Source organism: Pongo pygmaeus, chromosome 7, assembly GCF_028885625.2.
Source record: "Pongo pygmaeus isolate AG05252 chromosome 7, NHGRI_mPonPyg2-v2.0_pri, whole genome shotgun sequence".
Classification (NCBI taxonomy): domain Eukaryota; kingdom Metazoa; phylum Chordata; class Mammalia; order Primates; family Hominidae; genus Pongo; species Pongo pygmaeus.
Genome location: NC_072380.2, coordinates 97612894 through 97684982, shown reverse-complemented (window position 1 = coordinate 97684982; position 72089 = coordinate 97612894). Strand labels below are relative to the sequence as shown.

The following is a 72089-nucleotide window of genomic DNA, read 5'->3' as shown; positions in this document are numbered from 1 at the left end:
GTGGAACCCTCATACGTTGCTGGTGGGAATTAAAAATAATGCAGCCATAGGAAAATAGTTTGGTAGTCCCTCAAAAAGTAAACACTACCATATGACTCGGCAATTCCACTCCTAGCTAGCCAAAGAATTGAAAGCAGCGTTATTCACAATAGCCAAAAGGGGGAAAAAACCCTACGGGTCCATCAACAGATGAATGGATAAACAAAATACGGTATGTGCATACAAAGGAATATCATAATACAGCCATAAAAAGGAAGGAAGTTCTGGCACATGCTAGCTACAACGTGGATGGACCTTGAAAACAAGCCAAATAAACAAGCCAAACACAAAAGGACAAATATTGTATGACTCCACTTATATGAAATATCTAAAATAGAGAAATTCATAGAGGGAAAAAGTAGATTAGAGGTTACCATGGGCTGAAGGAAGGGTGGAATGGGGAATAACTGCTAAATGATTACAGAGTTTCTGTTTGGAGTTGTAAAAATGTTTCTTAACTTCTTACCTGTAGTTGCCTTAACTTCTTACCTGCAGTTTTTCTTATGTAAAATGAGAGAATACAAATCAGGATTGGTGTGAAGATTAACTGAAATATTTCATAAAGTGATCAGTAAATGTTAATTCTAAGCAATTAACTGAAACAGTGCGAATCAACTTCCACCATGAGAATTTGTGTGATCTTTTCAAGATTTTCCGGGCAGAGGCTGAAGATTTTATTTTCTCCTTATTCCAGAAGAACTATTAATTCCCTTCTATTAAGGCCCACTACTGAATGGGAGTTGCCTACAAATAGATCATTCCCATGAAGAGCCACAACCAGCTGTTCATTGCATCCTTGTTCTATAAGTTAGACTCAAGATGTCTGGTCAGGGCTTTTTAATTATTATCACAATGCATTGTTGTATGTTTTCTATTGCTTCCATAACAGTTTACTACAAACTTAGTGGCTTAAAACAACACAACTTTATTATCTTATAGTTCCCTAGGTGAGAAGTTCTACATGGCTTGGCTCTTACTGCATGAAAAGCAACTGTCAGCAGGGCTCAGGTCCTGCCACCAAAAAGGTGGCTCTAAGATCAAATCTGTTTCTCTGACTTTTTCAGCTTTAGAAAGGCCACTCACATTCTTTGGGTCATGGCCCACTTCTTCCATCTTCAAAGTGCACACTCTCTGTGACCTCACTTGTGTCATCACCATTCCTTTCTCCAATCCCAGCCAGGAAAGATTCTCTGCATTTAAAGATGTATGTGATTACATTGAGTCTGCCTGGATGATCCAGGATAATCTCCCATCTCTAAGTCTATACCTTTATTCACATCTCTGAAGTTCCTGTTGCCATGTTAGGTAATATAGTCACAGGTTCTGGGGATTCGAATGTCAGCATCTTTCAGGGCCATTATTCTGTCCCCCACAATTTCAAACAGTTCAAAGATCTTTTATAAAAGGGAGGATATCCACCTTTGTGCAATGCCCATTCTGAGCATGTTTCTTGGGGCCTTTGTCCTATATCCATTCCAAAAAGCTCTCTCATCTCAGACATAACACCTAGTTTATATAACTCTTAGTGTAAGTCACAGTCTTTAATTATCAAGCCAAAATTTATCTTTATTGTCATTACTCAGGTCAACTTCTATAGACATGTACATCATAGATGAACAGACTAATTTTTCAATGTGCCTATTACTCTTCTGTGCTAAATGATAGCAAAAGGCATCAGATTTTTTTCCAGAAGTTGTATTGAACTTCTGGAAAGCTGAGACGAAAGAGAAGAGAGATAATACATTAATTTAAATGGTACAAATTAATATCATAGGAGGACTGATAAATTGATAAATACTATTTTTATGCTTTGAATAGCTCATCATTGCTTTGCTAAAAATATTCATAAGAAACTCCTCTGATTCTCCACTACATCATGTATCTAGTAGTTTTGCATTTCTATAACTGGAGTCAATACTCACTCTCATATCCCGAAAGAGACAAATAGCACACCTTCTCCTATCATAGGGCTGACATTTGTTTCCATGATATCTTCAAGGCCACCCATCTTACAGGATACATCATTATTCATTAAATTCAATGCTGTATTATCTTCATAATCTTAAAAATAACTCACTCTCAAGAAATGAGTAAAGAAAACTAATAATACAGATTTTAAAAATTCTAAAATGTCTCCAGGGTTCCATGCTATTTTAGAGCATCAGCTCTACAGAACGCAGGTGTTAACTGATGCCATTTGTTAGAAAAACATTTGATTTCCAAAATAGGACCCAGTGTTTTGAGTTGAATTCATTTTATTTCCTCTCGGCTTTTTTCTTTTCTTTTTTTTTTTTTTTTTCCCCGGATGGTTGAATGTCTTCCTGCCTGGAGGCAAGGGCTGAACTACCTGACCTCTTGATGTCTCCTCTAGTCTTAACATTCTTTGCATCTGCATTTTCCTCCTTGTATAATAGAAGAATGATTGTTGTCTCTGCACACATTCTTTTACAGTAACCTCTGACCTTTATAAAATGTCAGTTGACTACCTCAGGTTTTCTCTTTACATGTCATGGTTCATTAATAACTGGGACTCCTTGTCTCACTTGGCCAGACTAGAGGAAGGCTCTAGCAAGCACTCACTCCAAGCCTACGAGAGAGGTTTATGCTGAAATCAAAGATTGATACAAAACTCTTTCTTGGTTATCTTGCCAAACTCTTCTTTATCTTCTCACTTTATCAGAAGGCCAAGGATGTTTATGGAGATACCATTGCTTTGCTGCTAGTACTGTGGATTCCTGGAATAGCAGAGAATCTCAGCCGAGTTCTGGCAGCAAAGGGAGCAGCTTCTCTGCGTTTATGTGTATTCCTAGCCCACTGTTCTTTTCCCTGGCAGTGCAGTCTACTGTGGGGGTGGCTGTCTCTGGTAGAAAAAAAAAGTCTAAATTCCAACACATCTATCAGAAACACCCAGGATTTATACCCTTGCAGTAGAGGAAAGATGACTTATTCTTAAACCTATTTTTTCTGAATAGTACAAACCAGAAATTAGATATACTTTATATGTTTTTCTACTTTTGCTTTTAAAATACCACTCTCCACCTTAATTTCATGCAGAAAGAAATCCAAATGTAAGCATATTTTTCTATTTTATAAAATAAATTGATGAATATTTCCATACTATATATCTATCTCCCTCACAAGACTGTGGGCCGCTTCAAGTCAGGGACAATGTCTTATTCATCTTCGATACCAGTGCCCATAACAGTGTCTTGTGTGTAGTAGGAACTCAGTAAAGGGTGGTCGAATAAATAAATAACAAATATGGTGAAGCAACTATTATTTACTTTTTTAATTAATTTAACAGTGACCATATCCATTTATAAATGAATGAGTTTATTCCAAAGTATTAAACAAGCATCTCTTATGTGTCTGGCACTGCTATTTCTGGGGATACAAACATGTAATAGACACACCCTTGTTCTAAGGAACCCCAGTCTACCAGCAATGGGGGACACAAATACAAAGAACTGCATAACAAGGTGGGCAGTGCTATGAACAAAACACAACAGAGCAGAGTTGAGAAAGCTCTTTGTTCTGCTCAATGGAGAGATGGCCAAAGAAGATTCAGATGCTATCTTTATGCTGGTCCTTAAAGGAGAGAGCAATCTGCTTTCTTTCAGGAAAGGGAATTTCATAGAAGGGAAGAAAGCACGCACAAGAGCAAAGGAAGAGAAAAACAGAGCTGGCTTAGAGAATGGCAAGGTTGTCTGGAGAGATCAGAGCACAAGGGGGCTGGCCAGGCAATGGGAAGAAATGAGGTGGAAAAAGGGGTTGGAGCTAGAGAGTGAAAGAAAGCTCTTGAAGGCAGGAGTAAAGGGTTTGGACTCTGCTCTGTTGTCAATGTAACCCTCATCAAAGGCATGTGGCCAGGGAAAAATACCACCAGCTCTGCGTTCTAGCAATGATGAGTATAGTGATGAGGGAGTCAGACTGAATGAAGCAAGACAGTTGGAAGGTTATGACAATAAAGGCCTGAACTAGGGTGATGGGTGTGAAGAAGTGTTTCTTCTTCCAAAGAGACCCTCATATCGCATAGACAATTTCCAGGTTCCTTCATAGGACCTGAGTGTCAATGTGTGAATTCAGGGTATCCTATGGCCTCATTAATCCAATCCCTACTGACTATAGAGCCAGGCCTAAAAGCCAACTTTTCTGTGCTAAAAGGTAAACATATGACTTTTAACAGTTAAAATCCTAGTGTCTTCTTGAACCCATATTTAATAAAGACAGACATATTCTGACCTTGTTTGCTCCAACCTTAATGTTGGCATCCATGTGACACCATAGACTGAATGTCTCTGCTTCATGAGAAGAGAGATTAGCACCAGCAGGGCGGTGTGTGACATCCTTCAACCATTTGCCACCACCCTGCCATGGGTGATGTCATGTGGAGGTGAGAAAATTGTACAATTGCTCCTTGTCCTCTCTGCTGAGCTTGCAGGCGGGTTTATATGTTTGACTAAGCAAACTAGCACTTTTGGATAGAAAGTAGCCTTAGCCTTCATAATATAAAGGACATTATAAATTACTCAAATCTGGCCAGGCGCAGTGGCTCACGCCTGTAATCCCAGCACTTTGGGAGGCCAAGGCAGGTGGATCACGAGCTTAGGAGTTCAAGACCAGCCTCGCCAAGGTGGTGAAACCCTATCTCTACTAAAACTGTAAAAATTAGCCAGGCGTGGTGGCAGGTGCCTGTAATCCCAGCTACTTGGGAGGCCGAGGCAGGAGAATCGCTTGAACCTGGGCAGCAGAGGTTGCAGTGAGCCAAGATTGCGCCACTGCACTCCAGCCTGGGTGACAGAGCAAGACCCCGTCTCAAAAAAAAAAAAAAAAAAAATTACACAAATCTGAGATTTACAAGCACAATTTACTAATGCATTATCCAACTTATAAAAAGTGATACTAATTACCAAAATTGTATTAGAGCAACATACATTAGAGACTAATTTCTTTTAATTCCCAAAAGGCAAAATAGTAAGAGTTATTGCTGGTAAAGGGTGAAAATATGAGTGACTTTTTTTCTCTTTCCTTTTTTCTTTGTCCTTGGTAATGTGATATTTTAAAACCGTTACCTGCAGAAAATAAATACATTACCATTTCCTCCAACACAGCCTTGTGAATAAGCAGCACTAATTAAATTCTGCCCTATTTAAATTTCAGAGTGAAGAAATCCTCTGAAAAAGTCTAGTTCCCCAAATTGCAGCCCCTCAAGGATGGCTCTCAAGATTCCAAGAGGACCAGCGTCTCTTCCCTTTTCTGCAATCCCTGAATAGCTTTTTAAATTGGCTCTTGAAGTTTTATGTTTTTGTTTGTTTGTTTGTTTTTATCTTGACAGGCTTCTCATTCACAACTAACCTTTTTTTCTCACTAATTTTCCAGCCATCTACTATAGCACATTCTGTGAGCTAAAATTTGGTGCCAACAATTGGGCTTGGCCAGTCAGCCTCACCTGGAACACGGTAGACAAGCTACCTTTAAATTAGGATGATCCAAATACACTAATTTACACTGCTAGGTTTAATATTGTTTTATTTTTTGTCTTTTATTTGTGTAGGGTTTTTTGGTTTGTTTTTTCAAAGCCATCACTGTTGGGTTGCGATAAACAGCAAGTACACGTGCATTGCAATTGTAAATTGACTTAGCCAGGGCGATTTGTCAATGCTGCTTAACATGCTTATAAATGTTCATACCCTCTGGGCCTAAATCAGTGCCCAGAAATTTAAAGTAAGGAAACAATTGAAAGGAAAAACAAAAATAGTGTGTGTATGAAGCTGCCCATAGCGATATTTTCCATAACAATAAAAAATGGAACTAACCTAACTGTTCATTAGAATAATTCTAAATTACAGTCTAACTCGTGATATTTAAACTATTTTGATGATGGGATCCTTTCTTTAATGAATAGTATGCATACACTAAATATGCAAATTGATTTTAACTACTTTATTGTTTAAAGAGCAATTGCTCTAGACAAAGCAAGAGGGTAGGGTTAAGAACCAAGACCGGCCTGTTTGTGCTCCTGACCTGTCTCCCTCCTGGCTCCAAACCAGCTCTGAGAATTCTGAGGGCACTGTGGAGCACAACATAATTCCTGTTGTCACTAAAAATAAGTGTTCAGTCACATTAAAAAAGTATTTACAAGACAACATTTATAAAGTTATGCTAAATGAGAAGAGTGGAACATGTGTACTATACATACATAAAACTATATAAAATATGCATAATTAAGAAGATCAGAAAGACATTGGCTAGATGAACATAATTAGCCTTATCTTACTATGTTGTTTTAGAAACATATCACTCTACTTAATGAAAACTAGTTTTATCAAACCTACTAACTAGCCCAAATGCTTTAGGTAATTAACCTGGCCTTCGTCAGCATTCTCATCTGTAAAATGGGAATAATTGTAGTACCTGTATCATGGGGTTATAGTGAGCCTCAAATGAATTGATTTGTGAACAGTGCTTAAAAGAGTGCCTCCACAAATTTTAGCTGTCATTAGTAACATGATCATTGTCTTACACTCACTTGCAAAATGTTTGAAGTAAAGTGGGGAAACAAGAGAAAAATTTAGATTTATTTAGCTGCCCATCTCTTTACTCTTTTTGCTCAGCAAAGTAAATGCCTGCCCTGCTCCTGGGCTAAGACTCTCTGCAGCAGTCGGTCAACTACGGTGAACGGCGAGTATGTGTGCTTCTAAATCCCCACCATCACCTCTCTTTTCAATACTTGATAAAAAGTAGTATTTCTCGTCTCAAACTTCTAATGCAATTAACAAAATCAGTAAAATTTGACATTGCATTTCTCCTGCATATATGCTGAATATGGGAATTTTGACTTTTAGCTATATATTTTTATTAATCTGATGTTCTATACACATAGAGACTGGGGGAAATATTTCAAAGAAGGCTTCAACATTTGAATAAACTGACTAAATATTTAATGGGAGGAAAAAGATCCATATTTACCTAATGTTATCCATCATGTGAACACAAGATCTGTAGGCTGTTTTGTCTCTTACTGTTTTTCTTCCTCCTGTTATTTAGCTGTTGGTTAACAACCCTTTTCCATCTCCTCCTCCATACTCTAATTTCTGGGCTGACTCCATTGTTTCAGCCTTACAGCAGAAGCAGAATCTTTTTAAATATAGTGTCACTATTTATTTTTGTATCAACTTTAATTGGTTAAATCAGCAGACCATACTGGCTTAATTGATGTCTAAGTACATTGATTTAAGCCTTACAATTTCTCTAAGGTTAACTCACTTTTAATATAACATTTAAAGAAATGCATCAAGGCTTGTGTTCTTAAGAAGGTAATCTCTACTTTCCCTTCTTCTCCCACCCCCACCACCTTGTTTTTATTAGCACTTTTTTTAAAATTTAATTTTAAGTTCCAGGGTATATGTACAGGATGTGCAGGTTTGTTACATAGGTAAATGTGTGCCATGGTGGTTTGCTGCAACTGTCAACCCATCACCTAGGTATTAAGCCCAGCTTGCATTAGCTATTTTTCCTAATGCTCTCCCTCCCCCTACCCCATCCCCCACTGACAGGCCCCAATGTGTGTTGTTCCCTTCCCTGTGTCCATGTGTTCTCATCATTCAGCTCCCACTTATAAGTGAGAACATGCAGTGTTTGGTTTTCTGTTCCTGTATTAGTTTGCTGAGGATGATGGCTTCCAGCTCCATCCACGTCCCTCCAAAGGACAGGATCTCATTCCTTTTTATGGCTGCATAGTATTCCATGATGTATATGTACCATATATTTTCTTTATCCAGTCTATCACTGATGGGCATTTGGGTTGATTCCATGTCTTTGCTATTGTGAATAGTGCTGCAATGAACATATGTGTGCATGTATCTTTGTAACAGAATGATTTCTATTCCTTTGGCTATATACCCAAATGGGTATATAATGGGATTGCTGGGCCAAATGGTATTTCTGGTTCTAGGTCTTTGAGGAATTACCACACCATCTTCCGCAATGGTTGAACTAATTTACATTCCCACCAACAGTGTAAAAGCGTTCCTATTTCTCTGCAACCTCACCAGCATCTGTTGTTTCTTGGCTTTTTAATAATTGCCATTCTGACTGGTGTAAGATGGTATCTCATTGTAGTTTTGATTTGCATTTACCTAATGATCAGTGATGTTGAGCTTTTCCTCATATGTTTGCTGGCTGCATAAATGTCTTCTTTAGAGAAGTATCTGTTCATGTTCTTTGTCCACTTTTTAATGGGGTTGTTTTTTCCTTGCAAATTTGTTTAAGTTCCTTGTAGATTCTGGATATTCGACCTTTGTAAGACGGATAGATTGCAAAAATCTTCTCCCATTCTGTAGGTTGTCTGTTCGCTCTGATGATAGTTTCTTTTGCTGTGCAGAAGCTCTTTAGTTCAGTTAGATCCCAGTTGTCAATTTTTGCTTTTGTTGCAACTGCTAGAACTTTTTTTACCCTCTGTTTGAAAAGTACTAAACATCAGCAGTGACACCTAGTGTCTGGACCGAGAAAAGGAATCTGGAACTACTAGATTGTTCTTACTTATATCTTCCCTGTTGATAGATTATGCACATTCAAACAATAGCAGCTAACACTTATTGAGTGTGCCAGGCACTACGATAATTCCTTTAGGTGCCTCATCCTGTATAAGATGCACAACAAATTTATTATATGGATACTATTATTATTCTCATTTTTATGAATTAGATAAGCAAGACCTCAAGATGTTAAGAAACTTGCCCTCCAGCCTGGGCAACATGGCAAAACCCTGTCACTTCAAAAAACAATTAGTCTAGTGTAGCGGTGGGCACCTGTGGTCCCAGCTGCTCGGGGGACTGATGTGGGAGGATCACTTGAGCCTAGCAGGTTGAGGCTGCAATGAGCCAAGATTGTGCCACTGCACTCCAGCCTGGGTGACAGAGCAAGACCTTACAAAAAAAAAAAAAAAAAAAAAGGAAAGGAAAAGAAGAAACTTTTCCATTCTAACAAGCCATCGCACTTTATCCTCTGTCCTTCACGTGAGAATTAGTACTTCCCTCATGGCCACTGTCCTTAATCTAAATCTAAAAATATGTGGAAAGTCATGCTCATATTGGGCCTTAGGTGATTCAGTTGTGGGTGGGTAGGGCCAGCAATCCCAAAGGTGTATCCAAATTTTTTCTTATATGAAAAAGCAATAACCTGAGTTCTCTAGAAACTCAAGGCTAGAAAATTCTAATCACATTCCCATAACTTTTCATGAACAAAATAAGTGTTTTACTTTCTCTAATGCTAGGAATATCCTCTGAAGAATGGAGTCTTGTGTATGGATGACTGGGTAGATAAGGTACCACAGGGGAAAAAGCTAGACTGGGCAAGGTTGTAGATTGCTTTTAATGAAATCTTTGAGGCTTGAAGGCAGGGATGTGGTCTTGACCCAGCAGAAAACCTGGAGTTGAATAAGGAATGAAGAAAGAACACGAGCTAACCTTCAAAGAATCCCAACCTCACTGGGAATCTCGACAAGAATGGAGCATGCCAAAGAGAAAGTCAGGGAGGTAAGATTAACACAGGGGCCCTTTGTAAGAAAGCTTTTGATTAAAAAGCTTTTAATTAATGGGTCTTTGAAATCCACTGGCTGATCAAAACTGCTGAAGACCCTTGATCTAGTCCATCCCACCTGCACAGAAGAACAGTGTTCACAGAAGAGACTCTATGCCACTTGTGGAAAACTTAGAACAAGATTACACATTTATAGAAGTATAGGTGAAGAGTAATCCAATGTTCAAGCAGCCTTGGCATTAGGAAATTTTAATCCAAACCTGCTTTCACCCGAGGCCACTTCTCCTTATTTTATGCCTAGCAGAGGTAGACTGCAAAGGGCTGAGCACATCAAATGTTTACTGTTAATGAATACTTCTCTGCCTTCTCTTCCCTAGCAGCAGCAAAAGCAAGGCCCAGTGGATTCAGTTTGGGACCCAGAGGATTAACAGTGCCCAGAGCAGGTGGCAGAGTTGCTCCCACAGGGAATGGTGGCCAAGTGATGCACCCGGAAGGTAGGAGGAGGAGAGAGGGAGGTGAGGACAAAAGAGAAGAAATTATGAGACACCAACTGCAAACTGACTTGACTCACTCATCACCACAAATGAGACACTCTTTGGGAATATTTAGAAATAATTAGGAGAGGGAGACTTCGGAAGAGGCTGAAATCTTGCACTAGCAGGTGGGAGTAAAGTAATGGTCATGGTGCCCCATTGCCTCATCCACTACCAGGTAGTGCAAATCAGCCTTTCTGATGCGACACCACCACCTGGTGGTTAAGATGAGGAACAAGTCACTGCTGTCTCTGCACCTTCCTTTTTCCTCTTTAGGGAGATTAATGCTCACATAATTGTTTCCTCTTAAGGCTTCTTTAATTCCTGTTAAATACTCCTTCTCCTTTACTGCATATTCTCCCTTTCAAGTACTGACCAGTTACTGCAAGAAAATTTTATTTTATTCTCTCCATCCTCTCCCTCACTCCCTTTCTCTGTTTCTCACCCTAGCGTGTTGTTCTGGAAGATAAGGTGCCCATAATGAAGAGACTACCTGAGTATTGGGAAATATGGCATCTATCATATTGTGAGTAAGGATCTTCACTATGAATCAGTTACTTGAAAGTAAGATTTATATTGTTGAACATTGCATGAAAACTTTTAGGAAGATTTCAAAGTACTACTGAAAACAGTTTGTGAATATATGCATGTGCATAGGTGCATTAACGTCTTAAAAACTGCAATATCTTTTAAGTATTTTTTTAAGGAACACCCATGAACTCAATATAACATGAAAGCTGACATATAATTATAGATTTACACCCAATCTTCTATAGATGCACACAACTTATCCGGAAAATTAAGGATTATATTGTCAATGTATATGTTAGTTCAAATGTGCATGAAAAATTATTTATTGGTTAATTAAATAAACACCTATTGATGTCTATCATGAGTCAAACATGGTTTAGTTGCTAGAAACTCTGATTAAGAAAATGAAAACCACATCCTTAAGGAGTTTACATTCTTCTAAGAGAGACTGATGTTTAAAAATAAATAATATTATGTTAATGATGTTGTAAATGCCATGAAAAATAATAAATCAGAGTAAGGAGAAAGAAAGTAACAGGGCTGCTACTTAGAAAGTGTGGTCAGGGAAGGGCTCTTTGAAGAGGTGACATTTGAATGAATGAGGAAGTGATTCACGTGAGTATCTGAGGAAGATCATTGCAGGCAAAGAGAATATCCACTGTAAAGACTTGAACAGGCCTGGCAGAGGAAGAACAAGGAGGGTGTCAAGACTGAAGAGTGGTGAGTGGAACAGTGGGAGAGAATGGGGGCAGGAGCCGCAAGAGCACAGATCACAGAGTACCCTATATGCCATCATAGGCACAGCAGATTTTGTTCTGAGTCATGGGAAGTCACTGCAGTGTGGAGCTCAACGGACTGAAGCACTCTGACCTGCTTTTTCAAAGAATCACCCTGGCCACTGTGTGAACAATGTAGGGGGTAAAGAGTGGAGCAGAGAGACCAGTTGAGAGCCATATTTTAAGAGTAGCATCCACAGGACTTGCTAGCAGATTCAATCTGGGTGTGAGCGAAAGAGAGTACGGAGATGACTGTGAGTTTTGTGTAGCTAGTGGTGCCATTTACTGAGATGGAGCATCCTTGGGAAGGGAAGTTTGCAGGCACAACAAGGGGATGGGAAGCAGAATTGAGGGATCTGGACATGCTAATGTTGACGTGTCTGTCAGACATTCCATGGAGCAGTCTTATAGGCAGTTGGGTATATGAGTTCCAAGTTCAGGGGAAAGATTGGGAATGGATATATATATCTGACATACGCTGATACGCACACACACACATATATATAGTATATATATTTGAATATATACATGTATATGAATACATACACATATATGATATATAGTATATATATCTGAATATATATATACATATATATGATATACATACACACACACACACACACACACACATATATATATCAACCATGTTTTTAAATGTCATTTAAAGTCATGGGGCTAGAAAAAAAAATTACCCAGGAAGTGAGTGAAGTAGAGAGAGAACAGACCGGAAAGGAACAGCTGGTGAGGAGGGAGGAAACCAGGACATTCATCTCAGAAGGCAAGTGAAGAGATAGAAACATGACATATATCCATGTCTAGTAAATAATTAAATTCATGATTAGGCATTCACTATTTCTCTGATTCTGTGTCAAGCACTGAAGAGGAATGGAAGTGGGCAAGGGTGAAAAAGCATAGATACATTTTTGTTTTGATTTATAACTTAGTTACAAAGTATTTCATATGTAAGCTTACCTACATGAAATTACTACAGAACAAGAGTATGTAATTAAGTTTCACCCTTTGAAAGATGCTACCTGACCTAATGATAAGCTGACACATTCACAAGAAATATGAACCGTCTATAGACTCATTCAAGCATACTGAAATAGATATAGCTGAGATCTTTATCTTAAAAAAAGGTTAAAATGAAATATGTCCTCCTAGCCTTTTCAATCTTACTGATTTTTAACAAGCATACACTTTCATTACATATGACAAAAAGTCTTTGCTTGAATACAAATGAAGCATGTTCTCATAACAAATAAAACAAACAGAGCTCTCTTCTTCTCTTCCTTAATGTTGGTTGAGAAGCCAGATTTGGATTTGCTTTTTCTTAATAAACTCATTTACATAAAAGAATATTTGGAGCTCAAATTTTGAATTCTTGTGATGAGTGAGCAAGCTCAGCTGATCATTGGATGATCAGCTTCTGGATGCTTCTGGATGGCTGCAAAGCACAACAGAACCTTTCATTATCTGGGGAAGGAGCATTTCAAGCTTGTGTTTATCCAGGCTCCAATCTCTAAGAGGAAAAACACAGAAAGTATATCCACTATACAGGAAATAAGAGAAGGAAATAGATGAGGGTGTAGGAATTGTTGTTTTACTTGATCTCAGGATGTCTGAGTGACAGATGGAATAACCCAGCATAGCATAGTCTTTATGCCAAGAGAAAGAGGCACTGCTAGACACACAGTATTTGGGTGGCCCCTTGGGACCAGGGCTGCCGGAGTTTCATAGATCCCAAAGATTTTTGTTATACAATAACCCTGAAAATTGTCTTTAAAAGTCATTATACCTGTAAAACTTCTACTTAGTCACAAAACTATGATTAGTCTTACTTATATTTATCTCAGTCAGTGCCTTCTGTCTGCATCGCTGTATTTCTCTTCTTGCTTTTCATCCTAGCTGGCTGAGAAAACATTGCATCTACCTGTATCAAATGCTAACACAGGTTTCCTAGAAGAAAATTCCTATAAAAATAAAACCAGATAAAATAAACAGATTATATTGAGTTTTGGGGGCTATGCTGTCTCATCGTCTTTAATTACAACACTTTGTTTTCTTTTTATATATTCAATAAGTAGTTTTAAACAACATCATTGTGGCTGGGCGCGGTGGCTCATGCCTGTAATCCCAGCACTTTGGGAGGCTGAGGTGGGCAGATCACGAGATCAGGAGATCGAGACCTTCCTGGCTAACATGTTGAAACCCTGTCTCTACTAAAAATACAAAAAAATTAGCCGGGCATGGTGGTGGGCACCTGTAGTCCCAGCTACTCAGGAGGCTGAGGCAGGAGAATGGCATGAACCTGGGAGGCAGAGCTTGCAGTGAGCCGAGATCACGTCACTGCACTCCAGCCTGGGTGACAGAACGAGACTCCATCACACACACACACACAAAAACAAATATCATTATGTAGTCCTTGGGGGCTATACCGAGACTTTCCCACAAGAACTTAAGAATAAGTAAAATGAGCTTAAAATTTTATATTACATTTTTGCTCTCTCAGAGTTGGACTTTGCAATATATACCTTATGAATAAGAACCAAAATATAAACACACTCCTCAAAGGTCAGAGTGGCTTCAGATTTGAAAATCTTACTTGAGTGCATGTGTTAATATGTCCAATATAAGGATGTGCCAACTAGGGAAATGGTGGATTTATCACAGAATAGAAAACTGAAAACCACAGAAGCACATATTGCTAGTTTATCCAAATATATTCCAGTGTTTAAGAAAACATTAGTCAACAGGCCAAGTATTTTAGTCCTTTCAGCAAAACTATGCATATTTTGGAGAAAATGCTGGGAAGTACAGCCAACAAAATTCTATTATTATGTCCCACTTTGAAAATCATTCTTTAGACAGGTTGGATGTTTCAGACAATTTCTTTCTCCTATTTGTCTTATTTTTTCTGAGATCCATACTCACCAAGTAAACGTCTTATATAATTTGGTTTCCTGTGTATGGTGGACTTCCTAGTGATGCTCAAGAAATATTCTTTGAATGAATGTTCATGTCTGATTAGTGTTCCAGCTAATGTAAGACTCATATCACTCATTATAAATTAATAACTTGACTTTTTATCTTATATTTCAGACTTGTGAACTCACTTATGGTAAGTCTGCCCATGAGAAAGGGACATCGTGCTGACAAATTAGGTTTCTGATTTTGCAGAGCTGAGGGCTTGACTCTATACCTAGAGGACTTCATCAAACTCCTGAGACTCCCTAGGGAAATAGCCATCTGGTCTACTCCTGGCCACATATGCCTATTGCAGTGCTATAATCCAGCAAAAAAAAAAAAAAACCTAAAGTGTAACAAATCTGTCAAGATAGATTCCTGCTTTTTTCCAAGAGAAGAGGAAAGAACTGCAAGGTAGGGCCTTGGAGATGTAAATGCCTACAGGTAGAAGAGAAGGCATGAGAAGAAGTGGGAGGCCAATACGTGTAAAAGTTGAGACTGGGAAAGAGCGTGGCAAAGAAACTTGAAGTTCGTGGTCAGAATCATTTAGAAATACGCAAGAAAATAGAAGGCACTAGGGACAGGTTTTCAAAACCAAATGCTTAGAATGGGAGGGGTGGCAGTTTGTTAGGAAGAAAACCAGATAGGGAATTTTTGTGGATAGAACCCAGGGAACTGCTTGGCCAGGGCCTTAAGAGACTATACAATAAGTTGTTGAGACTTGAATTCAAGGAATTAACTCAAAACAATGAAAATTATATTGTCCCTTCAGCATCTAAACAGGAATTAACATAGATCCCTTGGCTTTAGACTTGATGGGAGGAAGTAAAGGGGCAAGGAAGGGATAACAGTAAAAGTGAGGAAGGGCCATAAAGGAAGAGGGAACCTAGGAGTGCCTGGAATAGGGTGACGAGTGCTGTGTCTAATAGTGTGAGACAGTGTGAATATTATTACCTTTTGGTATCTGGGTAATATATTTGTGTATGTGTATATGGTTTTATTACAGCATATGCCACTCTGCTCAGTAGAATTGATCACTACTTTAGAGGAAAGGAGTGCTGGGAAGAACAAGTGGTAGGACACTGAATCATGGGGCTTGCTTTACAGGAGTGCTGCTTTTTTTTTTTTTTGACATGGAGTCTTGCTCTGTCGCCCAGGCTGGAGTGCAGTGGCACAATCTTGGCTCACTGCAACCTCTGCCTCCCAGGTTCAAGCGATTATCCTGTCTCAGCCTCAAAAGTAGCTGGGATTACAGGTGCATACCACCACACCCAGCTAATTTTTGTTGTTGTTGTATTTTTAGTAGAGATGGGGGTCTCACCATGTTAGCCAGACTGGTCTCGAACTCTTGACCTCAAGTGATCCACCCGCCTTGGCCTCTCAAAGTGCTGGGATTACAGATGTGAGCCACGGTGACTGGCCATGGGAGTAGTTCTTAATCCTTCTGGTCTCAGGACTCTTTTCACTCTTAAGAGTTACTGAAGATCCCAAAGAGCTTTTGTTTATGTGGATTATATCTGTTGATATTTACTGAATTGGAAATTTAAACAGAAGATTTAAAGTATTTCTTTATTAATTCATTTAAAGGTAATAAATTCATATAATGAAAAATAAATTAGCATAAACAACAAATTTTGTGTAAATAATATTTTACCAGAAAAGGTATTAAAAAAAGAGATATTTACATTTTTTATAAATCCCTTAATGTCTGGCTAGATAGAAGACAGCTGGATTTTTATAGATGTTTCTGCATTCAATCTGCTGTGATAGGCTGTTTTGTTTGAACTGCATGAAGGAAATCCAGACTCACACAGATATGTAGCTTGAAAAATGGAGGAGGAAGTTAGTAGCTTTTTCAGATAATTGTGTATATTTGTCTTTAGTACTACACCAAAACCTAACAAGTAGCGGTTTATTTTTTTTTGAGAAGGAGTCTCAGCTCTTGTCACCCACGCTGGAGTGCAATGATGCGATCACGGCTCACTACAACCTCCGCCGCCCGGGTTCAAGCGATTCTCCTGCCTCAGCCTCCCAAGTAGCTGGGATTACAGCTGTCCGCCACTATACCCAGCTAATTTTTGTAATTTTAGTAGAGACAGGGTTTCACCATGTTGGCCAGGCTGGTCTCAAACTCTTGACCTCAGGTGATCCATCTGCCTCAGCCTCCCAAAGCGCTGGGATTACAGGCGTGAGCCACAGTGCCCGGCCACAAGTGATGGTTTCTTAAAACCATATGAATAAACTTTATGAATAAACCACAGGAATAAAGTTTTCATACTTGTTCCAGTAAAATCTATTGTTCTATACTGAATTTTGGATAGATAGATTTTTCTGTGCATGCCTGTGTAACATCATGCACTGGTCATTTAGAAAATATCAGTCCACCCAGTTGGGCATATCTTCAAAATATTAACACAATACATTATAAAATATCTCCCCCAGATCACATTTATTCAAATAACCAGTGGTCTAATTAGAAATGTCTCTATCCCTTGAAAAGCAGGCGAGCTGACAGAGGCAGATACAAAGTTTCCAAAATCCAAATTTTCTCTTGAAAAATCTTATTTTACTACTGCCCACAAATACTTTAGCTTGTTTTTCTTGAAGTGACAAGCTCACTTTGTTCATTTCCAAGAAAATATTTACCAGTTACCCAAGTCTGAATATCCATAGTTTGTCAGTTTTTCTGTCAAATAAAAATGGTGCTCTACCAAAAAAAAAAAAAAAAAAAGGCTAATTCAGTTTGCTATTCAGACAATCACTGAAGTGCTTCCCTAAAGGTAATCGTTATACTTCAATATGCAGCAGAAGTTCTTCATATGGGTTTTCCATTTCTTGACACCAAATATTAAAAGAATGTAGACTCAGGGTTGGGATTTAATGAAATTAGTAATTTTTACTTAGGAACAAGAACATTCTTGAAAGAAACTAACATTTTAAAACTGCGATTGGACAGTGGTGAAGACAATAATGACTACTAGTATTGTTTACTGCCACAGCCTTGATTTATGTAAGAAACCATCAACCCTTTTGTACCAGCAGTGCAAATGCCAAAACAGTTATTAAAAAATGCAAATAACACTTGGTACCATTATAAAATAGTGTTGACCTCACTGACTCCGTGAAAGTGTCTTAAGGACCCCTAGGAGCTTGCCAATCCTACTTTGAGAACTGCTGGTCTACTGCACTGGCTGTGAAAGAAATTGTCCTAGTTGTCCAGATGATGGCAGCAGAAGATTTTACTCAGAGGAGAGATGCGAGAACCTTAGCCAGAACAAAAAAGGGCAACACTTGGTTAGAAATCCTGGGGAGGATGGGTGCCATTCCTCACTTCTGTAATCCCAACAGGAGGCTGAGGCAGGTGGATCATCTGAGGTCAGGAGTTCAAGACCAGCCTTGCCAACATGGTGAAACCCCATCTCTACTAAAAATACAAAAATTAGCTGGGTGTGGTAATGCATGCCTGTAGTTCCAGTTAATTGAACCTGGGGTGCAGAGGTTGCTATAAGCTGAATTGCGGCATTGCACTCCAGCCTGGGTGACAGAGTGAGACGCTTTCTCAAAAAAAAAAAACAAAAAAAACCGAGATCATCCTGGGGAGAGAGGTTACCTATTTAGTCACAATGCAATCTACCCCACCACATCTTGGAGTAATTTCACAATTGATAAACTGGCACGTCTTGAGGGAATGAATTGCTTGAGTTTTTAGATGAATAATCTATGGACACTTGCTATTTATTGAGGCAGATAGGTTGCAGAATATGCTCATTTTACACGTGATCAGAGTGCTTATCCATGTGTTCATTCATCAGGGTTTTCAACAAATACTTCCTGAACCACCTGCAAGTACAAGGTACTGTGAATAGCAAGCATGATCATTCTGTGCTGGTTGCTAGACAAGTTCAAAGAAGGCTAAGAGAGATGAGGATGAAATCTAACAGATGTGTCTCTGCCATCTTGGAACTTGAGAGAGGCCAGCAGGAGACAGGCCACAATGCTCAGAACCCAGTGTCCACATGTGAGTCCCACATGGGACACCAACAGGATTGGGTCATCCAGTAGCTCTGTCCTGCTGAAATGCCAAGTTTGCAATTCCAGGTTTAGCTCCTAGGTCTGACAATCCCTATTCTCCCTCATGCCAGTTAATCACTTTATCAAAGCATTAGCAGGAAAAAAACATTAAATCTTGTGCCTTATTGAAATGCTGACTCTACTTTTGGCTTGAGAAACATCCCTTAATCGAATGACAGTTATTTCCTGGAAACTCTGAATTATCTTATGAATTTTATTCTTTTCTGGCCTATTTCAAGCCACTTTTTCAGGCCTAAATAGATATTTGTTGCTTTTGCCGTGCAGAATATTTTCCCAATCTTTGGGTCCTGGCCCCCATTTTCTTCCACTGCAGTGTCCCTCTCAACCCCACCACTCTTAGTCTGCTCAGTGTTTAAAGAAGCTGACTCCTCCTGCTGCCCTGAGCCAATGTTCTCTCCATTGACCATGAGGACTTGATGGAGGATGGGCATGTGACTCCATCCCGGCCAGTGAGAATTCAAGCCAGGCATTTTTTGAAGTTTTCAGACATAAAAGCCCTCCTTTACCTTCTATAAGGTGTCTTATAGAAGGTGGTATATGTACAGAGGTACAGGCATCCATCTAACAACATGAGGGGGAAGTCTCACTGCTAATGGAGCCCACAGAAGTTGGGGGTCAGCCAAGGAGTAGAGAGACTGAGACCTGATTGTAGGCCCTGGCTTTGCCATGATGAACGCCAGCTTTACCTCTGGACTTTTCAGTTGTGTGAATCAATAAATTGAGGCGGGAGCCTCCTGCTCTTGCTAATCTCTTGGTTGCCTCACTGTCCTCTGTTTAGTTTCTCAGCATCTTTCATCACTTGTATAATTAATTGGTTGGGCATGGTGGCTCACACCTGTAATCCCAGCATTTTGGGAGGCCAATTCAGGAAGACTGCTTGAGGCCAGGAGTTCAAGACCAATCTAGATAACATAGCAAGACCCCACCTCTATCAGAAAAAAAATTAGCCAGGCATGGTGGTATACATCTATAGTCCCAGCTACTTGGGAGGCTGAGTGGGAGGATCACCTGAGCCCAGGAATCTGAGGCTGCAGGGAGCCATGTTTGAGTCACTGCACTCCAGCCTGGGTGACAGAGCAAGACCCTTCTCTAAATGAATAAATAAATAAATTATATTATTTGTTTTAGCTATTTTGAGCTGAGTTCCTATTATGCTCAAATAAAAGAGTCCTCACTGATACATGTCCCTGTCCCCAGACACTAGGTACAAAACCATACAGGGAACCAAAGAACTCAATTTCTAAATATAGCACACTTGGAAATCTTCATGCCTTTGTTATTTTTTCCAGAACTAATAATTTCTTCATTTTCTTCATGTTCCCACAGCACTCTATAGATGCTTAAAATTAAGAAAACTAATATTTTGTATTGAGGCATTTTGTTTTTATACTTGCCTTGGACGTTTTCAGCTGTTTAAGAGCAGGAATAACATCTTAATCATCTTTATATCTCTAACCCCTAGCATAATATTTAGCATCTAACATGTCCAATTAATGGTGGTCAAATAAAATTTACAGAGTGGGAGAGAAGTATAACATTGATTTTTTCTCTCTGGAGACTTCCACCCCAGCATCACAGTCTTTTGTTTGACCTAATAATGGAGGTTCCCAGCACTGGTGTCTTGTCTGGTTTTAAGCCCATATGTTCTCAGATTCAATCCTAGACTTTTCCACTCATCTGTTCTGTATCACAAAGGGGATGGCCTTTCATGTATCTGGCTTCTGGCAAGGTTCCATCCATAGGTACTAATGGAAATTTAGTGGATACAACAAAGGGAGAATCCAGAGTATTTCTCCCCTCCTTTCTGCCTCAAGTAAGATCTTGGATAATAACTGTGTCTTTAAAAAAATAACCAGATCCTACTACTCAGGCATACTTTCATTTCATATTAGCTGTTCCACAGCTCCTAGGCTCTAGGAACACTACCTCCTCCTATGGAAGGCAGGAGCCTACTGCTCTTGCTAATCTCTTGGTTGCCTCACTGTCCTCTGTTTGGTTTCTCAGCATCTTTCATCACTTGTATAATTAATCCGAAGTATTTACACCCTCTGTTTGGAATACTGAGTGGTTTCTGTCTTCTTTTTGGAAGCTGACTGATACTATGTCATCTATTTTTTTTTAATGCCAGTATCATTTAATTATGTGTTTGTGTCTGGAGCCTTTAGACACATAATACAGTTATGTGTCTCCTTCATAACACAGTTATTTCCAGGAGTCCTTGTTAAAATACAAAATCTTTGTGTAACATATTTTTCCTAAGTCATGCCTTCCATAAATAACTTACGGCTGAGTTACGGTTCATCAAACCCACACAGTTTCTGCAACTCTCACTCTTTGAGCACAGCTAAGATAAACTGACCATTCTCTTCACCTAGAAGAGCTATATTGGAAGCAAATTCACTTGAAACAAGGAAGTTTAATGTACCCACTTTCTTCTGCTGGGTAACTTCTTCTGGCAGAAGTGGTGAAGCAAGAAAATGCTGAAGATCTTCAGGCAGGAAGACTGCTCTCAGCCCACGACAGAGATGGGGGTACTTGGTTGGTATAATTTCTCTTTAGGAAGGAAAAGGCAGGTTTCTAGCCACACCAGAGAAATCGCCAATTAATTTGACTCAAAAAAGAATGATTTCTATTCACCAAAATTGAGTATTTACTATACATCAGTCATGGTGTAAGGTGTTAGGGTACAGTAAGCACATAGGCAAAACTTTGAAGTGGTTCAAGTTCACCTTGATTATCCAAACACTCAGATCATTCACTCTTGTATCAAGCTAACTTTCCTTCTGTCAGAGTCTTCGGTCCTACCAAAACTTGACATATGAAGATCAGTTACACTCAAGTGCAAATCACTGCTGGTAACCTGGAAAATTATCCTGAGTGGAGTTTGCATTTCAATGGGTATTGAAACCTTAACATAAAGGATTTAGTCTTCTTCAGTAAAATGTGAAAGAGCTTGGTGAGGTAGTTATCTGAGGGCCAGGATGCCTTCCCATCCTCTCAAATAAGACCACTATTTCTTGACCTATATTTTCTGTAGCCCCACTCAGAAGGTACTGAAAGCCTTTCACAAAATATCTCATTCCAATACCATTTTTGATAGAATGTGTATAAGTAAAGCTAGATTCTCAGTAACCTTATGTTAGAAAAACAAAAAAGGAAATATTTCAAAGCATAATCTTACTCTTACCACAACCTCCCCTTCCCTCCCCTACCCCTCCCCTCCCCTCTTCCCACCTCTTCCCCTCCCCTCCCCTCCCCTCCCCTTCCCTTCCCTTCCCGAAAATTTAGTCCGATGTCTATAAGATAGAGCCAAGCAAGGTGGACACTGCAGGATGACAGGAAGGACAAGGCAGCCTAGCCCAGGACACCAGAACCCAAGCTGAGTGAGACAGGCATATGTGCAGTGTGAGGGTAAGAGGTGAAGTAGTAATGAGGTATTTGCTACACACAGAAGAATGAGCCAAATCAGAAACTATGTTGGGGATAATGGAAGCCAGGTTTCTCACTGTTGGAGAAGGAAATTACAAATATAGAAATGGAGAAAACTAGAATGAACACTGCAGTCTTGGATTAGAATTAGAGATATGAGTGTGAAATCATGTTTTAATATAGATAAGTATAGACATGTAGATGTTTATTTGTGCATATACATTCTCAACCACTGTTTATCAAGAGGGCCTCAGAGTAGCAATGTTCCAATAGCAATGAGCTCGCCCAAATCTTGGTTTCCTCAATACTATTTTCTACTAAAAGAAACCAGGGCTCCTTGGTTCTAGGGCTGGGGAAAGAAAGGCATAGAATGAGCCAGGAACATAGGATAGCTGCCAGAAAGTAAGGACATAGGGACACGACAAAAGGACACACAAGTCAGCTTGAAGGTGCTCCTGCTTGGCAAATCAACCAAAAATTTGAGTATCAGAATAAATAATGATAATAACAGATTACAGCCTGTTAAATAAAACAGGTATCTCTAAATCTATGCTGGAAATAAATGAATAAATTACAGGTATAATGAGGAACAGAATATTTACATGCTCTGAAAAGAATCCCTTCCCAACAAACATTTACAAAGGACAAAATAACTTTACAACAGAGACATCTAGCAGACATCATCCGATATAGTTTGGCTATGTCCCCACCCAAACCTCATCTTGAATTGTAGCTCCCATAATTCCCACGTGTTATGGGAGAGACCCAGTGGGAGGTAATTGAATCATGAGGGCGGTTTCCCCCATAGTGTTCTCACGGTAGTGAATAAGTCTTAGGAGATCTCATGGTTTCATAAGGGGAAACCGCTTTTGCTTGATTTTCATTCTCTCTCTTGCCTGCCACCAGGTAAGATGTGCCTTTTGCCTTCTGCCATGATTGTGAGGCCTCTCCAGTTACGTGGAACTGTGAGTCCATTAAACCTTTTTTTCTTTAGAAATTACTCAGTCTCAGGTATGTCTTTATCAGCAGTGGGAAAATAGACTAATGCACCATCTTAATCAAATGACAAAATGAACATACTCCATAAGAGCCAGATCAAAGTTGGGTGCCTGATTGGATGGATGCAAGAAGTGCACAGCACCACTTTTGTGATATTCCTGCCAGCAACACAAAATCTGAATCTAATCACAAAACACTGAACAAACTCAAAATGGAAACATTCTATAAAATAGCTGACCTATAATCTTCAAAAGTGTCAAGCTCACAAAAACCAAGGAAAGACTGGGAAACAGGTCCTAACTGAAGGAAACATGCAAACTAAAGGGACGAGTTATTCTTGAATGGATTGGGTGGTTAATAATAAAGCCATGCTAATCTCATGGTTGTTTCAGCTGTATTATGATTATGTAGGACAATGCCCTAGCTTGTAGGAAATACACACTAAAGTTTGTGAAATGACGAGGAATCAGACTGGCAAATTACTTTCAAACAATTCAATGGGAAAAACAGTTTTTTTGCGCTGTGTATTTTTTCTGTGAGTTTGAAATTATTTTCTAAATTAAAAGTGTAAAATGTGGCCGGGTGTAGTGGCTTACACTGTCCTCCCAGCACTTTGGGAGGCTGCGGCAAGAGAATCAATTGAGCCAGAAGTTCAAGGCCAGCCTGAGCAACATAGTGAGAGACTTTGTCTCTACAAAAAATACAAAAATTAGCCGGGAGTAGTGGCTCACACCTGTAGTCCCAGCAACTAGGGAGGCTCAGTTGGGAGGACTGTTTGAGCCCAGAAGATCAAGGCTGCAGTGAGCCGAGATCACACCACTGCATTCCAGCCTGGGTGACAGAGGGAGACCCTGTCTCAAAAAGAAAAGTAAAAAAGAAGTGTAAAATGCAATCTCATTGTATGTAATGCGCATACACGGCCCTGATACAGTTGAAAGCTTGTCTTATTTTCTTTATTGTGGTTTAATCCAATTTAAATTAAAATATGAAATGCTTAACAATCATAAAATCAATATATGCTGTGGTAAACAAAAGAGATCTATACTAGTATTTACAACTCTTTAATTTGTTTAAAAAGGAGGTAATATAACCTTTTTAACACACATTTAAACCTTTTGCCTCTAGGAGATATATCAATTAACACACAATATTCAAGGAAATCAGTGCTGTATAGATATTTTTGGTCTATTAAGGTGCAATTTATAATACAGAACTGACAAAATACTGAAGCAGAAACCATAAGTTACAAAGTAGTAACTCTCACAGACAGTAATTAGAACCCCTGTCCTACATGCCTCTCCAGATATAGCAACTTACATTCTTCCAGAAAACAGCTTCTTTCCCTGACTAGGAAATTCACATGTCTTTCCAAACTAAACACTTTTCCACTCAACCCTGGTTTTTAAAAACCATTAGAACTTTTGGTTTTACAAGTTACAACTAATTAGCATTCCTTTAAAAAGAAACTATTTTCAAAAGATAATGTATTTTACATGTTATATTAACTTACAGTGCATTTGATTTCAAGCAGAGAGATAATTACTAAAGACATCAAATAAAATTTTTTTAAATATTTAAATCATTAAATAATTGCTACAGATCAATCTTCTAAAAGCCTTAAACTACACACTGAGGGGAAAAGAACATTGACCAAAGTATTAGCTTCACTCTTCAGGAGCTCACCTTATGCAACAGTGTCCATCACTGTTACACAATTTACTGATACTCAGTTATTCTATCAACATTACAGAATAAGTTCAATTATTAAAATCTACATTCAAGCCAGGCGTGGTGGCTCATGCCTGCAATTCCAGCAATTTGACAGGCTGAGGCAGGCAGATCACTTGAGGTCAGGAGTTTGAGACCAGCCTGGCCAACATTGCAAAATCCCATCTCTACTAAAAATACAAAAATTAGCCGAGTGTCGTGGCATGTGCCTGTAATCCCAGCCACTCAAGAGGCTGAGGCAGGAGAATCCTTTGAACCCAGGAGGTGGAGGTTGCAGTGAGCCACGACCATGCCACTGTACTCCAGCCTTGGTGACAGTGTAAGACTCCATCCAAAAAAAAAAAAAAACTACATCCAGAGGAAGAGAGATGTAAGAAACAAATCATCAAAATCAAGGAAACTCAGGTAAACTTATGTCAGGAGATGACAAAAGTGTAGCATGTGTTCAAGTCTTAAATGTGGTTATTAAGTTAATGCTTAGTGTCCCTCCGATTGTAACAGAAAGGGCAAAAGAAACACCACTCTTATCCCCCACCAAAAACAAACAAAAATAAAAGATAATAGGTTAAAATTAAGATCAAGCTCCACCTGATAAAATTAAGAGACTGAGGGACATGTATAAAAAGAAAAGTGAGTTTTGCCATGGAAATGGGTTGAAGGGTTTACGGACCCATTATATACTTATATGAGACTGAAGTAATTTTTTCCACAAATTGACAGAACAATGACCCACACAAAATTGCTTCCTGCTTTGCTGCCAAAACACCAGGCAAAAATGGGCAACATGTTCTTCATGTCTGAGGGCAGCTCTGACTGCACTGGTACTATGTCATATGTTAGTTTCAAACCATGTTAATGTCATAAACTGGCAGGCATTGCATCTTGTCAATTATTAGCCAGTTCATTATTAACATTACTGACTGAATATTATATATGGTATAATTCATTACAGTGTAAATAGCCATTTATATCCTGGGGAATTCCTCACCAAGACTATATGGAATATTGTTGATCAGTGGAGGAGACCCATTAAGTAGTTTTATCCCATTGCCCTTAACTCTTATATTGTTCATTTTATTAAAGGTATCATGCAATGAGAGTTAGCAATATAATCACTGCAAAAATTATCCTTATAGGAAAACATAACCTACTTTTTATGAATTGGAATAACAAAATATTAAGCAGAATCACTTGTTACAAAAAAAGCATCACAATCCTATCATTTGAGATATAAGTTTCCACCTAACATCATTGAGAGCTGTGACTAATTCAGTCTCTATGGCAAGGTAAAATTTTTAGTACATTCTAAAGTTTGCAATGTTAACTATATTTTCACACAGGTTGAAGTTGGCATGTTTCATGGGTTTTAATATACGTCAAACAATGCTTACTGTGAATATCCATGAGTGCAAATAAGAGACAGATAAGTTAGCAAAGAGATCTGGGTCAGCTGGGCTTGATGGCCCATGCCTGAAATCCCAGCACTTTGAGAGGCCAAGGCAGGAGGCCTAGTTTAGGGCAGGAGCTTGAGACCAGCCTGGGCAACATAGCAAGACTCTATTTCTTAAAAAAAATAAATAAATTAAAATTAGCCAGGCATGCTGGTGCATGCCTGTGGTCCTATGTACTCTGGAGGCTGAGGTGGGAGGATCACTTGAGTCCAGGAGATGGAGGCTGCAATTAGCCAAGATTGTACCACTGCAATCCAGCCTAGGTGACAGAGTGAGACTCTATCACTAAAAAAATAAAAAAAATTAAAGAGAGAGAGAGAGAGATCTGGTTTTCTTTGTGACACTGAGGCTCATAGTAAAATGTTTCCTATAAATTAGAATTCCACAAAGGAGATGTTGGCAGATACTTTTGTGCTTTGATTTGTTTCATTGTCTCTCTACAGCCATGTTTGGGGGAGTTCACTGGTGACAATTTTTAATGGAAAGAGGCTCTCACTTTGCGGCCCTTCAGAGGCTGTGGTGGGCGGTGATTGCTCACTAGAAAAGCTGCTGCTTCACCCTCTGCTGTGCACAGGAGACTGCGAAATTTGGCCAGCTGTAGAAGAAGAAAAGAGTTAGCTTCAGCATAGAAATTCCCACCAATATTAACGAATTACCCTGCATAAAGAATTAAGATATATCTATAACCAGGAACAAAAAATACTGCAATGAAAATTTTCTGTTACATGTCATATATAATAAAACAACTCTTTTGCTAAATTCTCATCACTGTACAAATACCTACGGGTTCCAAAATTAAATGTATAAGCATTTTTAATTTAAGACCAGCCTGGCCAACAAGAGGAAACATCTAGAGTGTGGTTTATTTCTTATTTTCTTATTTTCTTATTCCTAAAGAGGAAATATTTAGAAATCAGAGAATGTTTTTCAATCTATAAACACACACACATACATACATTTTATGACAAAAATGAACTCAACTATATATGCTGTTTTGAAACCTAATTTTTTCACTTAGTATATATCCTAGCCATCTTTGCATGCCAATACATATCAACCTACATCACTATTTTTTGTTGCTGAAAACTTTTCTATTATAAATATGTTTTATAAATTTTTAACAATCCCTTGGTGGCCTAATATTATTTATTAAGATTTAGTACAGGTCTAAAGTGAAGTTGGAAAAATTAAAACTAATTTTATCTTCTCAAAAATATGCACCAAAATTATACTGTCAATTAATAAAAGAAAATCTTTGGTGTTTGTTTTATTTTGATGAAGACAAATTATTAGGAATGAGAACCTACATTCTCTAAATTTTGTTAACCATCTAATCTCAGAGTCAAGCAAATTCACATCCTTTAGGTTTTCATCAAATACCTGATGCCTAAAATGTTTCTTGTACAGTACTAACCAGGACAGGGGCAGAGGAGAGAGAGGTCCTTTATAAGAAATAGGCAACAGTTTATAACCATGCTCTATGGCAATAGGATCAACCATCATATATACAAGCAACCATGTTTTCCACATGTGATATTTTGAGGGTTTTGTTTGTTTGTTTGTTTTTTGAGACAGAGTCTCGCTGTGTCACCAGGCTGGAGTGCAATGGCAGGATCTCAGCTCACTGCAACCTCCACCTCCCAGGTTCAAGCAATTCTCCTGCCTCAGCCTCCCAAGTAGCTGGGACTGACTACAGGCACGTGCCACCATGCCCAGCTAATTTTTGTATTTTTAGTAGAGATGGGGTTTCACCATGTTGGCCAGGATGCTCTCGATCTCTTGACCTCATGATCCGCCCTCCTCAGCCTCCCAAAGTGCTGGGATTACAAGCGGGAGCCACCGCACCCGGCCATTTTGAGGTGTTTCTTTTTAAGTACAGATATGGGAAGGAGACAAATGTTTACAACGTACTATTACTCATGTTTCATTAGACCAGATCATCATAGCTAAAACCACATGAGGCTGAAGAGAATCTCTGGTCAAGTCAAATAGCAGAGGCTAATAAAATCTAACCTCTGAGACCATAGGAAAGATACCTAGCCTTCTGCAGATCATAACAATCCAGGTCTGTCTGGAGTGGTCATTCCAGGTGGCTGTGCAGGAATTCTGAGTCCTGAATTAAAGCATGGGTCCACAGGCCTTATCAAGCAACCTGCCTCCACAGTGATACCGCTGAGTCTTCTGAAGATGTTGGCTTCATTTTTCTCCCACAACCCTAGCTCCTGCCCCTCTGGGAGTTCAACCCCTCTGAAAGTTGATCATGGCTCCCTGTCCCAGCAGCACTTTCAGCTCACCAGTCTAGAATTGGATCTGACTTCAGCTCTTTCTCTGCCCAGCCTGTGTATTTTGGTAAGAGTCCCTAGACCTGTACTGATATCTCGCCAAACCCCTTCCCCTTATAACTGGGTCTTACAATCATTTAGCCCAGTTAGGTCGACCCTGTATTTGCCAGTCCCCATTCAGATTTGCTTCTGTTGGCTCTGGGTGTCCTCCAATACTGCCCTGGCCTTAAAATGCACATCTCTGGCTGGTTCCCACCAGTCTTGTCCCCTTATGTGGTTCTAGGCCTTATTCAGGCAGCAAAGCTGCACCTCTGTCACTAAAGCTGACTCAGTACCTACAGGTTCCCAGTAGAAATGTTCCCAGTTCAGCCTTGAGGCTGAAGCAGGTATGACCTGTTTTGCTGGTTTCCTTGACTCTAATGCTGAAATTGTAATTTCATTGTGTAGCAACTCCAATAAGCTAAAATACTCTTCTATGGTTCTGTAAACAGCTTTATGCCACTCTCATGCTCAAACCTCTTTGATAGCACCCCACTGCCTGCCAAAATTGAGTAATAATAAAAATAAGTTCTGTTATGGAGCATAATGGACTAGGCACTGTGTTAAGTGCTTTACATTACCTCAGTCAAAATACCCCTGTCAATAATATATAATTATCCCCTTTTACAGATGAGAAACTTGAGGGGTAGCTGAGAAGTTTCAATAAATAAGCCATCTTGACAAGCCATGCACTAACCACAGAGAAACTTGTTTTCTGTTTCCTTATTTTCCCCTATCCTTTTAATTTACTTTTTATTATGTAAATGTTCAAAAGTACACAAAGGTAGAAAAAGCAACATCATAAATCACCAGGAATCCACGACCTAGCTTCAACACACAGCCAATTTTTCCATCCATTCTCTCACCAAAGCTTTTTCCATTTGCCATCCTACCCAAACTAGGCTATTTTTAAGCAAATTCCAAACATCGTATCATTTTAGTGTAAATATTTCCAAATACATCCCTATAATACATCACATTTCTAACATTTTTGTAGGCACCCAAAACAAATGTGTCAGCATGGCTTCCAAGCCCCTTGCCCACGCAGTTCTAACTAACCTTCCTAGATGGATCTATTACGTGCACACACATGTCTCACTCTAAGCCAGTTTTGGGAGGGGTGGTCCCAAAGCACCTGAATGAAAATACTTTTGAGTTCATTCTTAAAAATTCAGATCCCTGGACCCTACCCCAAACTTGTGAACTGGAATTTCTAAAAAGGCCCAAGGAATCACTTTTTTTTTTTTTTTTTTTTGAGATAGAGTCTCGCTCTGTCACCCAGGCTGGATTGCAGTGGCATAATCTCGACTCACTGCAACCTCCGCCTCCTGGGTTCAAGCGATTCTCATGCCTCAGCGTCTGGAGTAGCTGAGGTTACAGGCAGGCGACACCACGCCCAGCTAATTTTTTTTTTTTAAGTGGAGACAGGGTTGCGCTATGTTGGCCAGACTGGTCTTGAACTCCTGGCCTCAAGTGATCCTCCCGCCTTAGCCTTTCAAAGTGCTGGGTGAAAGATTCTCCCCGGGGCCTGAAAGTTTAAGGGAATAAATAACTTCTCCCTCCTCAGGCCCAGTCCCAAGGTGCAAGGCCACTTGCTCCAGCAGCGTGCATCAGCAAGATAGCAGAAGCAGGAAGAGAGCTGGCTGGGAGACACATACCCTCTGAAGACTGAGAGGGAGGCCGTCCAGGTACTATGCAGCAGTCATGTCAGACTGGGACACTCCTGTTTACAGAGGACTATAAAACCCCTGCCCCAACCTTACTTGTGGCTGACGCCATTTTAGGCCTCAGCCCGTCTCCACCCCGGCACTCATTAAAACCTCGTGTTGCTCCACACCACCTCGTGTTCTGTTGGCGTGCTCTCAGGGTTCGAAGTGCTACAAGAGCCTTGCATCTGGTATCAGTACCCGCCCTACTGTCCACAGCAGCCCCTCTGAGCTGCTGTGAGTGTTATTGTGTCTGGAATTGGCGGGTTCTTGGTCTCACTGACTTCAAGAATGAAGCTGCGGACCCTCGCTGTGAGTGTTACAGTTCTTAAACGCAGCGTGTGATGTTCGGATGTGCTCGGAGTTTCTTCCTTCTGGTGGGTTTGTGGTCTCGCTGGCTTCAGGAGTGAAGCTACAGACCTTTGCGGTGAGTGTTACAGCTCATAAAGGCAGTGTGGACCCAAAGAGTGAGCAGCAGCAAGATTTATTGCAAAGAGCAAAAGAACAAAGCTTCCACAGTGTGGAAGGGGACGCCAGCGGGTTGCCACTGCGGGCTCCAGCAGCCTGCTTTTATTCTCTTATCTGGCCCCACCCACATCCTGCTGATTGGTCCATTTTACAGAGAGCCGAGTGGTCTATTTTGACAGGGCACTGATTGGTGCATTTACAATCCCTGAGCTAGACACAAAGGTTCTCCAAGTCCCCACCAGAGTAGCTAGATACAGAGTGCCGATTTGTGCATTCACAAACCCTGAGCTAGACACAGGGTGCTCATTGGTGTGTTTACAAACCTTGAGCTAGATACAGAGTGCCAATTGGTGTATTTACAATCCCTTAGCTAGACATAAATGCTCTCCAAGTCCCCACCAGACTCAGGAGCCCAGCTGGCTTCACCCAGTGGATGCCGCACCAGGGCCGCAGGTGGAGCTCCCTGCCAGTCCCAGAGCCATGCGCCAGCACTCCTCAGCCCTTGGGTGGTCGATGGGACTGGGCACCGTGGAGCAGGGGGCGGTGCTTCTGGGGGAGGCTCGGCCGCACAGGAGCCCACAGAGGTGGGGGGGAGGCTCAGGCATGGCGGGCTGCAGGTCCTCAGCCCTGCCCCGCGGGAAGGCAGCTAAGGCCCGGCGAGAAATTGAGCACAGCAGCTGCTGGCCCAGGTGCTAAGCCCCTCACTGCCCGGGGTAGGCGGGCCGGCCCACCGCTGCGGGGCCCACCGAGTCCACGCCCACCCGCAACTGGCGCTGGCCCGCAAGCACCGCCGGCAGCCCCAGTTACCGCCCACGCCTCTCCCTCCACACCTCCCAGCAAGCTGAGGGAGCCAGCTCTGGCCTTGGCCAGCCCAGAAAGGGGCCCCCACAGTGCAGCCACAGGCTGAAGGGCTCCTCAAGTGCTGCCAAAGTGGGAGCCCAGGCAGAGGAGGCGCGTAGAGCGAGCAAGGGCTGCGAGGACTGCCAGCACACTGTCACCTCTCATTATCAGTCTTTCCACTATGGAGGAAAAATACGACAATCCTTTACTTACTATACTTATATAGAAAAATCCTGTTATGGAACCTTAATCAAGGAATGTGTTGAATCAGGGAAAAGTTAATATAAAGTAAAAAATCTAGGAGTATCTGGCAGTCGTAATGGGACTATTTGTCCAAAAGGTAAGCAGTGGCTTTGCTTCACCACAAATGGACAATGGGGAGTAAAAACTCAAGTGCTAGAGGATACAAGGAGAGAACAGATTATAGCCAAAACAAAAGCCAACAACTCCCCTCCAAAATCACCCGTGGCATTTCCATCCCTTTATACAAAACTACAAGCAGATGTATCACTTCCCAAGGCAGGAAAAAACTTGTTTGTAGATCTAGGAGAACGCATCGTCCTTACCATGAATGTGTCCAATTGCTAGGTATGCAGGGAAGCCCGTATGAGTCAACAGTGGCCATGGTATGGGATAGACATTCCCCCTTACTTACTAGCATCCCAAAACTCCAGCCTCACTTTCACTCCTCAGGAATGCGCACAGTCCTGGACACTTCCAGTAACAGGGACGGTGTGCATATCCCGCAAGTGGAATGATAAAACTCATCATGCCAGAGGTGAAAGCCCCTGTCACCAAACCCTAACAGTCAACGCCTCCACAGCAGAGGGGTGGCCAAAATTACCCCACGGAGCTTGGTCTCCTTCTAACTTAAGCTACCTCAATTATGTCTTGTCAAAAAAGGCCTGATACTGTACAAACACCACAACCCTTATGAGGCATACCCCAGCCTAAGTGCACTGTGGGACAATCCTATGAACACCAGCCTCCAATGGATTGCCCCTGACGGATTCCTTTGGATATGTGGAACCCAGGCATACTCATGGCTACCTTATCCCTAGCAAGGTACTTGCTTCCTAGGCACAATTAAACCTGGATTCTTTTTACTTTCAAAGCAGGCGGGCAACATCCTCGGAGTCCCTGTGTATGATAACCTAGCCAGAGAAAAACGATCCTTGGAGGTAGAAGGGAGCCAAAGATGGCAAGAGGACGAGTGGCCTCCGCAATGGATCATGGAATATTACGGTCCTGCCTCTTGGGCTGAGGATGGTTCATGGGGGTTATTGCACTTCCATATATATGCTAAATAGAACAATTAGACTACCAGCTGTTCTAAAGATAATCACTAACCAAACCGCCTCAGCCCTAGAAATGTTCTCGTAACAAAACAGGCTACCAATAGACTACTTACTAGCAGAAGAAGGTGGGGTCTATGGTAATTTTAATATCTCTAATTGCTGTCTTAACATAGATGATAACGGAAAAGCGGTTCTAGAAATCGCTTCAAACATCAGAAAAGTAGCCCATGTATCAGTCCAAACCTGGGAGGGATGGGACCAAACAAACCTTCTAGGAGGGTGGTTCTCTAATTTAGGAGGATTTAAAATACTGGTAGGGACAGTAATCTTCATCACTGGGTTCCTCCTGTTTCTCCCCTGTGTTATCCCACTAGCCACCAAACAATCCAGATGATGCTCCTGCTACAGCGACATGATGGATACCAACCCTTCTCTCAAGAATACCCCAAAAATTAAGTTTTTCTTTTTCCAAGGTGCTCACGCCACCCCTATGTCATGCCTGAAGTAGTTATTGAGAAAGTCATCGCTTTTCCTTTTTTCTATAACCAAATAGACAGGAATGAAAGATTCTCCCCGGGTCCTGAAAGCTAGGCAGGGGGTGAATAACTCCTCCCTCCTTTGGCTCAGTCCCAAGGCACAAGGCCACTGGTGCCAGCAGTGTGCATCAGCAAGATAGCAGAAGCAGGAAGAGAGCTGGCCGGAAGACACATACCCTCTGAAGACCGAGACGGAGGCCGTCCGGGTACTATGCAGCAGTTACATCAGACTGAGACACTTCTTGTTTACAGGAGACTATAAAACCCCTGCCTGCCCTGTCCTCACTTGGGGCTGACGCCATTTTAGACCTCAGCCCGTCTGCACCCAGGCATTCATTAAAACAGCCGGTTGCTCCACACCACCTCATGTTGTCTGTTGGCGCGCTCTCGGGGTTCGAAACAATACAAGAGCCTTGCATCCCTGGGTGCAGACGGGCTGAGGCCTATGGCGTCAGTCCCAAGTGAGGACGGGGCAGGAGTTTTACAGTCCTCTGTAAACAGGAAGTGTCCCAGTCTGATCTGACTGCGACATAGTACCCAGACTGCCTCCCTGTAGATCTTCAGGGGGTAGGTGTCTTCCCACCAGCTCTCTTCCTGCTTCTGCTATCTTGCTGACACACGCTGCTGGAGCAAGTGGCCTTGCGCCTTGGGACTAGGCCTGAGGAAGGAAAAGTTATTCATTCCCTTAAGCTTTCAGGCCCCGGGGAGAATCTTTCAGTGGGATTACAGGAGTGAGCCCCTGCGCCCAGCCTGAGAAAGAGCTGTTATCCAGACTATATAAAGAACTCTTGCAAACAACCCAATGTAAAAATGGACAGATAATCTGAACAGATACTTAACAAAAGGAGATACATACATAGCCAATAAGCATATAAAAAATGTTCAAAATCATTGGTCACTAGATAAATGCAAATTAAAATCACACACATACCCACTAGAATACCTAAAGTTAGAAAAACTGACAATGCCAAATGCTTGCAGGGGTATGAAGCAACTAGAAATCTCATATGTTGTTGGTGGGAATTTAATATGACACAGCCACTTTAGAAAACAATATAGTAGTACTTTACTCAGCTGGGCACAGTGGCTCATGCCTGTAATCCCAGCATTTTGGGAGGCCAAGGCGGGCAAATCACTTGAAGTCGGGAGTTTGAGACCAGCATGGCTAACATGATGAAATCCTGTCTCTACTAAAAATACAAAAATTAGCTGGGTGTGGTGGCGAGTGCCTGTAATCCCAGCTACTCAGGAGGCTGAGGTAGGACAATCTCTTGAACCCGGGAGGTGGTGGTTACAGTGAACCAAGATCACACCACTGCACTCCAGCCTGGGCAACAAAGCGAGACTCCTTCAGAAAAAAAAAGGAAAAGAAAACAATATAATAGTACTTTACAAAATTAAACAAACATGACCTAGTAATTCCAGTCCTAGGTATTGACACAAGACATATACAAATGTGTCCACACAAAAGTGAGCAAATTACTCCTAATATCCATATATGGATTGCTATTATTCATAATGGCCAAAAATTAAAAGCAAGCCAAATGTCCATCAACTGTGAAATATATTTTTTAAAAATATAATATATCCATACCATGGAATATTACACAGTAATAAAAATTAATGAAATGGGTCAGGTACCATGGGTCACACCTGTAATCCCAGCACTTTGGGAGGCCGAGATGGGTAGATCAGTTGAGGCCAGGAGTTCAAGACCAGCCCAGCCAACATGGTGAAACCCCATCTCTACTAAAAATACAAAAATTGGCCGGGCGTGGTGATGCATGCCTGCAGTTCCAGCTACTCAGGAGGCTGAGGCAGCAGAATCACTTGAACATGGGAGGCAGAGGTTGCAGTGAGCCAAGATCTCGCCACTCCACTCCAGCCTGGGCAACAGAGCCAGACTCTGTCTCAGGAAAAAAATAAAATAAAATGGGTGAATCTTAAAAAGATTATACCAGTAAAAGAACTCAAACACAAAAATCTACTGTATGACTCATTTAAATTCTAGTGACAGAACATCAGTAGTTGCCTAGGACTATGGTGAAGAAGGTAAAGGACTGCAAAAGAGCACCAGAAAATTTTTGGCTGAGATCTCTATCTTTTATTTATTTATTTTGAGATATAGTCTTGCTCTGTTACCCAGGCTGGAGTACAGCGGCACAATCTGGGCTCACTTCAACCTTGCCTCCCAGGTTCAAGCGATTCTCCTGCCTCGGCCTCCTGAGTAGCTGGGATTACAGGCACGCACCACCATGCATGGCTAATTTTTGTATTTTTAGTAGAGATGGGGTTTTACCATGTTCACCAGGCTGGTCTCGAACTCCAGACCTTAGATCCACCCGCCTTGGCCTCCCAAAATGCTAGGATTAGAGGTATGAGCCACCGCGGTGGTTGAGAACTGTATCTTGATTGTAGTAGTTGTAGCATGTCTACATACAGTTACCAAAATCAGCAACCACACACTTAAAATTCATGAGTTTCACTGCATGCAAATAATATCATAATAAACAAAAGAGAGTTGTTTTTCTTTAAAAGGAGAGTAGAAACAAAGCCAAGTATTTTGCACATTGAATTTCAGCTAAGTAACCCAATTTTGATGATTTAGGATAACCCAAAGAGACTTGGCAAGAGAAGCTGTCCCTCCAGAGAAAATGACAGACTTGTCTTCAAAAGGATCAGAAAATAGTACATTTATTACTCACTGGCATGGCAGTTAAGAATTTAGTCCTCAATGAGTGACTCTGAGAGAGAAAAATGGACTTAAATCAAGAAAAAGAAAATGAAAAACATCTGATTTGCCCCTTAGGTCAAACTGTGACTTGGCAAGAAATTGTGGAGAAAACCCTAGGAAAAAATCCAGAAAACACTACACTTAGTATTCATATCTCCTTAGGCATTTCTTGATTGTGACAGTATCTCAGACTTACCTTGTTTTTGATGACCTTAGCAGTTTTAACGACCTTGAGAAAACTGACTATTTTATAGAATGTCCCCTGACTGGGTTTTGCCTGGTATTTTTTCATGGTTAGACTGGGACTGAATTTTTTTTCTTTTGCTTTATTCTTTAACTTTTAAAACCACCACAATATCAGATTTTAATAAATTGAATTGTTACTCAAATAACTTTCTCAATTTGGTTAAAAACTAAAATACATGAAAGTGTTCCTACTATAGGAGATTTAAGTGAATGCTCCAAAGTGAATTAACAATCACTTCAGAACTCTAAAACACAGCTATTATTTTATATACTGCTCTGCATAAAAGCCACATTGATAATAGTAATCCATTGAGCCTCAAATAAGACAAAGTAGTGAATCCTCAGCTAGGCACTCACAATTCCTAAACTTGCAGGTAGATATTTTTAATAAGGTTAACTTTATTATTTTTAAGGAACTAAACTATATATTTTGATATATTCTCTTCCAAATCACTGGTGGATTGAAAACAAAAAACAAGATGGAGGAGCCAAGATGGCTGAATAGGAACAGCTCCGGTCTACAGCTCCCAGCGCGAGCGACGCAGAAGACGGGTGATTTCTGCATTTCCATCTGAGGTACCGTGTTCATCTCACTAGGGAGTGCCAGACAGTGGGCGCAGGTCAGTGGGTGAGTGCCCCGTGCGCCAGCCGAAGCAGGGGCGAGGCATTGCCTCACTCGGGAAGCGCAAGGGGTCAGGGAGCTCCCCTTCCAGGGGTGACAGAAGGCACCTGGAAAATCGGGCCACTCCCACCCGAATACTGTGCTTTTCCGACGGGCTTAGGAAACGGTGCCCCAGGAGAGTATAGCCCGCACCTGGCTCAGAGGGTCCTACGCCCACGGAGTCTCACTGATCGCTAGCACAGCAGTCTGAGATCAAACAGCAAGTCGGCAGCGAGGCTGGGGGAGGGGCGCCCGCCATTGCCCAGGCTCGCTTAGGTAAACAAAGCAGCCGGGAAGCTTGAACTGGGTGGAGCCCACCACAGCTCAAGGAGGCCTGCCTGCCTCTGTAGGCTCCACCTCTGGGGGCAGGGCACAGACAAACAAAAAGACAGCAGTAACCTCTGCAGACTTAAATGTCCCTGTCTGACAGCTGTGAGGAGAGCAGTGGTTCTCCCAGCACGCAGCTGGAGATCTGAGAACGGGCTGACTGCCTCCTCAAGTGGGTCCCTGACCCCTGACCCCCGAGCAGCCTAACTGGGAGGCACCCCCCAGCAGGGGCAGACTGACACCTCACACGGCCGGCCAGGTACTCCAACAGACCTGCAGCTGAGGGTTCTGTCTGTTAGAAGGAAAACTAACAGAAAGGATATCCACACCAAAAACCCATCTGTACATCACCATCATCAAAGACCAAAAGTAGATAAAACCACAAAGATGGGGAAAAAACAGAGCAGAAAAACTGGAAACTCTAAAAACCAGAGTACCTCTCCTCCTCCAAAGGAACGCAGTTCCTCACCAGCAACGGAACAAAGCTGGACGGAGAATGACTTTGACGAGCTGAGAGAAGAAGGCTTCAGACGATCAAATTACTCCGAGCTACGGGAGAATATTCAAACCAAAGGCAAAGAAGTTGAAAACTTTGAAAAAAATTTAGAAGAATGTATAACTAGAATAACCAATACAGAGAAGTGCTTAAAGGAGCTGATGGAGCTGAAAACCAAGGCTCAAGAACTACGTGAAGAATGCAGAAGCCTCAGGAGCCGATGCGATCAAATGGAAGAAAGGGTATCAACCCTGGAAGATGAAATGAATGAAATGAAGCAAGAAGGGAAGTTTAGAGAAAAAAGAATAAAAAGAAACGAGCAAAGCCTCCAAGAAATGTGGGACTATGTGAAAAGACCAAATCTACGTCTGATTGGTGTACCTGAAAGTGACGGGGAGAATGGAAACAAGTTGGAAAACACTCTGCAGGATATTATCCAGGAGAACTTCCCCAATCTAGCAAGGCAGGCCAACATTCAGATTCAGGAAATACAGAGAACGCCACAAAGATACTGCTCGAGAAGAGCAACTCCAAGACACATAATTGTCAGATTCACCAAAGTTGAAATGAAGGAAAAAATGTTAAGGGCAGCCAGAGAGAAAGGTCGGGTTACCATCAAAGGGAAGCCCATCAGACTAACAGCGGATCTCTCGGCAGAAACCCTACAAGCCAGAAGAGAGTGGAGGCCAATATTCAACATTCTCAAAGAAAAGAATTTTCAACCCAGAATTTCATATCCTGCCAAACTAAGCTTCATAAGTGAAGGAGAAATAAAATACTTTACAGACAAGCAAATGCTGAGAGATTTTGTCACCACCAGGCCTGCCCTAAAAGAGCTCCTGAAGGAAGCGCTAAACATGGAAAGGCACAACCGGTACCAGCCACTGCAAAATCATACCGAAATGTAAAGAACATCGAGACTAGGAAGAGACTGCATCAACTAACGAGCAAAATATCCAGCTAACATCATAATGACAGGATCAAATTCACACATAACAATATTAACTTTAAATGTAAATGGACTAAATGCTCCAATTAAAAGACACAGACTGGCAAACTGGATAAAGACTCAAGACCCATCAGTGTGCTGTATTCAGGAAACCCATCTCACGTGCAGAGACACACATAGGCTCAAAATAAAAGGATGGAGGAAGATCTACCAAGCAAATGGAAAACAAAAAAAGGCAGGGGTTGCAATCCTAGTCTCTGATAAAACAGACTTTAAACCAACAAAGATCAAAAGAGACAAAGAAGGCCATTACATAATGGTAAAGGGATTAATTCAACAAGAAGAGCTAACTATCCTAAATATATATGCACCCAATACAGGAGCACCCAGATTCATAAAGCAAGTCCTGAGTGACCTACAAAGAGACTTAGACTCCCACACATTAATAATGGGAGACTTTAACACGCCACTATCAACATTAGACAGATCAACGAGACAGAAAGTCAACAAGGATACCCAGGAATTGAACTCAGCTCTGCACCAAGCGGACCTAATAGACATCTACAGAACTCTCCACCCCAAATCAAAAGAATATACATTTTTTTCAGCACCACACCACACCTATTCCAAAATTGACCATATACTTGGAAGTAAAGCTCTCCTCAATAAATGTAAAAGAACAGAAATTGTAACAAACTGTCTCTCAGATCACAGTGCAATCAAGCTAGAACTCAGGATTAAGAATCTCACTGAAAACCGCTCAACTACGTGGAAACTGAACAACCTGCTCCTGAATGACTACTGGGTACATAACGAAATGAAGGCAGAAATAAAGATGTTCTTTGAAACCAACGAGAACCAAGACACAACATACCAGAATCTCTGGGATGCATTCAAAGCAGTGTGTAGAGGGAAATTTATAGCACTAAATGCCCACAAGAGAAAGCAGGAAAGATCCAAAATTGACACCCTAACATCACAATTAAAAGAACTAGAAAAGCAAGAGCAAACACATTCAAAAGCTAGCAGAAGGCAAGAAATAACTAAAATCAGAGCAGAACTGAAGGAAATAGAGACACAAAAAACCCTTCAAAAAATAAATGAATCCAGGAGCTGGTTTTTTGAAAGGATCAACAAAATTGATAGACCGCTAGCAAGATTAATAAAGAAAAAAAGAGAGAAGAATCAAATAGATGCAATAAAAAATGATAAAGGGGATATCACCACCGATCCCACAGAAATACAAACTACCATCAGAGAATATTACAAACACCTCTATGCAAATAAACTAGAAAATCTAGAAGAAATGGATAAATTCCTCAACACATACACCCTCCCAAGACTAAACCAGGAAGAAGTTGAATCTCTGAATAGACCAATAACAGGAGCTGAAATTGCGGCAATAATCAATAGCTTACCAACCAAAAAAAGTCCAGGTCCAGATGGATTCACAGCCGAATTCTACCAGAGGTACAAGGAGGAGCTGGTACCATTCCTTCTGAAACTATTCCAATCAATAGAAAAAGAGGGAATCCTCCCTAACTCATTTTATGAGGCCAGCATCATCCTGATACCAAAGCCTGGCAGAGACACAACAAAAAAAGAGAATTTTAGACCAATATCCTTGATGAACATTGATGCAAAAATCCTCAATAAAATACTGGCAAACCGAATCCAGCAGCACATCAAAAAGCTTATCCACCATGATCAAGTGGGCTTCATCCCTGGGATGCAAGGCTGGTTCAATATACGCAAATCAATAAATGTAATCCAGCATATAAACAGAACCAAAGACAAAAACCACATGATTATCTCAATAGATGCAGAAAAGGCCTTTGACAAAATTCAACAACCCTTCATGCTAAAAACTCTCAATAAATTAGGAATTGATGGGACGTATCTCAAAATAATAAGAGCTATTTATGACAAACCCACAGCCAATATCATACTGAATGGGCAAAAACTGGAAGCATTCCCTTTGAAAACTGGCACAAGACAGGGATGCCCTCTCTCACCACTTCTATTCAACATAGTGTTGGAAGTTCTGGCCAGGGCAATTAGGCAGGAGAAGGAAATCAAGGGTATTCAATTAGGAAAAGAGGAAGTCAAATTGTCCCTGTTTGCAGATGACATGATAGTATATCTAGAAAACCCCATTGTCTCAGCCCAAAATCTCCTTAAGCTGATAAGCAACTTCAGCAAAGTCTCAGGATACAAAATCAATGTGCAAAAATCACAAGCATTCTTATACATCAATAACAGACAAACAGAGAGCCAAATCATGAGTGAACTCCCATTCACAATTGCTTCAAAGAGAATAAAATACCTAGGAATCCAACTTACAAGGGATGTGAAAGACCTCTTCAAGGAGAACTACAAACCACTGCTCAAGGAAATAAAAGAGGATACAAACAAATGGAAGAACATTCCATGCTCATGGGTAGGAAGAATCAATATCATGAAAATGGCCATCCTTCCCAAGGTAATTTACAGATTCAATGCCATCCCCATCAAGCTACCAATGACTTTCTTCACAGAATTGGAAAAAACTACTTTAAAGTTCATATGGAACCAAAAAAGAGCCCGCATCGCCAAGTCAATCCTAAGCCAAAAGAACAAAGCTGGAGGCATCACACTACCTGACTTCAAACTATACTACAAGGCTACAGTAACCAAAACAGCATGGTACTGGTACCAAAACAGAGATACAGATCAATGGAACAGAACAGAGCCCTCAGAAATAATGCCACATATCTACAAGTATCTGATCTTTGACAAACCTGACAAAAACAAGAAATGGGGAAAGGATTCCCTATTTAATAAATGGTGCTGGGAAAACTGGCTAGCCATATGTAGAAAGCTGAAACTGGATCCCTTCCTTACACCTTATACAAAAATCAATTCAAGATGGATTAAAGACTTAAATGTTAGACCTAAAACCATAAAAACCCTAGAAGAAAACCTAGGCATTACCATTCAGGACATAGGCATGGGCAAGGACTTCATGTCTAAAACACCAAAAGCAATGGCAACAAAAGCCAAAATTGACAAATGGGATCTAATTAAACTCAAGAGCTTCTGCACAGCAAAAGAAACTACCATCAGAGTGAACAGGCAACCTACAAAATGGGAGAAAATTTTCGCAACCTACTCATCTGACAAAGGGCTAATATCCAGAATCTACAATGAACTCCAACAAATTTACAAGAAAAAAACAAACAACCCCATCAAAAAGTGGGCGAAGGACATGAACAGACACTTCTCAAAAGAAGACATTTATGCAGCCAAAAAACACATGAAAAAATGCTCACCATCACTGGCCATCAGAGAAATGCAAATCAAAACCACAATGAGATACCATCTCACACCAGTTAGAATGGCAATCATTAAAAAGTCAGGAAACAACAGGTGCTGGAGAGGATGTGGAGAAATAGGAACACTTTTACACTGTTGGTGGGACTGTAAACTAGTTCAACCCTTGTGGAAGTCAGTGTGGCGGTTCCTCAGGGATCTAGAACTAGAAATTCCATTCGACCCAGCCATCCCATTACTGGGTATATACCCAAAGGACTATAAATCATGCTGCTATAAAGACACATGCACACGTATGTTTATTGCGGCATTATTCACAATAGCAAAGACTTGGAACCAACCCAAATGTCCAACAATGATAGACTGGATTAAGAAAATGTGGCACATATACACCATGGAATACTATGCAGCCATAAAAAATGATGAGTTCACGTCCTTTGTAGGGACATGGATGAAATTAGAAATCATCATTCTCAGTAAACTATCGCAAGAACAAAAAACCAAACACCGCATATTCTCACTCATAGGTGGGAATTGAACAATGAGAACACATGGACACAGGAAGGGGAACATCACACTCTGGGGACTGTTGTGGGGTGGGGGGAGGGGGGAGGGATAGCATTGGGAGATATACCTAATGCTAGATGACGAGTTGGTGGGAGCAGCGCACCAGCATGGCACATGTATACATATGTAACTCACCTGCACATTGCGCACATGTACCATAAAACCTAAAGTATAATAATAATAATAATGATAATAAAAGAAAAAAAAAAAAAAAAAAAAAAGAAATGTTATTACTTCTGTCTTAGTAAAACTAAGTTTTTGTCTGAATATATTAATATTAATCTGACTTTTTTTTAAGTGTTAATAAACATGTTTCCAAATGTTCTTCTCCTCTGGGCAAAAAAAAAAAAAAAAAGAAAACAAAAAACAAAACTAAACAAAAAGTTATTTTCCAAGTGGCTTTAAGAAATAACAGCGTCCTTGAGATAGAGGGAAAACATGATTCCCTTATTAACTACCCTGATGCTATAGTTTATTCATTCTTAATATTATTCAGTTCAAATTTAATAAAGAAATATAAAAGTAAACCATTTAGCATGTGACAGGGAGAAAAATGAATTTCCTTATTAAGGACTCTGAATCAGTAACAGGTCATTTTTCTCATGATACAATGATAGAAAAAATTCACAGGAGTTTTCATGTCAGTCAAGCTCTGGATTTCTATATAGACCTTTGTAAAATGTTTTAAAAAAGTGTACACTAGGTTATTATTTGCCTTTAATCCTAAAGACAAGGTCAACAAGGAGAAACACCCAACAAAAGGAAGGATGTGTTCAGTGTCCCAAGGGGAAATGCTGCCTGAAATGATCTCGGTAAAGGTGGGCCAGCTCTGGTATCATTAGGAGGAAAAATAAACAGGTAGGCAGGTGGGCAAGCCCAGTACATGTGTACTTTATTAGCTGCAAAAATTACTAGACTATGTTCATGCTAAGATACTGCACCTAATTCAAAAAGAACAACAAAAACAAAACCAGTGAAGAAGCACAGCATCCAAGAACACACAGCATCTACCCACCAGACTGGCCAGCCCCATGGTTCAGCACTCCAAGCACAGTTTCTGAACATTAAAGACTGGATATCCTGGCTAGGTGCAGCGGCTCATTCCTGTAATCCTAGCACTTTGGGAGGCTGAAGCAGAAGGATCATTTGAGGCCAGAAGTGGGTCCCTTCAAGACCAGCCAGAGCAATAATGCAAGAACCTGTCTACACAAAATTTTTCAAAAAAAAATAAGCCAGGCCTGGTGGCATGCACCTGTAGTTCCAGCTACGTGGGAGGCTGAGGCAGGAAGATGAATGGCTTGAGCCCAGGAGTTCAAGGTTGGGGTGAGGTATGGTTGCACCGACTCCACACCAGCCTGGCTGACAAACTGGATATCCTGAGTCTAGCAGACTCTTGGCCTACAGGGGAAGCTCCATAAGTATTTAACAGAAGAATGAGTAAGTAGATGTCTACACAGAAAGAGCCTCCCCACAGCCTCTCTGCAAACGCTTAAGCATTAAGCCCCTCAGACAGCCCAACAAAAGTTTTTGTCAACAAATGCCAAAAGATCAACAATTCCTCCTCTCCCTCTCATTCCCCTCCCCTTTCTCTCTCTTTTCTCTTCTTATAATTATAGTAAGAACACTTAAATGAGATCCACCCTCTTAACAAAAAAAATTTTTTTGAGACAAAGTCTTGCTCTGGAATGCAGCAGCATGATCCTGACTCACTGCAGCATCCGCCTCTTGGGTTCGAGCAATCCTATCACCTCAACCCCTTGAGTAGCTGGGACTATAGGCACACATCACCACACCTGGCTACTTTTTGTATTTTTCGTAGAGACAGGGTTTTACCGTGTTGCCCAGGCTGGTCTCGAACTCCAGGGCTCAAGCCATCCATCCACCTCAGCCTCCCAAAGTGCTGAGATTACAGGCAGGATCCACTGTGCCCAGCCTACCCACTTAACTAGCTTTTAAGTGTACAAAACAACAACTTCTTACACTTAGCAGGCACACATTTCTTAGGGCACTGCATCAATCACTGTCCTCAAGTTTCACTTGGAAATTTGTAGAAGCAGGTGTGGGGACTAAGGTCAGAAAGAAAAATGTCGCCTTCTATAAGTAGCCTCTCTCTGATTTTTTTGTTTGTATCTCAGCCTGTTTATATCCCCATTTTTTGTTTGTATCTCAGCCTGTTTATATCCGCATATCAAACAAACAGCAACAAAACCAAAGCAAATGATTATAGTGCTCAAAATGATGCTTCACTTTCATCAGTGTTGCTATGTACATTTCTAAGCAGTGGCAAATAAATCATCTAATCACAGGTCAAATACGAAAGGGACATAGATCTCATCTAGCCCAACCACCCATCTGATGAATAAAGGGAAAACACAGACTTCAAAACACAGCAGAAATTAAGGGCAGGGTTGAAAAAAAAAAAAAAAAAAAGCCCAGTTTCCTCTGAGGGAATCAGTATCAACCTGGAAGAGATGATGTACCTGTTGAGAGCTGATGTTTATAGGTTGCTTTAAAACAATCCATGTGACACTCTCAAGAAGAGGTGGAACTGTAAGAGAACCAGGATATGTCCAGTAGTCCCAGGATGGTGGAAGCAGAGACAATGGGTCAAAATTTGTGAATCGAGTTTGTTTACCCTGGGGGAACATACAGAATTCCCACAAATTACAATGGGATGGCTTTACATAGACTTCAAAAAACATACATCCATGCACATCCATTATAATTCCATAAACAATATAGAATATCTGCATCTAGAATTATCTAGTATCTTCCTTTAGTATCTTTAAAAAAGCATCTATCCTCATCTTAAAAATTTTAGATAAAGTAACATATAGATTTATTTAAGAAGCATAACGTTTGTTTTAATATAAGTGGTCCCTTAAATGTGTTACAATTAAAGGCTTACTCTAATATAATACCAGAGACTAATTATGTATAAGTATATTTATTCATGTTTATTTTAGGTAATTTAAGACCTTTACATTCAAAAGATAAATGGTAATAGGTTACTTCTGCTTTTTTTCATCAAGTATGTTGCAAACTTCAAAGCAGGCAGCGTATGTCTAAGTCTTTAAAGGGAGATAAGAGACTGTGGGAGAGAACAAGAAATATGTTAATTATTAACAAATAGTAATTCATTTTACCTTTTCTTTAATGGAATCCAAAATGTCAGTAATCTTTTGCAGTTGGGAATTAGGTTCACCAATCTAAAAACATGAAATTTCAAAGGAAATGGTTACTGTAGCAAATCAAGTCTGAATCACTCAATTTCAGCCACTATTTTAAAATTATTTTTTTAAAAAAAACCTTAGCCAGCACAGAACATACAGTGATTGTTCTATAACAAAGCTTCTCTTTTACCTGCCGGCCGTATCATGCCAGAAGGATCTGAACAACAAGATAATATTACAGGGTTCCTGTACTGAACTTTCAGCTTAGTCCCAAAACTAATAGTAACAGCTTAATATTTGTTAAGTTTTATCAGTGTTTAAGATGTAGGTTAACTTGAGAGAAACTTTGCATAAGACAGTCTAACAAATAACCTGTACTACTAAGCTAGATGTAACAGTCAGCCGCTCAATTCAAATGGACAATGGTGGCATCAAAATACTAGATGCAAACATGTCACACTTGCAGCCTAAAATGATTTGAGGTCCCAAATCAAGGGAATATATCATCATAAGCAAACTCATCATAAATTATAGATACACAAATGACCCTCTTTTCATTATTACAGGTATTCTGAATCTACCTGAAGGTTTTAAAGCACGCGGATCCTGCCGCAACCACCCCTACTTGGTGTCCAAAGGCAAGGAATTGTTGCCATCCATGAAGCATTCTCTGTTCATGAGTTACAAGACATGGAGAGTATGGGGTGTGACAAAGGGGCACGCCTACAAGAATGTGGAGGCAGAGGGAGGTGAGAAGCCCAACCTGTTCCCAGGTATGATGACAATAATTGTCTAACCACATGTGAATATTAGATTAAAGGAAATACAATAAAATTTTTTTAAAAACCAGTGAGCACATTGGGACAATATGTCATTGTGGTGAGATGAGTGTTTCAAGAATCAGGAGCTTGAACTTTATTCTGTCCTCAATAGTATACAATTAGGAAGAGCCCAGAATAAATGTTTTCTTCCAGTATCTCAGTTGTTATTTCTGCTGCTATTCTTGATGTTGATGCTGGTATTGTTATTCACATAAAAATGATCAATGGACAATAAGAAGACTTATAAGACAATGCTCCTAAATGAATATATAATTTTTAAATATTCATTTCAAAAGGAAAATGCTACACCTAAAATGAATTTACTATTAAACAAGATGGTTGAATGTCTACATCGTGACTGAAGCTCTTTCTTCAACAAGGCTGATCATTTAAAATGAAAACAGTAGATTCTTACCTGTAAAAACACTCCCAAGACAGCCAGTCCATCTGGTTCATGAGCTGCCTCAACAAAGCTGGGGTATTTGTCTGAATTCCAATGAACAACATGGAGCTGAAAGGGAGATATACAACATAGTAGGAATGTTTTGTTAGACATCCTGAAAAACATAAATGCAAATAAAACATTTACAAATTTTCTGGTGCTGTACACTTATGTATAATGTATTTATCACAAGAATCTTGGACAGAATCCTCTTATTTATTTTTGTCCAAAAGTGAAAGTTCATGCAGTGAAGGATCACAGTCACTTAACTAGCCTGTGGTGCACTATATTAAAGACTCTATAGAATGCCTTGAGCATCCTAGCCGGACATGGTAGTACATGACTGTAGTCCCAGCTACTTAGGAGGCTGAGGCAGGAGAATCACTTGAACCCAGGAGGTGGAGGTTGCAGTGAGCTGAGATTGTGCCACTGCACTCCAGCCTGAGCGACAGAGCGAGACTTCGTCTCAGAATATAAATAAATTTTTTAAAAAGCCTTGAACATCCTTCACAGCCCCTCCAGCCCTAACAAACTCCAGCCATTGCTCCCAAGTAACTGGAGACTCCTCCATGTCTTCCACAGATGAGACTGCAATGGAGCAGCCTCAGATCAGATCCCAGCTGGCAGTAAAGTCCATGGAAGAGGCCTGAGCTCACAGGTGGGTGGAGAAGTCAACCTCCTACACAGTAGGTTTTCCAGGACAATCCCGCTACCAACGACAGTGAGGCTGTTTCTAAAACTGCCCAGTTAAATGTTTACTACCTGTCATTTTAAGACTATTTATGGCTTGAAAACACAAAGTCTCCTTATCATGTTAAGTAGCATTCAAACTTTTTATTAAGAGCATTTTAAATTGGCAAATCATAACTGTATATATTTATGGGGCACAATGTAATGTTTTAATATATGTGTAAATGTGGAATGATTAAATCAAACTAATTAACATATTTGTCATCTCACACATAAAAATGCTTATCATTTTGATACATTTACCACGTTCTATGAATATGTTTAGATACTTTGCTGAGAGCAAGTTTCAATGGGGGAAAAAGAGGTAGAAAACGGGAGGGTAGCTGGTGCTACTAAGGAGGGGGATAAAACAAGGGGGAAGGGAAAGAGGTGGGGGGCCTGGAACTCTGGAAAACAGACTTCACCCACCCCTCACAACTCTACTCATATGCAAGTGGCCTTATGCAACACCAAAAGGTATCCTAAATGTTTTACCATTGCAAGCAATACAGTATCTCGAACACACCCACAAGTGTGAAAGATTTCAGAATAATGATAAAGGAGAAAACACTTTTGGGGAGTTTTCCCCAAAGGACAAACTGAGACAGAAGCCAAAGGGCAATGCGACATGCCCAAAAGATTTAGCTACGGTCATAAATGGTGATCAAGCCATGGTGTCCAAGGACCTGATATGAGGGAATGCTTCAGACAAGATCTCCTTCTAATGAATCCCTTTTGTTTATCAGGGAGGAAATTCTTATGTGAGCCTTCATGCCCAAATCATCTTTCTAGCTGACTGTTACAGAGAGGATTTAGCATATTCAAATACATGTTTATCCCATCCTTTAAATATAACTCTATGTCTTACAGGCAATTTATAGGAGATAATTTCTGGATAGATAACAATTATCATAAACAGTCAACTATAAAACAGTGCCCCATCCACAAACGATCAAGGAAGACTGTGCAATATCAGGCTAGTAATATAAATTCCTGTAGTGCCATGTTCCAAGTTGGTGTGAGATAGTTGGGGGAGGAAAGAAACCTGAAAACACCGAGTGATGAAACAGAATTCATTTGGCTCACATGAGACAGATGACATTCACTGTCAGGGAAGGGCTGATAAGGATGTTAAAATTGTTTTAAGTGGCTCCGTGCCAATGCACCAGTTCTCTCAGTAAGAGATGAGACCAAAGAGAGAAAGATATAGAATGACTTCGTTAGGATCACAACCAGAACTGATCAAAAAATGAATGTGTAACTAAAGAGAGATGAATGGACATATATATATCCTATATATAACCACCCTTCTGCTAGTTAAAAGTACAACTATTTAAACTATGATGGGAAACTAGGCCAAGAAAATATTTTTCTTTCTCTCCTACACACCTTACTTAACTGGCAACAATACCTTCACAGAGGAACTGATACCACTTCTATTAGCATTTATATTGTAATTAAAACATTAAAAAAAATAGCAAACTCACATTTCCTGACTAACAATAACAAGAGCAGTGATTTGAGCTGAATGACAAGAAATTGTAACCACTACAAAAATGAAAATTAGATTCTTCCCTACTGGCAACTAATTTCTAAATAATAATATTAAAATTTAGCAGTTTCAAATTGCATATTAGTGGTATGCAGAATATACTGCCAAATACTATGTCAAAAATCCATGATGAATGTTGAAATCAGTTTATTAGCTGCATATTTAAAATGCTTGCTATATAGTCTGCCTAAACTTTCATTAGATAAAGTTCCAAACACAGAATGGACGATTAGCCTAGTTTTGTAGATGCCTAACGTTTGGGATAAAACTTTTCTTGATTCAGATCACTTTAATTTCTCTGTAATATTATAAACCATCATATTAGGCCTAAAATTAAAGTTGTATATGTTGCAACTTTAAATGTCTTTTTTCTTTCTTTCACTTCTTCTTTTTACTCACAAGGGAACATAACTTGATGATGATCATGAACTTCGTACAAAAGTGGCTGGAAAAACTAATCAACTCCTTGGAATCACGATGCTGAGCACAAAGGGGTTCTTTTGAACGTGAAACCAAATGCAAGGACTCCCAAATGCCCCCATCTCCAGCCTTGACCTTTTCTTAAACTGGAAGTTTTTATCCAATAGCCTACTTGAACATGAGCCTAGAATGCCTAACAGACATCTCAAACTTAACCTGTCTAAAACAGAGAGTGAATTCCTCTCTGCAACCTTCTCCTTCCCAGACTTGCACATTTCAGTAAATGGCACCACCAGCCTCTGATATGCTTACACCGAAACCTTAAGAGTGTTTCTAAACTCCTCTTTTTTCTTCCTTCAATCATGACATCCTTCTCATCAGCAAACCCTATTGACTTTATCTCTCAAACATCATAGATTTGTCCAGCTCTCTTCGTCTCCACCACCCCCAGAGTCCAAATTACTGTCACTGCTCACTTGAATGACTTCCATAACCTAGTTTTTCTCCCTACATCAACATTTGCCTGATAACAGCCTCCTCTCCACCCAGCAGCTAGTTATATTTTGTAAAATATAAAGCAGAACATGTCATTCCCCGATCAAAACCTTCCATTGTCTTCTTCCCACTGCATTACAGATAAACTTCAGACTGCTTACAATCCCCAACAGCACCCGATGTGGCATGGTCCCTGCCTGCCTCTCTGGGACAGAGCACATAACTTTTCCTTTCTCATTAATTCCAATCCTAATAGGCCAATGACTTTCTCCTCTTGAACATGCCAGCCTCACTCCCTGCCTTAGAGCACTTGTGCTTGCTGCTCCACTTCCTGGAAAGCTCTCTCTAGATTTTTCTCATAGTGCTTTCTTCTTATCATTCAGTCTCAATTCATGTATCACCTCAAAGAAGCTTTTCCTAAGCCCTCAGCCCCTCTACCAGATCACATGGTATTGTTCCCATCAAAGAACTTACCATGCACCATTTATTTATTTGTTTATTGTCTACCTCTCCCACCCCACCAACCCTGAGGTTTGACCCAGACTTTCTCTATCTGCATTTCCTATCTCAACCCAGAAACATGGATCCTGCCCTCCCTCACTCTCAAACCCACCAAACGACAAATGCCACTAAAGCTGCCACTGCCAGCCAGCCAGCCTCCACCTGCACTCTCATTTATTGCCTGGAACTTTCCCCAAAAGTTTCCTCCAAAGCTCCCCTTAGCCACTCCTGCTTCCATCCAATCTGTTCTCAAACACTGGTTGAATTATTTTTGAAATGCAAATATCACCACTTCCCAATGCAAAGCCTTTCAGTGGCTTCCCATTGCACTTAGAATCACCTTCATAAACCTTACCAGGACTTACCTCAGTAAGATCAGGCCCTTCCCAGCCTCTCCAACTTTGCCTCTGACAACTCTCCCCTTCATTCTCCATGCTCTAACTACACTGTTAAAGGCCATACTGTTTTTCAAATGTGTGAGCCTCCTTCCCAACCCACATCCTCACACATGATTTTATGCAAAACCACTGCTGTCTCCCCACTTGACCTGGTTCCCTCCCCTTCATCCAAACCAGGTTTTAAGTTAAACCAGGTTTAACTTAAAACGGATGCCTATCCCACAGGGCAGCATTTTCTGACCTCAAATATGTGTGAGGCTGCACTCCTTTCAGGGTAAGCATCAGTAAGCTGTGTAAAGATTAGGAGCATGGTTGATTCTCAATGAATTCTTACTGAGTGAAAGAATGAATGAATATATAAGCCAATGAAATAAGAAGCAATCATCCCTCCTTGGCCTCCTGAAGTGCTGGGATTACAGGCACGAGCCACTGCACCCAACCTTGGAATTGTACACTGTTCTTTAATATGCATTCAAGGCTATTTCTTATTTCATTGACAGAGTCTGGCCATCTTGCCTAGGCTGGTCTGAAACTCCTGGGCTGGGATTACAGGCATGAGCCACTGCACCCACCCTTGGAATTGTATACTGTTCTTTAATATGCATTCAAGGAGTTTCAGACCAGCCTAGGCAAGATGGCCAGACTCTGTCTCTACAAAAAATAAAAAATAATTACCCAGATGTGGTGGTGCCCACCTGTGGTCCCAGTTGCTCTGGAGGCTAAGGTGGGAGGATCCCTTGAACCCAGGAGGTCAAAGCTACAGTGAGCCATGTTTGTACCGTGGCACTCTAGCCTGGGCAACAGATCGACAGCCTATCTCAAAGAAAAAGAAAGAAAAAAGAAAATCTATTCCAAGCTTTATCCACAAAGCTTTATCTTTCAATGCTGGTGCTGGTCATAGTTTCTTTGTTAGATTCTCTCATTTAAAAAAAAAAAAAAAAAATATATATATATATATATATATATATATATATATATATATATATATACACACGCACACTGTCTGGGCACGGTGGCTCACGCCTGTAATCCTAGCACTTTGGGAGTCCGAGGCAGACAGATCACCTGAGGTTGGGAGTTCGAGACCAGCCTGACCAACATGGAGAAACCCTGTCTCTACTAAAAATACAAAATTAGCCAGGCATGGTGGCGCATGCCTGTAATCCCAGCTACTCGGGAGGCTGAGGCAGGAGAAGCACTTGAACCCAGGAGGCGGAGGTTGCAGTGAGCTGAGATCGCACCATCGCACTGTAGCCTGTGCAACAAGAGCAAAACTCTGTCTCAAAAAAAAAAAAAAATACTGTTTGTTTAAAGCATGCATAAAAATATATGTCTTGAAATATACTTAAAAATTCCAAGATACTTCCGATTTGTGTAATATTTACCTGGAGGACTCATACTTAGGTGTCTTAACATGAATTGAGTCTCCAAGGTCTCCATGTGAAACAAAAGAAGGGAAAATAATTATCTGGAATGTTGTAAGTTGTACCTAAGTTTTTTAATAAGTGAAATTTGCATTACAAATTTTTTCCATTCATAAATACATAAGTGAACCAAAGGTTTTGGTCCTTTCCTTCACTGGTTTGCTTTAAAATAAATAAAAAAATAAAAGACAATGATTTATTGCATAACAACAGCAAAAAAAGTCTTTATCTACAAAAATGGCCCTTGATCTGCAGGTAAGGACTCTGAGCCTCTGACATATGTCAGGAGGACCCTTTTCAGGAAACTACTTGCCAGCTGGCAGAAAACCTAAGCCTCTCTGAGGATGTAGTACTTTCAAGTTTATTAAAGTACAAGGTGTAACCACACACAGCATTTTGACCAATTTTCCTGAGTTGCTAAGGAAAATGAGAGACCAGTGATCCAAAGCAACCAGTAATTAGTCCCGGGGGCACTTTTGACATTTAGAACATGTTATATTCAAAACATAAAACTTTATACAAATTCAGCAGTCCCACTTTCAACCTTCTTGACATAGTTTGTCCACCATCATAAAAAACTTTGTCACATAATTGTACATTTAATTAACAGTTTTATTATCTTGACTCATTTTAAAAGAGTATGGGACCATAGTATTAGAGTGGGTGTGGGGGAGTGGGCACTGGATTTGCAGATCATTTGGTAATGTCCTCATTATTTGGATGAAGAAACTGAAATCAAGACAAGTAAAGTGATTGTCCCAAACTCACAAAAATGGCTCTTACAACTAGAACTCCTGCTTTTTTCTAAGATAAATTTGTAACTAATTAAAAATAATATATATTCAAAAAAAAAAAAACCTTTGTATGTACATTTTATTTCTCTACCCTGAGGACAGAGAAGGTTCCATACCCTAAAGCTACTTGGCTTCAAACACAAGTGATTTAGTGGCAAAGCAAATGTTTTGGATGATAACCTTAAAGGGCAGAGGTACATGTCAATGGAAGAGTGAAACTGGAAAAAAGTTCTGATTGTTGGATTTCTCTGAACAGCAGGGCTTTATGGGGCATCTAAACTCTACAGCTCAGTAACCATGAGAACATGAAGAAAAATTGCACTTGCCTGATAACTTAGCTCTGTCTTGCTTAGGCAACTCAGAAACCAAATTATTTTCACGTGAATAGTATTGATTGAGTCATATAATTCACTTTCATCTCATGGTAAATTAGGTGTTAGTAATATTTAATCATATTAAACTTGAAGCTTATTATGCTTTGTTCTTTAACCAGAGGATTAAAAGAAGTAGAGCATTTTTTTAATCCAGATCCTCCACAGAGTATTATTAGTGAATACAATTATAAGGAAAAAGGAGTAGAAACAACTCAATGAATGCTTTATTGTGTTATGATTTACCAATAAGCTGAATAAGAGATTTTTATTTTATACCTGTAAGTATAGAGTTTAGAAGAGTTTGTCTTTTTTTTTCCTCAGTGAAACTTTGCCATTTACCTATTTAAATATTACCTATTTAATGTGGTCTTTACATATTAGTGGATATTTGTATCTGGATGAAATATGACCACATTTGGACATAAGACAAATGTTTCTTTCTCTCTCTTCTCATTGGCCTTTCAGTAGATAGAAGCAATTTGTAATTTGCTATCAGACAGATCTAGATTTAAACCTGTCTCAATGCTTCCTAGCTGGATAAATTACTTAATCTCTCCAGCAACCAGTTTACTCATTTCTAAAATGGGAACATATAACCCTAAGCTCTCAGGGTTGGTTTAAGGCTTAGGAGGGCAACATTTGAAGCTCTCATATTCATAAACTCTCATATTGAATGATTAAAGCAATTTCAGACACTAAGATACCTAATTGGCTCAGGATCTATTTGGAATCAGTAAAGTTGTCTCTGTACCCCTTAAATCCCACCATGCAGGAAAACGGTGAATCACAGATATGTCTGATGGCTTACCTCTGCAGCATAGCTCACTCCATCTACTATGTGCTCGGAGCCATGATCATCAGCAGACCCCCAGTGAAGGTGAAACTGCCGTAACCTGTAGCTTCCAGTGAGAGGACCACCACGCAGAACTAAACAACAACATGTTTTATATTGTTAGCCAGAAAAAAATATTTACATAAGCTGCTCAAACCACAACATCTCCCTGAATTACTCCATACATTCATGTCCTCCAAGGAATTTTTTACAAATGTGTCATTTGCTTTGCTGACAAGAATACCACTTTTAAATATCTGTAGATTGAAAATAGAACATTTTTAAAAGCTTAAAGCATCCACAATACAGATTTTTATGGAACACTTGGGAAATCATAACAGACATACTGGTTAGAAAGGCATAGAAATTAGGACTTCTGAAAGGTAAAGAATGCTTGTGTTTACCTGAGGATACGTCAGCCTGTCTGAATAAGGATGTGACATGCAGAGAGGTCCAGTTTGAGCTTGGTAGAGCAGTGCAGCATTGTGGTTAGGGCACAGGCTTCAGCAATTAGAAGGCCTACACTCATGCTGTCTTTTCCTAATTATGTGATCTTGAACAAACTCTAACTTCTTTTTCTTTTTTCTTGAGACAAGGTCTCGCCCTGTTGCCCAAGCTGATGCAATCACGGCTCATTGCAACCTCTAACTTCTGGGCTCAAGTTATCCTCGCACTTTAGCCTCCCAAGTAGCTAGAACTACAGGTGTGCACCACTACAACCAGCTAATTTTTTTTTTTTTTTTTTTTTTTTGTAGAGACAGGGTCTCACTATGTTATCCAGGCTGGTCTCAAACTCCTGGCCTCAAGCGATCCTCCCAAAGTGCTAAGATTACAGGCATGAGCTACCACACCTGGCCACAAACCCTAACTTCTAAGCTTTATCTTCCAAGTGTAAAAACAAGATAGTAATAGGATCTCCTCCTAATGCTGTCATTAAAACAGAAGAAAAATTGAACACAAAGCACTTATTACTACCCGACACACAGTCATCACAATCAACACAGTTTTTTACTGTAAAAACAGGCAAAGCAAGCATACCTTTTGTCCTTAAATTCTATATTCTTGGGGAAATGTGAAATATAGGACAAAAATAATTTTTCAAAAATCTGTCATATCTTTGTCACTTTGACAAAGTACATTTGAGTAATTTCCTCAGTAAATATGATCTCTAAAACTATGACAATAAATCATATCTTAAGTATATAGAAAAGCTTCTTAATAGAAAACATAGTCCTAAATTGTCTCATCCTAATTAATCTTTATTGGGCATGTTTAAAGCGTATGGGAGAATCAGGAAGCACTGGAAGCTAAATATACCATAAGCATTATTAAATTTCCATGAACAGTCCTGGCATGGTGGCTCACACCTGTAATCCCAGTAATTTGGGAAGCCAAGGAGGGAGGATCGCTTGAGCCCAGGAGTTCAAGACCAGCCTGGGCAACATAGCAAGACCCCATCTTATTATTTAAATATATATTTATATTTATATACATTTAATATAAATATATTTTATATATTTGATATTTAATATCTGTATATAGAGATATTATATATACATATTTTGGCTGGGTGTGGTGGTTCACACCTGTAATCCCAGCACTTTGGGAGGCTGAGGCAGGTGGATCACTTGAGGTCATGAGTTTGAGACCAGCCTGGCCAACACGGTGAAACCCTGTCTCTACAAAAAGAAAAAAAAAATACAAAAATTAGCCAAAAGTGCTCACTTGAACCCAGAAAGCAGAGGTTGCAGTGTTTTGGGGTTTGGTTTTTTTTTTTTTTTGAGACAAGGTCTCTCTCTGTTGCCCAGGCTAGAGTACAGTGGGGCTCAAACTCGCAGCCTCAATTAATCCTCCCACATCAGCCTCCCTAGCGGCTGGGACTACGGGCGCACACAGCTACGTCCAGCTAGTTGTATTTTTTTTTGCAGTGATGGGGTTTCATCATATTGCCCAGGCTGGTCTCAAACTCCTGGTCTCAAGTGATCCTCCTGCCTCAGCCTCGCAAATTGCTGGGATTACAGGTGTGAGCCACCATACCAGCCTTAAATTTGACTGTTTAAAAATTTTGGTAATTTGCTAACCCTAGCCATTTTCCTAAACTACACTGTAGTCAGCTGTCTTGAATGACAAGCAAGCTGGCAACAGGATCTGTTTGCTCACGCATTTACTCTCTGCCAATTAGGATACAAATTCCTCTAAGGCAGAAACTGTTTTGGTCCCCTGTATCTCCAGTGCCCAGAGAGTACTTGAATCAATTAATATTACAAAGATAAAATAAGAGACATCACCTGTTAAAGCACTCTTACACAAACTTTAGTTTGTAGGGATGCTACTGAAGTTACCTGGGAATCACTAAAAACTAAGTTCTTAGGACTAGTGGACCTGAGAATAATCACTTTATGGTAAGCTTGTTCTCTGAAGTAAAGATACATGAACAGCACATCTGCAATTTGCTTGGAATCTAGAGAAACAAGAGCCAAGAGCACAAATCTGCCAGGATTATACCGAGAGAAAGACAGAGAGGGAGAGAGAGAGAGAGAAACCAAAGGACATAGATGTTCCCACTCAGTAGGACCTTGTATTATTTAGGGAGCCAGAAGAACCTTCATTAAATCTGGCTTATTTTACTCAGAGCATATACACACCAAGCTACTCTCTCATTCAACAATTATTAAGAGCTTACGATGGGCTAGCAATTATTCAATACTAAATATTCAATGATAAACAAGTTTGTCCTTATCCTTAAGAAACTTAGTCTAGTGAAGGAAACAAATAATCATAATAGAGCTTTATATAATTGTCACATTGTCATAGGTTACCAATTCATTTCCTAGCTATCTTGGCTCCTGGGGGGATTATACACCTATGGTATGTCCACCTACTAAATCTTTTTCTGTTTGTTGTTTGTTTTTGTTTTTGTTTTAAGAATATATAGCATAAGATCTTGGGAATAATTTGTTTGACTTCAGGCAGTTACCTAGAACTAGATAATGGAAGCATGACTGAGAAATTGGCATTTTCTAGAGATAAAAATTAAAGAACAATCACTGAATTCATCAAGTTACTGCTCTTCCTAGCAGGACTTTCTTAATCAGAATACAACTTTCTTTTTGATATCTTTTTAAAATTTCAGCACACATATTTTATCCACAAAAAGAACACACACCATTATTGTTAGTAGTAGTAGTTACTCATTGTTATTGAGCGCCTACTATAATCCAAGAACTATTTCATTTATAAAATACAAAAATTAGTACCACATATTTTTTAAAAATAAAGGTTCCAGCAATGAATAATGCTTAACTATTTAAGTGTTAAATGGTAAATATTAATTGATTTCTGGTGGTTTGTAATTTTATTGAGAGTTAATCTATGTATGCTAAGCCACCCTAATACTATGTCATGGTATTTTCCATGTCTTTCCGTCATACCAGTGTTTTTTTTTTTGTAACTTAAACACACATGTATTGAGCACCTACCATGTGCCAGGCACCATGCTAGGTAGATAAGTAAGACATAGTTGTTGCTCATAGAGAGCTTTAGCTAAATGGAAAGACAGAGAAGCCAACTAGCAGTTACAACATAATGTGGAGAGTTCTGTGTTAGGAAAACTCCAGGATGCCCTGGGAGCCATAGCAAGGGTGGTAGGGCCTCAGGTGAGGTTCCCAAAGCAGCGAGATACTGTTTGAGTCCAGAAAGACCAGGAGCTCAGGTGAGAACAGCCTTGTCTTTCTTCTTCAAACTACTATTTCCCCTGTATATTACAGCCAACTGGAAGTCTTCCTGAAGAATTTCATGAGCCAGGCATGGCACAGTGACTCATGCCTATAATCCCAGCACTTTGGAAGGCCAAGGCAGGTGGATTACTTGAGGCCAGGAGTTCGAGACCAACTTGACCAACATGGCGAAACCCTGTCTCTACTAAAAATGCCAGGAGTTCGAGACCAGCTTGACCAACATGGTCTCTACTAAAAATACAAAAAATTAGTTGGGCATGGTGACATGTGCCTGTAATCCCAGCTACTCAGGAGGCTGAGGTGGGAGAATCACTTGAACCCAGGAGGCAGAGGTTGTAGTGAGCTGAGATTGCACCACTGCACTCTAGCCTGGGTGACAGAGTGAGACCTTGTCTTAAAAAAAAAAAAAAAAAAAAAAAAAAAATTCATGAGCTAGGCATGGTAGTGTGCGACCGAGTGGGGAGAAGCACTGGAGCCCAGGAGTTCTGGGCTTCAGTGAGTTATGGCTGGGCAGCTGCATTCCAGCCTGGGAACAAAGCAAGTGAAGAAAAGAAACAGAGAGAGAGAGAGAGAGAGGCAGAAGGAGGAGGAAGGAGGGAAGGAGGAAGGAAGGGAAAAATTTCACATCCACCTCCTCCCTTTTGCTCCCTTTTGAAAGGATTTTTGGGTAGTTCTCTAAAGGTTTAACTATGGAGCATGGATGTGTCCAGCCAAACACGCCCTCCAAGGACTATGAGGAAGATTTCATGCCTGTGGTTTATTGACATGCCTGAGGTGGGATTCAGGGTTAATCCTGGTCAAAAATGGCTTCTTTACAAAATGGAAACTGTTTTATTCAAATTAATGTGGTTTGCTACAGAAAGTATCTTTGTGTTTTTTATAGTTTACCAAAAATAAAAAAAATAAAAAAAAAAAAAACCAGCAAAAACTTGTTTAACTATGGTGATTTCTTCTTTTTAATTGATTTAATCTCCCAAGTCACCATGAAACAATCTCTTTTGGTTTATCTTGAGAAAACCCATATTTACATAGCTACTGTCTCAGAGGACTACAAAGTACTTTATGGATATTTTCAATTAATCCTGGTAATTTTATTGTGAACTAGATAGGAAAAGGATCTTCATTTAAAAGAAAGAGCACACACTACTGATGACTAAGTGTCAAATCTGGAAACATAAATTGATTTCACTGATTAACCCGAAGTAGAAGGAAAATGAAAGGAAGAGAAAAACAGAAGAGAGAGAGAGAAACCTGGGTTCTCATAGAGCAAATTAGAGTAGAAAATTTTTACACTATGAATGTCTGCATTTATAAAAAATATACTTAAAGTTTTAGATGAAGTAAAATGCCATCATTTCTCATTCTACAATGAGGAATGAGTAGCTTTACTTTTTTTTTTTTTGAGATGGAATCTTGCTCCGTTGCCCAGGCTGGAGTGCAGTGGCATGATCTTGGCTCACTGCAATCTGCGCCTCCTGGGTTCAAGCCATTCTCCTACCTCAGCCTCCTGAGTACCTGGGATTACAGGTGTGTGTCACCACTCCTGGCTAATTTTTGTATTTTAGTAGAGACAGGGTTTCACCATGTTGGCCAGGCTGGTCTTGAGCTCTTGACCTCAGGTGATCTGCCCACCTTGGCCTCCCAAAGTACTGGGATTACAGATGTGAGCCACCACACCAGGCCTTATTTTTTTATTTATTTATCTTTTTATTTTCTGAGACAGCTTCACTTTTTAAATGTTTGACATATTGTAAACAGTAACAAACTACACTTATGGGTGGTATAAACTTTGTATTTAGAAGACTTGGACACTTTTACAATATATCTATTACATTAACCACAAGAGATGGGGTCTCCCTATGTTGCCCAGCTGCCCTCAAACTCCTGGGCCTAACTAATCATCCTCCTTCCTCAGTAGTGGGGTCTACCAGTGTGTGTCAGCATGCCTGGCTTAACCACTTTTATTAACATAGATTCACAAAACCGAGGGGTTGAAAGAAATATAGTTGAACATGTATATAAAAGGCCAGGTCCCTCCTTATTTGGCATTTCCTCCAAAAAGTTGAAAATACCATCTATTTATTTGTCTTTATGCATTTTTTACAATGCTTTGATGAAAATGTACTACTTAGGCCTGTGTGGTGGCTCCCAGCACTTTGGGAGACCGAGGCGGGTGGATCCGTTGAGCCCAGGAGTTCAAGATCAGCCTGGGCAATATGGCAAAACCTTTTCTCTATGAAAAATACAAAAATTAGCTGGGCACGGGAGCACTTGCCTGTGGTCCCAGCTACTCAGGAGGCTGAGGCAGGAGGATTGCTTGAGCCCAGGAGGTCAAGGCTGCAGTGAGCCATGACTGCAGCACTGCACTCCAGCCTAGGCAACAGAGTGAGACCTTGTCTCAAAAAATTAAATAAATAAATAAATAAATAAATAAGAAAAAAAAGGCCGGGCGCAGTGGCTCACGCCTGTAATCCCAGCACTTTGGGAGGCTGAGGCGGGTGAATCACCTGAGGTCAGGAGTTCGAGACCAGCCTGATTAACATGGAGAAACCCCGTCTCTACTAAAAATACAAAATTAGCTGGGCATGGTGGCACATGCCTGTAATCCCAGCTACTTGCGGGGCGGAGGCAGGAGAATTGCTTGAACCCGGAAGGCACAGGTTGCGATGAGCCAAGATTGTGCCATTGCACTCCAGCCTGGGCAACAAGAGTGAAACTCCGTCTCAAAAAAAAAGAAAAAAAAACTTACCACTTTTATGAATTTGACAAATATGAAGAAGAAATGTGGTTGGGCTTATAATTTTTACTAACAGTAAGGCTTTACATAAATACAGGATATTACTACTAATCTAAATCTAGGCTCAATTAATAAGTAAAAACTTTCTTTCAATTAAGGATTTTTAAAAATTAACTATATTTTTTCATTAATATAGCAAATACAGCATCATCCTGATCTTAGATTAAAAATAAAAACAATCTGTCAGAGGCCCTAAAAAGTGTTTCCAAATATGATTCTCTCTAATATTTTATCTCATCTTACATTTAAACTTGATACCTTGGGCAGAATCTCTGCTTGGGCAGTAGATAGTCTGAAGAAGGATTAAACATTCATTTCAAGGAAATGTTTTTTCATCACTTACTTAATAAATTAACAAATAATCTATGAGTCCATTATTTATTCACTGTGTGAAAGACACTATCCCAAGAACTAATCATTAAATGAAATGATTACATGTTCTAGAAAAAAGTACTAATAGGGAATATACAGTAAAAAAGTTTCATACATTTATTTTTTTTTAAATTAAATTTCTACTTTCCCTCCCTTCAACGTCCATTGTTAGCAGAATGGTACATAAATTACGATACAAGCATAGCTAATACAATTCAACTTTTAAAATTATTTTATTTTTATTTTTATTTTTATCTTTGGAGACAGGATCTTGCTCTGTCACCCAGGCTGAGTCCAGTGGTGCTATCATGGCTCATTGCAGGCTTGACCTCCTGAAGTCAAGCAATCCTCCTGCCTCAGCCTCCAGAGTAGCTGGGACTACAGGCACACCCCACCATGCCTGATTAATTTTTTATTTTTTGTAGAGATAAGTTCTCACTATGTTGCCCAAGCTGGTCTTGAACTCCTGGACATAAGCAATCCTCCCACCTCAGCCTCTCAAAGTGCTGGGATTATACATGTGAGCCACCACACCCAGCTGCAGTTTAGCTTTTTAAACAAGATATATTTTAATCTGGAAAGATGTCTATAAAATATTTTTAAACGGGAAAAAATTTCAGAGTTATATAGCATTATTCCAAATGTATTTTTAATAAGAAAATGCAAAACAAGGATGATACACATGTATGTATACATAACTAAGCACCGAAATATTATGGAAGAAATAACATCAGTTACTTCAGGAGAGATTGTGGGAAGAAAGAGACATTAATATTTGTCATATGTTTCCATATTGTTTTATTTACTATGAGTGGATATTACTTTGGCAATTAAAATAACAGAATAAGATTTTTTTTAAACTAACCTTTTTCTATTAAAGCATGCACTAAATGGCATTATAGGTTTGCAAATAATGCTAAAATAATTATGGCTAAAACTTTGCAGAAACAAATCATGAAATATCTATAAAAACTATTAAACTTCAATATTTTTATAATGGTAAATGCTAAGTGAAGTTATAATAACAAGCTAAAGTCAATTTTAAATTATCATGCAACATATCCTATTCCAAATACTCTTTATTATTTTAAGGTAAGATTATCTGAAGGTTCAAATATATAACAAGATATCTTAATTCACACGAAGAAAAAATATGCTTCAATTTGACAAATTCCAGGTCTAGCAAAAACAAAACATGAAAGATTAGAGAGTGTGTTCTGGGCGCGGTGGCTCACGCCTCTAATCCCAGCACTTTGTGAGGCCGAGGCAGGCGGATCACGAGGTCAGGAGATCAAGACCATCCTGGCCAACATAGTGAAACCCTGTCTCTACTAAAAATACAAAAAAAGTAGCTAGGTATAGTGGCGTGCGCCTGTAATCCCAGTTACTCGGGAGGCTGAGGCAGGAGAATCGCTTGAACTTAGGAGGCAGAGGTTGCAATAAGCCGAGATCGCGCCACTACACTTCAGCCTGGCGACAGAGCGAGCCTCCGTCTCAAAAAAAAAAGAGTGTAGTCTAATCATTCAAACCCTTCACCCACCACCACACACACAAAAAAAGAAAAGCCAACCTGATTTGTTCTCTGTGTCATCAAAGTCAACATTGAAGGAATGGCCGCTGTTGCTGATGATTTTAGCTGAGCTTGGGTCATACTTGATACTAAGTGGTCGGAGGGAAGAGTCATATTTCACTTCTTTGGTTTTAATCTCAATCGGAGATTGCTGATCACCATCAGCAATAGGGAAAAATTCCTTCCAGTGAATAGGACCTTAAATACATAGGACCAAAAGAAAAGGATTAAATAAGTTCTTTCTTCAACAAACATACATTGAGTATAACGCACTGTGCTTGAAATTGAAGAAAACGCAAAGATTAATAAAATGAGATTCTTGTCCTCAGGACCTTGGCATCTAATTTTTTTTTTACAAGATTAGTTGTTTTTATTATAGATGTGGGAAACTCTTGGTGTGCCTTAAGTCATGTTCAGAATTAAAGTAACCCTTGTAGACAAAAGAGTCTGTAAATTTTATAAAGTACTCTCCAAAGGTAACCTTCTACCAAACTAAAAACAATAATACAATTCATCATTGAAAACAATGACATTCAGTCTCAGCTCCAAGAATGAGCTGTTGCTCCAGAGTTCAAGTTTGCAGACTGGAAGAGTCAAAAAAGCTGAGAAAGCAATAAAGCAAAGAAAGGGTGTCATTCTTAAAGATGCTGTGCTTACTTCTTTATTCTTCCTTCTATCACTCAGTGCTATCTTCTAGTGTCACTCAGGCCTCCACTCAATTAACTTGTGATGTGCAACAGGCATACCAAGGACACATACAAATTTTTCATCTAGGATAATCCAAATAAAATGGCTGCACCATGTCAGGAAACGTAATATTGTTGATTATCTGCAGTGGAGTCAGATTGTAATTTATTTCTCTCTTTCTTCATTTCAGAAGGTTCTTCTATGGTTATTTTGCCAATGTTACATTTGAATTTCAACACAAGAGAAAGGTGTCATCCTGGTCCTCTATTCAAGACGTCAAAATCGTTATCAATTTCACAAATCAGACATGTTAGGGAAATTGAAACGAGCCAATCAGCTGACAGTTCCCTTTTCAATCCTCTTCACTTCTTTGGAAGACTCTATGAAGTCTTGCCTCTCAAAATCAGCAGCAAAACTGTAGTTTCATGTAAGTTCCACGTCATTCTACAGATGTGAGTCACTTTATAGGTTATAGGTTCTTATTCTCTCTACTATTCCTGAAATTTATACAGCTATCACCACCTACACTGGGCTACTGACTAAGGTTTACCCACCTACTTTGCTAACCAATCTTTCACTAAAAATTAAGTACTAATTAAAACATCATAGCATGACAATTAATTAAACATGTTACTAACACAACCAAAAACATTTTAAAATGATAAACTTTAGAGTGATATTTAAAGAAATGCAATATATCACAATCATCAACAAACTTTAAAGCATAAAATTCTAAATCTTTTTTTTTTTTTTGAGACAGGGTCTTGCTCTGTTGCCCAGGCTGGAATGCAGAGGTGTGATCTCACCTCACTGCAGCCTCAACTTCCCAAACTCAAACAATCCTTCCACCTCAGCCTCCCAAGTAGCTAAGAGTACAGGTGTGCACCACCACACCCAGCTACTTTTATAAAAAACTTTTTTTTGTTGAAAGTCTCACTATAGGCTGGTCTCAAACTCATGGGCGCAAGTGATCTGCATGTCTCAGCTTCCTGAAGTGTTGGGATTACAGGCATGAGCCACCACGCCTGGCCCAAACTCTAAATCTAATACTGCTTTCTACGCCTCATTTTTGCAAAAGAGAACTCACACATACATACATTCTTTAATATATCCTTCAGGCACAAAAAGTCATAGCATAAATATATAACTACACACTCAGCTTAAAAGATGTCATCTGACAAACTGGACTTCAAAGCCACTTGAGCATCAAAAGTCCTTGCTTAGAATGTATTACAGAAAATGCCTTGTTTATTCAATACTTTTACCATCTTTCTGAGTACTTTTTCTATATACAACCTAGACCTTTTTTCCCCCTTAATTCAGAAAAAGCCTTCTATTTCACTGCCACCAAGTAAGAGTTAACCTAACGAATATTCAATTTCAAATACGCAATGCATATGTCACAACATGCAGGTGACATTCTTCCAATCAATAGAGTTGCTTTCTTCTCCTAATTGCTTTGCTCTCCTATTTCCAGTCATTTATAAACAGAACTATTTTTAAAAGAAGTCAAACCAAAATAAAATAAAAGTAATAATACTTTGTATCACATTCCCAGTATTATCTACTAACTACCATAGTCAGTTCAGTACCCTGCCTCTTAAAGAGGTCCCCTTTTTCAATCTTTCCAAAAAAAATTTCCTCCTCCTCCTCCTCCTCCTTGTCCCCGCCATAACCCTGCAGGCTAGTCTGGAACTCCTGGCCTCAGGCAATTCTACCATCTCAGTCTTTTGAGTAGCTAGGATTACAGGTGCAAGCCACCAGAATTCTTTTTTTTTTTTTTTTTTGAGACGGAGTTTCGCTCTTGTTGCCCAGGCTGGAGCACAATGGCGTGATCTCGGCTCACTGCAACCTCTGCCTCCCAGGTTCAAGCAATTCTCCTGCCTCAGCCTCCCAAGTAGCTGGGATTACAGGCACGCGCCACCACGCCCAGCTAATTTTGTATTTTTAGTAGAAACGCGATTTCTCCATGTTGGTCAGGCTGGTGTTGAACTCCCAATCTCAGGTGATCCACCCACCTTGGCCTCCCAAAGTGCTGGGATTACAGGCATGAGCCACCGCACCCGGCCAGCATAATTCTTAATTAGAGATATGTGGTGGTTGCTCAACTGATTTAGGAACTTTTAAATACCTACAGTGATTTACACTTTTCAGTGATGTCACATTCCCTAAACTAAACATAATAAAGTAGTCAAAGGTTAGGGGAAGAATCCTAAGTTATTTGTGAAGGCAGTACCCTTTCAGGGCTTCAAGTCTTGATGTTTCATTTTATCAGTGTTGCTATTCCCAGCTTAAATTTCCTTTTATCTGCTCAGTCACTGGTTTTACCAATGTTTGTGGCTCACGCCTGTAATTCCAGTACTTTGGGAGGCCAAGGCAGGTGGATCACTTGAGGTCTGGAGTTCTAGACCAGCCAGGCCAACATGACGAAACCTTGTCTCTACTAAAAAGTCAAAAATTAGCCAGGCATGGTGGCTCGTGCCTATAATCCCAGCTACTTGGTGGGGCTGAGGCTGGAGAATCGCTTGAACCCAGGAGATGGAGATGGCAGTGAGCCAAGATAGTGCCACTGCACTCCAGCCTGGGCAACAGGGCAAGACTCATCTCAAAAACAATAAACAAACAAACAAAAAACTTGCCTAGTTAGTAGATAATACATTTTCAACAGGATTTTCCCAATCTTTCTCTGAAGACCATACCTTTAAGTAAGGATGTGGTCTTCAGAGAGAGATTGCATCTAAAAGAAGGGAATGGCTAATTCCTAACAGAACAATTCCTAACAGAAATACAAAATCACTCCTTATCAATGGCTTTGCTAAGATGAATTTTTAAAATTCCTGAAATAAGCTTCATTCAGGCGAATAATTTCTAACCTACTAAAGAGTAATCAATATCCATTGATTGAAATACCCTTCTTCTTCCTAACTACCATAAAGGCGCAGTTGGGACTCAATGACTATTAAATAACTAATAAAAACGACTTCAGCAGAGAGGCAAATGAAAAAAGATTTGTCATATTTTCCCCCTAAACATTCACTGGAAATTAGCAAAATGTAAGATTATAATTATGGCCTTAATCAAGACTATATACCTTTTATTATTAAAGTTATAAATTTCACCTGCTGCCATTTCTAAACTAGCATGTTTAAAAACAGGCTACAATTAGAAATTAAACAGGCTACAATTAGAAATGGAATTTTTCTGTTAGTTTGTGAAATTAAACTTTCTATAAAATTTGACCATTCTATACTGTTTAATCATGTACATGCTAATAGAAGGAAAGTATTATTATTCACAGCCTTGATTTTTTTCTTTATTATGTATTTACTTCTTAAATTGACAAAAATTGTATATATTTATGTGTACAACATGATGTTTTGAAATATATGCACATTGAGGAATGGCTAAACCAAGCCTTAATTTTGACAGTTATTCACTATAAGGCTTTTTGGTGTCACTGCGATTATTTCAAATAATGTTTATTTAAACAATCAGTTCAGTTTAACGTAGGAACAAGAAAAAATGTTTTACTTTTGATAATGTGTGATATACAAGAAGAAAGGTGTATGTCATTATTATTTATCCTATTAATACATTTCTATCAATGAATTATAATTTCAGTAATCCTTTGCTCACCCTGCAAGGATGAGCGTGGAAAGAGAGGAAGAGTGGAGAAGTAGCCCACAATGTAACTTCATTTCCCAGCGAGAACCTGAACCCTTACTAAAGTCCCCAGTAGTAGTCAGCCAACTGCAAATTGCTGTGGGAATATTTACAGTAACAGCTATTAGGAAACATGCAGTATTTTGTTTGCCACGAAGCCAACTTAATCTTCAGTGTCACAATGCAAGCGAAGATTTCCTAAATATATTTTCAAAGATTTTCTATGATTTGTTTCTCCTAAGTAAATAGTGAGCTTAAAAGACTGGAAGCGAACTTGTCCTTATTTCATTAAAGTGTGTCATCAGACTTCTAATCTCCAAGCCTGTAATTGATAAGTGGCTGTTACTAGGCAAAGTCCTTGGCTTTTCAGATGAAGGTGAACGCACACGTATGAACACTTGGGAGTTTGGGGAATCCTGATAGAGATAACACACACCATCGCTCACATCCACTACCAACAACCCGTCTACCCTGACAAGACTGCTCTCCGCTGCCTGCACTGGGCTCCGAGTTGTGCTGCTTAGTTTAAAGAGGAACCGAAAAGTTTCTCAATGTGCGAGCCCAGTGTGTGGTCGGCGAGCGCAGGGGCGTCGCGCTAGTCCTCTCGCCCCCCGCGCAAAGCCCGCCTTGGATCAGGAAAAGGCTCTCACCGTTGTGCTCGCGGTATCCCCAGCTGAGCCTCGACATGGTCCCTCGGGGTGGAAGGCAGGGGAAGATGTGACTAAGCAGCGAGAGAGCGGAGGGAGCGGGGAGGGGCCCGGGAGGGAGCCTGCTGGGGCGGGACCGCGGGGCGCCGGCGGCCGGAGTGCGAGATCGTGAACCCGGCCCGGGTCGCTCCCGCCTGCGTCCTCCAGGCGGCAGAGGGGTGCGGGGAAGGCGCCCGCGCTGCTGGCTGAGTCCTGGGCGCGAGTCGTTCATAGTTTGGACTCGGTAATGAGATATTTGAGAGAGAGAGAGAGACGGAGAGAGAAAGGTTTCCGGGGGGAATCTCCTGCCTTCTGAGAAGGAGTCACTTGGGAGAGGAAAGTGTCGCCTAGAGGGCTTCCAGGAAGTAAATGAGTCACCAGAGCCTGGAACTGCCAGGCTGGGAGGTGGGGATCCCGGTGGAGGCGCAGAAGAGGTCGGTGATGGTCGTGGCAGTGGTGATTACAAATACAAAACAATAATGACGATGGTAATCACCACCATTGAAAAATAACTACTTATTAAGGGCTTATCGTGGGCGAGGGTCTTAGCTAAGACTTTTACCCACGTTTTCCCATTAGATCCTCTCAGCATTTCCGCGAGAAACACGTGGCTTAAGAGACACTCTAGGTAACCTGCCCCAGGTCGCACAGCTAAAGCGGGCGGGGTCGCTGTTAGAGAGGACCGGCTCCCCGTCCTGGGCTGCCTCCATTACCCATTCATCCTTTCCTTGCCTCTTCCTCTCACTCTGCAGGCTTGTGGCTTGGTGAGTGAGGAAACCAAAACCAGTTGTTGAGATTTGGTCCCAAAATTGTGCTGCCTTCCTGACCCCGCAAGAAAGGTTTTCAGGACATCTTTCCTGGATGCTTGGTGGGCTTGTTACCCAAGGACTGGAGTCAGAACTAGCCACAGAGCCTTGAATTTCTGGCCTGGAGTCGTGAGTGTTCTGGGTTCAAAGTGAAAAATAAAAATCAGGTACATGAACCACTTTCTACCTCCTTGTCTCGGGTCAACTACCTCATATTTTATAAATCCAAGCAACGTCTTTGTAAGGAACCTAGTAAACCCATTTTCAGTAACTTGGATGATTTGGTATGTCAAGATGAATAATGTTCTTAACGTTCTAAGTAAATATTAGTTCTCGATACCCAATAATAGTGGTTACATGAATGGATGAATGACTGAATAGATCAAAATTGTTAAAGAAATTTTGGTCGGTGGTTTTCAAATACTTCCCAAATTGTTACTTTTATTGCTTGAGTACACAGTTTGTAACCACCCAATGGGTTTACCTTGCCCGCTGTCAAGACACAGCTGATTTATCAAGACAGGGGAATTGCAATACATAAAGGGTAATTCATGTAGAGCCGGCTGTGCAGAAGACTGGAGTTTTATTATTACACAAATCAGTCTCTGCAAGCATTGGGGATCAAAGTTTTTAAGGACAATTTGGTGGGTGGGGGAGAGCCAGCAAGTCAGGAGACCTGATTGTTTGGGTTAGAGGTGAAATCATAGGGAGTCAAAGCTGTCTTGCACTAAGTCAGTTCCTGGGTGGGGGCCATGGGATCAGATGAGCCAGTTTATCGAGCTGGGTGGTGCCTGCTGATCCATCAAGTGCAGGGTCTGCAACATATCTCAAGCACTGGTCTTAGGCTTTACAATAGTGATGTTATTCCCAGGAGCAATTTGGGGAGGGTCAGAATCATACAGCCTTCAGCTGTGTAACTCCTAAACCATAATTTCTAATCTTTTGACTAATTTTTTAGTCCTACAAAGGCGGTCTAGTCCCCTGGCAAGAAGGTTTGTTTTGGGAAAGGGCTGTTATTGTCTTTGTTCTAAACTATAAACTATGTTCCTCCTCAAAGTTAGTTCAGCCTATGCCTAGGAATGAATAAGGACAGCTTGGAAGTTAGAAATAAGATGGAATTGGTTAGGTCTGATCTCTTTCACTGTCTCAATTATAATTTTGCAGTAGTGGTTTCAAGTTCCTTCTTGTTTAAATTCATAGCGCAGTCTATATAATTTTCTAAAACAGCAACCTAAGTATTGGCAACAATCAAATTACCTTTCATAGGAAACTAGTTAGATCATCTGTAGAGCATCCATCATTCAATGGACTTCTCTTTTTTTGAGATGGAATTTCACTCTTGTTGCCCAGGCTGGAGTGCAATGGTGCGATCTCGGCTTACTGCAACCTCCACCTCCTGGGTTCAAGCGATTCTCCTGCCTCAGCCTCCAGAGAAGCTGGGATTACAAGCATGCATTACTGCGCCTGGCTAATTTTTGTATTTTTAGTAGAGATGGGGTTTCACCATGTTGGTCAGGCTGGTCTCCAACTCCTGACCTCAGGTGATCCACCCGCCTTGGCCTCCCAAAGTGCTGGGATTACAGATGTGAGCCACCGCACCCAGCTGCCATTCAATGGACTATTGTCCATTTATAAAAAGAATGAAGATCTCCATGAGCAGAGCAGATGTAAAGTGAGTCCTGGGATGTATTGAGGTTGCGGGGGTGCGGGAAGCAGAGGAACAAAAGAATATATATAATAGACTGCATGTTTAAGAAAAAAATAGAAATAAGAACCTGCACACATATTTTCAGATTTTTACCAAAAAAGTAGAGAATAAGCCATAAATTAATAAAAATAGTTCCTTGTAGAGGATGAGTGTGAATGAGGTGGAAGTGTCAGAGGCAATGGAACCACAGCAACTCCCTTCAAACCTTATTATATGCTAATTATAATGCATTCACATGCTAAAAGACACTCCCACCAGCCCTATGACAGTTTACAAATACCATGACAACATTTGGAAATTACCCTATATGATCTAAAAGTGGGAGGAGCCCTCAGTTCTAGGAAATCCCCACCCTTTTCCCAGAAAACTCATGAATAATCCACCCCTTGTTTAGTATGTAATCAAGAAATAACCATAAAAAGTAGACAACCAGTTGCCCTTAGGGCAACTCTGTCCATGGAATAGCCATTCTTTTGTTTCTTTTTTTTTTTTTTTTTTGAGATGGAGTCTCTGGAGAGCAGTGGCATGATCTCAGCTCACAGCAACCTCCGTCTCCTAGGTTCAAGCGATTTTTCTGCCTCAGCCTCCTGAGTAGCTGGGACTATAGGTGCACACCACCACGCCCGGCTAATTTTTGTATTTTTAGTAGAGATGGGGTTTCACCATGTTGGCCAGGCTGGTCTCGAACTCTTGACCTTGTGATCTGCCCACCTCGGCCTCCCAAAATGCTGGGATTACAGGTGTGAGCCACCGGCCCCTTTTGTTTCTTTACTTCTCTAATAAACCTGCCTTTACTTTACTCTTTGGAATCGACCCAAATTCTTTCTTGCATGAGATCCAAGAACCCTCTCTTGGGGTCTGGATTGGGACCTCTTTCCAATAACAGAGGGATAGGGATGAGTGAAACTTCTCAATGTATCTTTTTGACTTTTAATCATAAATGCCGTTAAATTAACTTTAGCCTAAAGCTGCCTCCTTACATATTTTAGTTCAGCTTAAAGTTTTCTCTGTATATAGTGAACTCTAACCTAACTAGATGTGTAAATAGACTGCAGCCCACTCTTGTGCCAATCACTGAGTGTTGGCCAATCAAAGGCAGCCAACTGTTCAAACCCTATTCAACTGAGGTAAACTTTGAGCTGTAACCAAACCAGCTGTTTCTGTACCCGACTTCCATTTTCTGTCCATCACTTTCCTTTCTCTGTCCATCAATCTAACCACACAGAAGGGCAGGAGTCTCTCTGAACCTATTCTGATTGGAGATGCTGCCCAATTTGCAAATTGTTCTTTGTACAATTAAACTCTGTTCAATTTAATTTGGCTAAGATTTTTCTTTTAACATTGTTCTGCATTTTTAAAAAATAAAATTAAATCAAAGAGAATAAAAAAGCAAACCCTGAAATTGAATTCAAACAGAAACAATTAAAATCAATTGTATGTTGAATTGATAATGTAACCATAAAGAAAAAGTTAAATAGCATTCGAAGATAGTACTTTTGCTGTATATCCTTACTAGGACATATAACATATTAAGAAGAAATGCAAGAAAATCTTGAACATTA

General features: G+C 40.2%; 1 protein-coding gene across 1 annotated transcript; it reads right to left on the bottom strand.

Annotated features, from left to right (window-relative positions):
- Positions 1-23845: 23845 nt before the first annotated feature.
- CA13 (carbonic anhydrase 13) lies at positions 23846-68331 on the bottom strand. The gene is made up of 7 exons (XM_063668945.1): positions 67978-68331; positions 62978-63175; positions 54478-54596; positions 46956-47051; positions 45693-45755; positions 45027-45182; positions 23846-26680 (listed from the first exon to the last, which is right to left on the bottom strand). Exons 1-7 carry the CDS (start codon positions 68243-68245, stop codon positions 26561-26563), a joined length of 1020 nt encoding a protein of 339 aa, XP_063525015.1. The 5' UTR covers positions 68246-68331; the 3' UTR covers positions 23846-26560.
- Between the last annotated feature and the right edge of the window lie 3758 nt (positions 68332-72089).

Excerpts from the sequence above, each read along its gene's own strand:
- CA13 (XM_063668945.1), bottom strand. The coding sequence starts at position 68,245 with ATGAACGACTCGCGCCCAGGACTCAGCCAGCAGCGCGGGCGCCTTCCC. Across the intron at positions 63,176-67,977 it reads GGGATACCGCGAGCACAACG|GTCCTATTCACTGGAAGGAA; the intron begins GTGAGAGCCTTT and ends TATGTATTTAAG. Across the intron at positions 45,183-45,692 it reads TGGATTCCATTAAAGAAAAG|GGTAAACAAACTCGATTCAC; the intron begins GTAAAATGAATT and ends ATGTTCCCCCAG.